The sequence below is a fragment of the Protopterus annectens genome, chromosome 9.part0 (genome assembly GCF_019279795.1).
Source record: "Protopterus annectens isolate FY-2018-M chromosome 9.part0, PAN1.0, whole genome shotgun sequence".
In the NCBI taxonomy this organism is placed as follows: domain Eukaryota; kingdom Metazoa; phylum Chordata; order Ceratodontiformes; family Protopteridae; genus Protopterus; species Protopterus annectens.
In genome coordinates this window covers 735,710,981-735,783,069 of record NC_056743.1, presented here as the reverse complement: position 1 = coordinate 735,783,069, position 72,089 = coordinate 735,710,981, and positions in this window count along the sequence as shown.

Genomic DNA, 72,089 nt, shown 5'->3' with positions numbered 1-72,089 from the left:
ATACGTCAGGCACAGATCACCTCTGAGCAGGCGGTATGCCACTGAGTAGAGCTGGAGTTTCTTTAACCGGGCAGCATAAGGCATCTGTTTGAGCCCCTTGATCCTCTTGGTGAGGTACTTTTGGGGTCTTTCCAGTTGCTGCAGGTGTCTGGTAAGGTACATCCCAAAAGGGGCATTGTACTCAATTATGGGCCTGATGAGGGATGAGTAAAGAGGCACGATGACCTCCCCTGATCTAGATGTGAATCCCTTCATGATTAGGTGGGCTATATAAAATGTTTTCTAACCACTTTGGCCACGTGGTTGTCAAATGAGAGATTGCTATCAACTTGGGTCCCCAGGTCCCTAATTACTTCTTCTGTACTTAATGGATTACCACCTATGTGGTAATTTGTGGGCACTTTGTTTTTGCCAAAGGGGATGACTATACACTTTTTGGTGTTTAGCTTGAGGCCATGGCTCTGGCACCAGTTGCCCGTTTCTCTGAGGCCCTTTTGGAGGATGCTTGTGTTGGCTGGAGAGTCTATTATGGCACCCAGTTTGCAGTCATCTGCGAACTTGGTCAGCCACAGTCCTTCCATGTTGGCCTGTACCTCCGAGAAATATATACCGAACAAGAGAGGTCCCAGGACTGAGCCTTGTGGGACGCCACTTGTAACTGGTTTGGAGTCTGACATGGCTCCAGCTATTCTAACCATGTGGGTTCTGTCCTTGAGCCAGTTTGCAACCCATCTAGTGACATAAGGGTTTATATTTAAGCTGGTGAGCTTATCTATAATTCCCGAGTGGGGTATTGTATCGAAGGCTTTTGCGAGGTCCAGGTAGGCTGTGTGGACCACCTTTCCCTTGTCAATGGCCTCGGTGACTGTTTCAAAGAAATCGACCAGGTTTAAGAGGCAGGATCTGCCCTTAACAAAGCCGAACTGGGTAGGATCCAGTGTCTGTAGGTCCCCAAAATCTTTATTTATAAGATCCATGATGATCCTTTCCATAGCTTTGCAGACCAAGCTAGTGAGACTTATGGGGCGATAGTTTCCAGGATCCGTTGAGGTACCACCTTTTTGGAGAGGGACCACTGTTGCTGTACGCCACTCTTTGGGTACATATCCTGTAGTAAGGCTGAGATTGAACAGTAGTTTTAGGTTTGGGTTTAGCTCTTCTTGGAGTTCATGTAGGACGCAGCCCGGGACACCGTCTGGTCTCATTGATGCTGTGTTTCTTGCTTTGGAGAGGGCAGCTCTTACCTGAGCATCTGAGATGTCAGGGGGGGCAGCACTCTGCTGGGATAGATATTAGCCCTTTTGGTGGGGAGGGGGGGGGAGAAGTTTGTGCTGAACCTGTCGGCTAGGATGTTGGCAATGTCTGTGGGTTCGGTGTATTTTTTGTCATTTTGGACTAATTCTGAGCATATCTGGGAATTCCCACCCAGGTTCCTAACATAACTAAAGAAAGCCTTGTGATTATCCTTAGTGTCCTGTGCAATTTTTCTCTCGAAGCTGGCCTTAGATGGTTTTATGAGTGCCCGTAGTTTTTTGCTAATACGGATCAGAGATGCCTTCCCTTTTTGGGATTTTGCTCTATCATGTAGTAGCTTCCTCCTTCTATTGTATAGTTTGTTTATGGCTGGGGTCCACCAGACAGGACGTCTGCCTTTGGAGGACTGGGTCTTGGTTTTATTTGGGATTGCATGATCCATGCATTCCTGAAGGTGTTCATAGAATATGTTTATAAAGGATTTTGCGGTCTGGGCCGTATTATCCACAGGCCTGGGGGCTTTGAAGGATTCCACCTCGGTTTTGAGGAGTGTGAAATTTGCTTTAGAGAAGTTTTTCACTGTGGTTTTCTGGGCATGGAGTGGGGTCGGGATGTGAATATCCAGCGAGATTAGTTTATGGTCTGATCTTACCAGTGAGGGATACACTTCTGGTCTGGAGCATAGAGTCCCCATGTTGGTGATGATCAGGTCCAGTATGTTTTCCCCTCTTGTGGGAGTGGTAACAAGTTGTTACATAGCATTTGAGTTTATAAATTCTAGGAACCTTTGGGCTAGGGTGTTGGAGCTAGAGTAATGCTCCCAGTCTATGGTTGGGTAGTTGAAGTCACCCAATATAATGGTGTTTGGAGAGACCTTCATATTTTCCAGTGTTCTCAGGAAGGCCGAGTGGGGTTCCTGGGTTTGGGAGGGTGGTCTGTAGCAGGCTATAAACTGGAAGGCAGTTTTACCCACTGTTAGTTGCACATGGATAGTCTCTGATGCTTCATGCTGTGCCACCAACCTGGAGGTGTGGGTATCTTTGACGAATATTGATACTCCCCCTCCTTTTGTGGTTCGGTACAAGTTTTGGGGCCAAAAAGCATGGTATGAGGTATAACCTGGTAGTGCTGGGGTACTCTCGAGAGCCTTGAACCAGGTTTCTGTTACTGCACAGATATTGATGTTCTCCATGCTAAGGAGAGTTTCGAGTGCGTGCATCTTGAGGTTTAGACTTCTGGCGTTGAGTAGCATTACTCTTAGTTTCTTATCCCTTGTGATACCTATGGAGGTGGGTTTGTCTTTTGAGCCTTGCCTAAAAAGGCACTATGGGGGTAGCAAGAGCCTTTGCCAATATCCGAAAGCCCAGGGGTGACAGGTGCAAGCCGTCCCTAGCAAAGCATCGTGGCTTGTCGAGCATGTCATCCCAGGCTGACAGGCATTGGATCCCCTTTGAATGACACCAATACTTAAGCCAATTGTTGAAATTGATAATGTTGTCTTCATACTGTGGCATTATTCTTGGTGAGGGTAAGATGCTACTCAAGGTCAGGGTCATACCGGCCTGGGCTACATGCTCAGAGAGCTCCTCTATGTCTCTTTTCATGTAGTCCAGGGAGGTACGTCTCAGGTTATTCACACCAGCATGGACAATGACTGAGTCATATTTGTACTTGCCTTGGAGTGACCTGGGTGCTTGTATTATGTGGCGGATCCTAGCGCCCGACAGGCAGCTCACCGTGACCTTCTCCTTGTTCAGCCTGGTGAGTGGGACGTCAGTGTGCCTGATGATAGAGTCACCTATTACAAGTGTATCAGGTGTGTTGTTTAGCCTTAAGGGCTGTGACTGTTCGACACACTGGTTTTGTGAGCTATGTGTTGCACGTGTTTTGTTTTGGGGTAGCGGTTGCTTGGGTGTCTGCTTTGGAGGTCTCTGCTGCTTAGGCAGATTTTTATTTAGAGCCTCCAAGTATGTGTTTGTGTGTTTATGTGTTTGGTTTGCTGTCGTGGTAGGTCTATGTGAGACTGGAATTTTAGTGAGTGTGGTTTCCTTCTCCTCCTGACTGATTATGCCGGTACTGAGTTGAGAGAGCTTAGCCTCCAGTTTGGCTATATAGTTACATCTCTCACATGTGTTGGAATTTGTTGGGAGGAGGAGAGGGTTGTCTGTGTACATGAGGCAGTTGTAACATTGCCTCAAGATTCCCAGATTCACCAGCTGGACTGGAGAGGAGATTGACAACTGACCTTTGGACATGCTAGAATAGTATTGGGAATTTCTTTATAATTGAAAAAAATGGCCAATGGGGAGCAAGGAACTCCAGGGGGAGTTTGTGCTCACTGCAAAGAAGATAACACTGGTCACTAAAGTCTCATAGAAAAACTGCAGCATAGTGTTGCTGACTCCAAGGGATTATTATTCATATTTTCATAACTGAGAGACCAACAGGTTATTGAGAGGGTATGGTTCAATATACCGTGGTGGGAGACAGGAAAATTCATTGCCACTGTCTATTTATATCACACTATACCTGACATATTACTATGTTCTGACATTTGTGATACAAGTTGCACAATTACAGCTGTATAGTTCAGATAGAAGTGGTCCATAAATGGTATGTAGAAAATATGAGCTTAGAATGTTAATCTTGGGAAGGGTTAGGTGTATTTGTTCATGTTTAATCAGCATTCTAGTGTGGTTCCAGTTCTTAGTTCTGGGATTTCTTCCTGGCATGTCATCAGTGTCCCACATCTGAAATAGAGGCAAGCAGTCACAGCCCCTGCATTGTCTTCTCTGGCACTTTGGCTTCTATTTGAACCCCAGTTACCTGGGCCTTAGACAGGGCTCATTCTCCCTATCCCATGGTATCAACAAAATCAGAATTTAGTGGTGAGAAAAATGTCTGCTAATGAAAATTAAAAGTCTGTGAGGGAAGGGATTTGTGATTGAATGTGAAGGCAAGGTGGTCTACAATACTTTTCTTCCATGTTGTGAATTCTTAATGTACATGTAGTTAGCAATCAGATTGATCTCTTTCCCTTGATAGTTGATATAAGTTTTATAAAATTAATCTTTATAAATATATTTGTGTGTGTGTGTGTGTGTATGTACTTAGAAAGGTCTAAACAAACAAACCTTGACATTGCTAATAGAAAAAAGTTGACATGCAACTGTGCATGCTTTGAGTCATAACCACAGAGCATGCAACTACAAGACAATTTCCCCCATTGTAATGAGATATCCCAGAGTTGGGGGGGTGGGAGTGCAGCCCCCCACGTGGGTGGATTTGACATACTGCCATGTGTTTCCTCATCCCATGTTGGCCATCTGCATACTTACACTTTTAAAAATTTGGTAGTGTGATCATTCGGTAAAGTAATGGTTCAGTGTTCTCATCTCTTACTCTTATTCTTGCAATTTTTTGCTCCTACTGACTGCCAACCACCAGTTCCTTTCTTTGTCTATCAGCCCATTCATTCTCATCATCAGGTGAAGGCCATCTGATAGGGGCTGTTACTGAAACAACCATCGGGGATGGTTCAAATTTTTCCTTTTTTTCTCATGGCTCTGTGTCCACATTCAGTGAGGTGCCAGGGAGAAGACATGCACTAGGCTGTCTGTGACAGAAACCTCTCACTTCTCCATGGAGTATTTTCTCCAAGCAGCTTGCACCTCCCAACATGCAATGAGCAGTGAATTCTGCAGTCTTCACAAAGTACATCTCACCACACTGTCTGCCTTCAAGTGCATCCAAGTCCAGCTTTTTCTGCTTTATTTCTGCCTCCCTCTGCCTGGATCCTGCACTGCAAGGAGCATTAATCATACTCTGTTAGCATGGATCACCATCAGGATTCCATCCTTCTATTCCACGCAGCAAGCCTAATTATTTAATATTTAAAGGATGTGTGAAGATTATGCATTTGTTAATGCATGCATATGCTCTAGTTTGAAAGTGACATTAATTCTACTGCGCATACACCATCTGTGCATGAAGCTTTTATAGTTCTTGACAATGCTACTGTATTTGGACCTCCCTCCAGAGGTACTTAAGTACAGAAAGAAAACATCTTTCAGAATTCAGAATTGAAACCACATAGGAAAATATGCCTTGAACTCATTTAAACAGAGATAGAGGGGGACAGGGAGGAAAGAGACTGCTACTTATATAGTTAGCTAGTGAAAAATTGGGAACAATATACTTAATTAGGATCTAGACTGGCTGATAGATAGAGGTTATCTGCCATATTTTTGCTCAGATTATTTTAATTTTTTTTATTTTGTTTTTATTTTAAATTTTATTTGTATAATTCATCGTTTGCATATTTACTTTTGAGGTGAAATGCTTTATTTAGTTCAGTGCTGTTGATGCTTGTAGGAGTTAAAGATTTTTTTTATTTATGAACCTAAGGGTTTTACATTGAAATAATAAAAACAAATATAAAACAAAACACAAAAAAACAACAATAATGGAGCAGAAAAAACAGCAGGTAAAGGCTATTAAAGTTTTCTAATGCAATTCATGTACATCACTGGTACCTCAGCCATTCGCTTTCAATGGATAAATGTGCATCAACAACAGCCATTCTTTTATACCCATAAAACCCCTAATTAACCAATTACACATTTAAAGTGAAAAACATCAGTTCTAATTACAATTTGGCATGATAAATATTCAACTTTTAAAAAACTTCTTAACATTGTCTACTTTTTACATACAAGTCTAATATTATGACCTAACTTGTTTTTAAATTTAAACACCGAAAACAGAATGGCCTAGTTCACCAAATTAACCTCAAGATTGAGACCCCTGGGGAATAATGTTCTATAAATTTACTTTCCAATGCCAACAGTTTCTTCACAACACCCCCCCCCCCCCATATAAAACATGCTGGGCAAGAGCACTAAAGAAAAAGGATGACAAATTACCTTTATGTATGTTAACAAAATGTTCTGCTACTTGGCTCCTCATATTACCATTGCAAATGTCCTTTGAATGTTCCATAATTCTCACTTTTATAGCTCTCTTGGTTTGTCCTATATACCACTTGGTATTAGCACACCTGCAACCCACTGCATAGACTACCCCACATGAATTATAATTAAATCTACCTTTACATACAAATTTTTACCACTGATATGTTCACCCGAAATATTCCTAATATATGTACAGACCCTACAGTGACCACAATCAAACACACCCAAAAAATTCATGTGAACTACCATAATAGCCCATATTCAATAATTCTTTCAAATTAGCATATCGCCTGTAAGAAAACTTAAGAAACCTAGTGAATAACTTCCCTCCATTTACATCTTCAGCTACAACATGCCATAAATCCAAGATGATCCTTCTCATGGTCTCAAAAAAATCAGAGAACTTGGAAACAAAGAAAACCTCTCTCTTGCAAAGCCATCAGTTATAACATTATTTCTAAATGTCATTTTTCTAGCATTAGATTTACCAAACAAAACTTCATCCAGGGCATGTTGTAAGCAAATTTCATTATAGTCTCTCTCATGATGCCTATTTTTTAACTTCCAAAAGAAATTCCTTTCTATAACTTTCCTCTGAGGTATTTTGAGCAATGCATTTGAATTCACCCAGGGGCAAAGACTTGAGCAAATGGGGAGGATGCATGCTATCTGCATGTAAAACATTGTTTATTGTAGTAACTTTCCTAAAAGGCTTGGACTGGATATTATTCATCATGTCCACATAGAACTCAACATCTAAAAATTCAATATTAGATTCCCCTTTCAACACAGAAAAGCTCAAATTATGCCCATTAGTGTTTAAATCAGAAAAAAATAAATCAAACTCTTTAGGGTCCCCCTTACATAAAAAAAGTTCATCAATAAATCGCTTGAACAACACATGTTTTTTGTAAAAGTCAGAACTGTAAATAGATTTCCTTTCAAAATAGCCCATGTACAAAATAGCATAGGTAGGGGCATAAGAAGCCCCCATTGCTGTTCCCTTTAGTTGAAGGAAAATATTCTCAAATCTAAAATAGTTATGAGTCAAACAAAATTCAAGGAGCCTCACTACAAATGCAGTTCTAGGACCATCACCCAACATGTCCCAAATAGCTTCCAAACCCCATTTTAACTGTATATTTGTGTACAATGAGTTAACATCAACAACCACTCAGTAATTATCACCATGCCATACCACTTTTTAACTTCTTTACAAAGTTCCTCAGTATTTGCCACATATACAGGAATCCTCCTTAAATATTTTTTCAATATAGAATCCAAGAATATTCCTACATTTTGTAGATAAGAACCCATGCCTGAGACTAACGGTTTCCATGGTGGGTTCATCAGATCTTTATGCAATTTTGGTAGTGCATAAAAGGTGGGGTCACATGCTTTTTGTTTTTTCAATATGCAACTTTTTAACATTTTCCTTGGTTAGAAAACCCAACCTCCCCCCCTCTCTAAAATATCTTTAACCGATAATAGCTTATACACCATTTAATTGTATTTTGATCTAGACATAACCACCCAGGTGCCCCCCGCCTTGCCTGCTTGCTTGAAAACAAAATCTGTTACCTTGCTTCTTAACCTGTTCAGCGTTTCCCATTCTTCCATACAAATATTATATTGTTTAACATTCCTAACAAATTTGAAGTATTCATGCTGAACTTTCTTAAGTAAAATTTTCGTCAAACAAAATAGCATGGGACAACTTATGTGACATAAATTTACTCAACAGAGGTAGATTAGGGACAGGGAGTTTACCATATCCAGTCTCAAATTCTTCTTCGCATATTTCATCACCATTACTCTCTGTTTCAAAAAAAAACAGTCATCATAAATAGAAACATTTAACAGTGGATCATCCTCAGCAATAACATCAGCCTCAGTAGTGATTTTTTTGCCATCATAATAAACAATAAGATGCAATTTTCTACAAAAAACTTTTTACTTCTATTAATAAATCAGCAAGTGTTGGTATTTTCACGGGAACAAACTTTGTCCCCTTAGATAACAAATTAATTGCCACATCATCCAATTCTAAATCAGACAAATTAATTTTTAGATGATAATTAGTAGGGAGATTTACATTACACACAATTACATGCTGTAAAGAATTAAAGTCCAATAAAGAAATAAAAGTCTCTTCCAGTCCCAACCCACAAGACGCCAACTGCTTTTTGGTCCTGGAACATCTTAACGTTCCTTTTCCCCCTTGTAATGATTTAGTTTGCCCTTTCCCTGCTGTACACAAGAGGTAGATTAACTTGTTTCAGTCTCTACTGCATACAAGGAACCAGACAACAATTCCCCTTCAATAGTTTCAAAGGAAATGCTTTTTTTTTAAAGTAATGTCAAGTGAAGACACTAAAGAGTCACATACTGCAGACTAGGTGGAATTAAACTTCATGTTCCCTTTAGACCGGCCCCTACATTGAGAACATTGCCAACCATAAACAGAACTGCTCTGAAAATCCTTTAAATCACAAAGTATTTTTTCTTTTTTCTTTCAACCACAAAATGTTCATGCTCTTCCAGTTTGGTCTTAATTTCATCTGTTTAGAAAAGTTTTCACACAAAAGTGAACCATTCAGCTTCTCTTATAGTTCAATAATCTGGTGCTGCAATTTCCCACCGTTTCATAGGTGTCATTTGACAAGAACACAAATCCACCCCAGCGTACAATCAAGCGACACCTGTCTCCATTACTGTAATAAGTTCTGCTGCTCCTCACCAAACTCCCACGCAGGCAATTTATCCACCCTGAGACCCCTAGGAGTCACATTTAAATTCAAGTATTTTTCAAGTAATTTAGTGTCATAAAATAAGTTCATTTCCTTTACCATGAGACATTCAAGCTGCAAAAACTGCACATTGTGGTCTAAAACACCAGTCAAGGACCACACATCTTGATCAGCATATTTAGCTTCACGCTCCTTCATTAATTCAGTAAACATCAGTCTGTTAACATCTGCTGGGGTTTTAAAGATACCTGGCATAGTCTCTGCTCCTTCCAATGACATAATGAAAACAGATATCAAACAAAATACAAAAAAACAACAAAAATGGAACAGAAAAAACAGCAGGTAAAGGCTGTTAAAGTTATTTAATGCAAGTCATGTATACCACGGGTACCTCGGCCATTCGCCTTCAACGGATAAATGTGCATCAACAGCAGCCATTCTTTTATACACATAAAACCCCTTTTTAACCAATTACACATTTAAAGTGAAAAACATCAATTCTAAGTACAATTTGACATGATAAATAATCAACTTAAAGAAAACTTCTTAACATTACCTACTTTTTACATACAAGTCTAATATTATGACCTGACTTATTTTTAAATTTAAACACCAAAAACAAACTTGCCTAGTTCAACAAATTAACCTCAAGATTGAGACCGCTGTGAAATAATGTTCTATAATTCTTCTTTTGAAGTGAAATGCTTTATTTAGTTCAGTGCTGTTGATGAACAACAACAATAGAGTGAGTACTGAGTAAACTCGAGCAATAACACCAGCATAAATATCAGAAAAAAAGAAGTTGCAGAGTTCCACAACAAGAGTATGACACTTTAATAAATAAAATAACAAAAGTGAGCGCTTTCACAATCTGCCCAGATCACTTCTTCAGACTGCTACAAAATGACACAACTGCAGTACATTATATACAAAAAGAACATTGATTATTAATGCATTAAAAGCAATTAGTATATCTTGTTAATTTAAGGGAATGTAAATATAGTATGAATAAAACACAAGTGTTTAAAAAACTTTCAATGCTTTTGTTATTTTATTTATTGAAGTGTTATACTCTTGTCGTGGAACTCTGCAACTTCTTTTTTTCTGATATCAGTGCTGTTGATGCTTGTAGGAGTTAAAGATTTTTTTTTATTTATGAACCCAAGGGTTTTACATTGAAATGCCTTTTAAAGAATGGATACTCAAAGCCAAGTCCTACAATTTAGATATTTATAGGATAGGTTATTTTACATGTAAACAGTAATTAGTGATCTTGGTTTGCCAGGGAAGTCAAGTTAGTGGCAGTGTTACCATGAATTAGGGAAGAGTGTTGAAAGTGGGGAACTATCATTTAATACTACTCTTCTAAAAAATGTTGTGTTTATGTGTGTGTGTGTGTGTGTGTGTGTGTGTGTGTGTGTACAAAATGATTTTGTAAGCTTCAGTGACTTTTAATAACACTGCAATGGAGGACAGTGGGCTCATTTCTAAAGTGGACTCGGATTATAAATCTTTTCTGCAGCTGTGCAATATAAATATTATTTGGGTATGGCAAGTACTGGGTATTACTTGAGGCAGCATTCTGGACTTACCATACATCATTGAGGTAAACTGGTCTATGACAAAGGGAGATACTTCCAGCACAGCTATCTGGAATTTTGTAAATAATTATATGTCATTTGTGAATTATCAATGAGTCATATATGATGTATGTGTTGCAAATGTAATAGAGCTGTATACAAGGTGGTTTGCACAGACGTGTGCTGAAACGGTGTTTTACAAAGTGCTGCTTGAAATGTATCCACAACGTACCCTACTGGAATAGAACAGAAATGTACATACACTATTGCAACTGTTTACATGTATTTATTTTGACAGGGGAAACTGGAATACAGGAGGTTAACTTGCAAAACTTCAGAAAAATCGCTGAAATTAAATTACTTTATGGCTAAGCCATAAGAAAGATGTTATCTTTCTGTTTCAGTGCAGCAGCAGACGCAATGTCAGTGCTGAGAAGTTTTCTTGGAAGTGTTTTATTGTTTTATGACTTCAATGATCTGCAAAGATCTGAGGAAAAGCCCTTGTCTATGTATTTTCACAGGTGATGTGTAAATAAAATAAGAGAGTGATGCCACATCAGAGTTTTTATTTAATACAACTTGTTACTTAAAAATGTAAAAAAATGAACAAAGATGAGCGCTTTCAACATAAAGCCTTCTTCAGATCTGTTCTTTTTCTGTTGGTTTGTCATTAAATGTGAGGGTGTGTCCAATCAAAATCATCTCTTAAGGTGACGCCATATGACAAGAGTCATATGATAAGAATTTGTGTCATTCTGAAAGTTACCCCAGCAGTAATATTTGGAATATTAATTTAAGAAGTCTCTGAGAGAGAAACTGCATTCCGTATTCTGTCTTGGACCTGACAAGATCTATTCACCACTCATCAGCCTTGCTGGATCTATTCACCACTCATCAGCCTTGCTGCTCTAATTAAGTGTACTAGGGTATAGTAATTGTCTTAAATATAGTCAGCTATATAGCAAAGTTTATTTTAGATAGTTTTCTTTATTTATTTATTTGAGACTGTCCTGCAATGTTGTTTTAAATATTTCCTATGATTTTTAACTCTATCACTGTAAACACATACTGAGTATTTTTTTTGTTCTTTTATTATTTATTATTAAATATATTTAAACCTTTCATTGTGGCTGATCTGTCTATAGATCTTTAAGTTCTGAGAGTGCTTGCATATTTATTTGGTGATACTGTGGGCCACACCTAATAGCCTTGTTCTTGGTCAAACTACCATTTGTATTGATAGTAACATTGCACAGTAAGCTTGGACACCCTTTATTAAGGGCCTTAAAGTAGCTGATAAAGAGTTGGTTGGTGGCAGTCATAACTACGTTATAGTCTAGGAAAAAGGGGGCATAGCTAGTAATCCTGTACTAGCCTTTCCCAGCAGTGTGTGTGTGTGTGTGTGTGTGTGTGTGTGTGTGTGTGTGTGTGTGTGTGTGTGTGTGTGTGCGCGTGCACACATGTGCGTGTAAAACAAACCTCAAAGTGTGTATGTCAGCTACTTAGGCAGGCACATGAAGCACTGGTTGGACAGACAGGATGGTGGACGTCTTGGCTTGACCACTTAGCTGAGATCACAATTCTATAGCTGCACTAGTGGGGAGTCTTACTGAGGATCTGGAAAAAGATGGAGAAACCAGCCCCGGACTGACTGTGGTCCCTGTATACTCTTAAGGGAAATTGCACTTGATGCAGAGAGCTGCATCTGGAAATATTGTGCCTATACCTGTCATCCTTCCAATGTGCATCCCCCACTGGTGCCAGTGATGAGGATTGAGGTGCCTTGATTACTGGACCAGTGGCGGGTTGTCCCATTTATTGGTGAGCAGTGATAGGATATCCACATATTGGGATTCAGTGGTGTGGATATTGAATTCCTGTGGCCTGTAAACAGTGGTCACTGAAGATAATGTACTGTCAGTCAGCCACACAGTGAACATTTCACATCACAATAGTTTTATTTAGTTTTTGTTAGCTTATTTAGTCAGGTAGAGCAGGCAAAGATATCAGCAGAGGAGTATGGCAAGCTGACAAGGAGCCAGTTGGCTGAGATGTGCCAGAACAAAGGATTGGTGCATGCCAACCTGATTAAAGCAGAAATTATTGCAGCCTTAGTCACAGCTGCATCACAAACCAGCAACCAGAAGGACAACCAGACTGGCCTTGGGGATGTACAGCTCTCAGAAAATGGACAGTTCAACCTTTCCACAGAGGACTTAAAATCCATCTGGAGTTAGAGAGACTTGAACTGGAGGCCAAACATTTGAAAATAGAATAGCAGAGAGACAGCAGCACTTGGAGGTTGAAACAGAAGCAGCAGAGAGACTGAGATGTCTAGAAGCTTAGGAAAATGTGAGGCAGTGGCAACATGAAAAGGAGATGCTAACTCTTTACCAGGGTCATGGAAGTAATAGGGAAGGGAATAACTGACCCCCAGAAGCAACAAAGGGCAGTAAATTTCTTCCACAATTTACAGAGGGTGATAATTTTCATTTTTTTTCATATGTTTGAAAGGGTATGTAAACAGTATAATGTGATCTAGGGCTCTGGGTATGGTTCCTGACCCCATTACTCCATGGTAAGCTGTAACTGCTATTTCTAAATTGTCTGATACTGATTGCTTAAATTATAATACTGTTAAAAATTGTTTATTAGAGTGTTTCAAGTTAACACCTGAAGCTTATAGAAGAAGATTTTGTGAGCATAGACACAAGGCAGATGAAAGTGTGCATGAATATATTGCTGAACTAAGCACTTATTTTCATAGGTGGGCGAGTGGTTATGTGTCAGGTCACCACTTTTGAAGGGCTGGCAGACCTTTTGGTGAAAGAACAAAACTTTAGCACTTTTCCTGAGGACATGAGAATCTGGTTATCATATAGGGAATGCAGGACCGCAGAGGAGTTGGGGAAAAAGGGACACTTATACCTAGCAAGCAGGGCATCACTACACAGGAAAAGGATACCCAGTGCTGCACATGGGTCTAAGGGAACCCATGGCGGGCAGCCTAAACCTCCCCAACAGAATCCACCAGTAACAGGGGAAGGCAGTAGTTCAGATACACAGCCAGGATCAAGGGTTAAATGTTTTAAATGCAATCAATGGGGCCATGTAGCACATAAATGTCCACAGAGGCAAGTTGTGGAACAAAAGGTGGGAGAGCCAGTAAGTGGGAATGACAGAATCCCAGCAGTAAGTTGTCTGCAGAGAACAAGGGTACCAAACTACCAAAATATGTTATGTCGTACCTTAGTAGATGGGAAACAGGCCACTGCTAAGAGAGACACAGCCTCTGACCTAACCATTGTGAAGCCTGCAATGGTTAAAGATGAGCACTATTTGCTTGGGTAGTCTGCTCTAGTCAGAGCTGTAGGAGGGACCCCATTCCAAATACCATTGGCTAGGGTTCACTTTGACTGGGAGGGGGGAAAAAGAAGCAAGAAAGTAGGTGCATTTGAGGATATCCCTGCAGATGTCCTAATAGGGAATGATAATGCAGTACCTTGTGTGCATGCAGTTACATGCATTCAGGCTTGGAGACAAGCATGTGGGTCTGGTAGCCTGACGGGCAAACAGACAGACTACATACTTGAAGCCAGGACTGGTGATGTGGTTAGATCAGAGAGGGAGCTACCCTGTAGCAGTGTGACTGAAGATGAACCTCAGCTGCTTGTGAGTATGGATGTTCCATTGGACAGAGTGACTGCAAGGATAGAGGCGAGTAGCAGTACCCAGGCTGATAGTGAGGCACTGCTGTCAGAGGACACCAGACTTCCTGTGGAAGGGGAGCTGGGAAGGATTACAAAGAGAGTTGAGACAGGCTCAGCTCTCAGACCCTACATTACAGGGCTTAAGGGAGGTAGCCAGTGAGGTACTTGATTGTCAATGAAAAGGGGAATCTTTATACTGGGACAAAGGGTTACTGTACAGAGAGTGGACTCCTCAGGAAGGGCTAGAGAATGAGAGAATACAGCAGTTGGTAGTGCCCAGAGCCTACCATCTGGCACTTCTAGCCATAGCGCATGATATTCACTTTGCTGTTCATTAGGGCATAAAGCATACAAAGACATATTATGCAGAACTTTTATTGGCCTGGGATTTCCAGGGATGTAACAGGGTACTGCAGGACATGTAAGCATTGCCAAAAGGTAGACAAAGCAGGAGACAAGGTCAAGGCTCCTTTGATGGCTTTGCCTGTGATTGAGGAGCAATTTCAGAGGGTAGCTATGGGTATTGTGGGGCCTGTGAGTACCTCAAGTTCCATAGAGGAAAAGTATATTCCTACCACTAGGTAGTAGATTATGCTACCAGATACCCTAAGCCAGTGCTCGTTTGAGGCAAATGCTTTGTTAGAGATTTTCAGCAGCGCAGGTTTCCCAAAAGAAATACTAACTGACAGAGGTGCCAATTTCATGTCAGACCTAATGGCTTATCTGTGGAAGCACTGTGGGGTGAAGCACCTAAAGACCACCCCCTACTATTCCCAAACTAATGGTCTTATGGAGAGGTTAAACTCTACACCAAAGACCATGCTATGGACATTTGCAGACCAGTTTAAGAGGGAGTGGGGCAAATATCTGCCCCATCTGTTTGTTTACAGACAGTTGCCCCACGAATCCACAGGTTTTTCACCCTTTGAATTACTGTATGGGCATAGGGTGAGGGGGCCTTTAGATTTGATTCAGGATGACTGGGAGGGTGACTGAGAGCCCCACAAGGAGTCTGTTGTGGCATATGTCCTAAACCTCAGGACAAGGTTTTGGGAGGTCTTGGTCCTGGCCCAGGAGAACCTGGCAGCAGCTCAACAGCAGAAAAAGGTTTGGTGTGAAATGAAGGCTTGAGACAGAGAGCATGCTGTGGGACCAAAGGTTATAGTGCTTATTCCTGTCAGACACAATAAGCTGCAGACAGCTTGGCAGGGATCCTTCAAAGTGTTAAGTAAGGTCAGTATTGTTAATTACATGGTAAACCTGCTAGGCAGGAGGCAAGATCACAAATTGTACTATGTTAACATAATGACGCTTCAGCATGTCAGGGAGGTCCTGGGCAGACTGCAAAGGGCAGGGTTGACCATTAAGCCCAGTAAGTGTCAGGTGGGTATGGCAGAGGTCTCTTACCTGGGAATAGACTGGAGAGTGGTAAGATTAGGCCAGAACTTGCTAAGGCGGAAGCTATTCAGGCATGGCCTGCTCCTTTACCAATGAGGAAAAGATGAGCTGTCCTGTTTCCGAAGGCTGCACATCCCCATCATCAGACTGGCTATCTCCCTGGTTGCTGGACCCTGCTGCATCTGTGATTAAGGCTGACATCATATCCTCTTTTGTCAGGTTGGCATGCACCAGTCCCCTGGATTAGCACACCTTGGCCAACTGGTTCTTTGTCAGCTTGCTATAGTCTTCTGCTGACATCTTTCCCTGCTTTTCCTGACTAAACTAACAAAGGTAAATAAAACTGTTGTGACACTGAAACTCTGATTGTTTACCCCGTAGCTGTTGAGAGTACACACACCTTCAGTGAAAATTGCTTACAGGCTACTGAAGTTCAACCAATCCCACTGCTCTGACACCAATATGTGATGGCCTCTCTTTACCCCAGGCCAGTAATAAAGGAGCCCCAATCCTCACCACTGACATTGGTGAGAGGTGGTCACTAAGAACAGGAATGAATTCACACAATATTTCAAATGCAGCTCTCTGCATTCAACACAATTCCCCCCAGGAGTACACAAGTAACACACTCCACTAGGTCTGAACTCTCTGTCTCTCCAGATCCCAAACAAGGTGCACCATGGAGCACTGTGTCTCAGTTCAAAGTATCTGTTACACACACTTGAATACCTGATTTATCTCACACACACACACGTACACACCTGGGAAAGGTTAACATAGATTCACCAGCTGTGTCCCCTTTCTCCAGGTTGCAGGGTAGCTGCCACCAGCCAAGTACTCTAAGGCTCTTACAAGAGGTAATCAATTATACTGTGTCAAAGCAGTAAAGCTTTTCAGAGTGCCATGACTGAAATAAGCACAGGTACTCTCAAGATATTAAAAAGATTCACCAAAAGACCAGCCACAATGAAAAGGTATAAAAATATTTAATAATGGATAAAAAAAACAGAAAACAGGAAAATACTTAATATTTAGTTACAATAAACATCAGAGTTTTCAGTCATATGCAATATAAAATAACACAGTTGGACAGAATCTCACATGCAGAAAAAGAAATACTACTAAACTAATCTCACGCTACTTTTCCTAACTAAACTAAAGAGAAACTGTCCTTAGTTAACTCACTAAATCTCGCAAGGCATGATGTACTGCTGCGATTTTCACTTCCACAAGGCAGGATGAGATTCTCCACACACTGAATTGTACAACTAACAACTACTGAATAGCTATTACTACTGAACTGTGACAACTAACATAGATCTTTTATATCCAAAGAAAGACAAAAACAAACTGCTGCTGCTAGAGTTCCGCCCTTCAGCTGGTTATGGAATGACATTGCATCTAGTCACTGACTCTGACACACTTCACATTCAGAACTTTAAGATTCTGTTGCAGAATGTTTTTAACATAAGCAACATTTACAAACACATTTTCAGAACAAGCATCTGTACAAATTAATGTGACAGTCAAACAATATAAGATTATTTACAAAACTTCAACCAGCCATGCTGGCATATGCCACACAGGCACTGTCCCTCCTCTCCTGATACAGCTGGCAATTCCCCACAATATCACACAGGCAGAGGAGAACTGCTCAACATATATAAAGGAATTTACTTGCTCAATATTAACTTTTAGACCCTGACCAAATATTTAAATACATTTTACATCTGTTATGTAAGGTAATATGTGCAAGATGGGAGCATCAAAGAATGAGCATTCATAATTTATACATAGTTTTAAATGGATAACAGCTCTGGCACAAAAACATACTATTCCCATTATTGTTTGTAACTTATCACTTGATAGCACTTACAGCTGAACTCAATGGGTCACCAAATATCCATTTAATTATTGTGCAAAAGTGTATTTTTCTTTATTTATTTGTAACTGGATAAGTGAACTGTTTCAGGACTAGTTTCGGTAATGATATAGGCAAGCGGTAGGACATAAATCTGAATAATGACATTTACCCATTAGTATAGCATCACAATAACAAACATCTTAGTCATTATCATCACTGTAATAAGGTAAAAGAAATATAATGTTAAACATGCATTTAGTATACTGCATTTGCACAGAGGCATATGTATTTTTTAATAATTAATACATTTGGTCTACTGAAGACAGGTCAGTAATGCAAGACTGTTGCTAAAGGAAAAAGTATGATAAATCTTGTACTATCTGTGCATTTATACAGATGAGTGTTTGGAATTAAGCAGAAATATGATACAACTACTTTCAGAGTTTATTAATACTTGCTTAGGTTTATGAGGACAAACCAGAGAGAGTTGTGATTCTGTGTTCATAAAATTTTACCATCTGTTTATCTGACATTTAATTGCAGTTTCCTTAGTGGTTTTACATAATAAAATCATGTAACAAATATATGAGCACAATTAAGTGCCATGATAGCCTAATAGTTGTCTAGCAGTAGTATTGTGCGGAGTTGAGTACTTGCTGATTTAAAATGCACTTTTACAACCCTGTTTATATTGTTTGCCAAGAATAGGCTGGTTTAAAATTAAACAATACATATGTTTTCCACACCCACTTCTAATTATAAAAAAGCTGATATACTGAACATTGTTAAAATATTTCTGATTTTTTTGTTACTGAGGATCACTTCTCTGTGATGAATAAATGCTTGTTGCTTTGGAACAATCCCTGGGTTTCATGATTTTTGAAATTATTGCTACTGAGTTCATCAATGAAGTTTTAAGACCACTAGTTTCTCTGTTTTTATTTATTTATTTTTTTTATTAACTGATTTCATTCCTCAGACCAAAAATATAATACAAAAATACCGATAGTTGAAACATATGCCTCTGTACCATATACTAATTGAAAAAAATCTGGCTGCTGAATGGTACTTCAGTGAATGGACTGTAAATGCTTGATTTACAATGGGCAAGCCAGTTTGGCTGACCAGTCAGTGTGCATGTTTTTGAACTATAATGAGCAATCATTATATAATTATTTATTTATGTATTTATTGACACTTGATTGCCAGGAACATTCAACTGAAGAGGAGCTCATTTTCTGTTGAGGCCCAAGGAGAAAAGCTTCAAATATTACAAAACATTTTAAGAATAATAATTTTGCAGATTTTAAAAGTAATACAAAAAACAAATACAGTTTAAATAATTATAACGAATTAAATATAATATAAAACCATTGGTTAGGAATACATACAAGTTATATGACGATGATTCAATAGTTAGAGAAATTTTAGCCAGTTTATAGAGAAATTAAAGGTAAGTTAGTATAATACAAATAAGAATTGCAAGAAGAACTGAGAGAAAGCCAGGGGAGAGAAACTAACAAAAGTAAGGAAGTGAGTGAAGAAGGGAGAGTAAGGATATGTAAGGTATGAATAGGCATTTGCCCATATTTAGGGGTGTAGTTTATCTGATCAAGAACAGAGCCAGCTTTTGTCTAGGAAGTCTTTCAGAATGGTTTGAAGGATGAGAGGGAGGGTATTGACCTGATGGATGAAGATAAGGAGTTCCAGGCCTTAGCAGCATGGTGCAAGTACAGACAATGCCCAGCAGATTTGATAGGTTTGTGGACAGACAGGAGTTTGTAGTTATTATATCATAATGGCCGACTACATAACATAGTTGTGTGAAATGTTATTTCGTGTTGGATAAGCAGATGGGTTCTGAATAATTTTATAGGTGGAAGAAGCTGTGTATATGTTATTTGATGGGGTAATTCTGACCAGTTTAGGCTTTTAGTGGTATACAGTTGTATGTATATATATATATATATATATATATATATATATATATATATGTGTGTGTGTGTGTGTGTTTGTGTGTGTGTGCATTATGTTCTTGTGCTTGAGAGTTCAGGTGGTTTAGCATAAAAACAGTTGTTAAAGCTGATCAAAATTCAACTAATTACACATAACCAACTTTTTTATGTATGGGATTATGGAACAGTAGGAATTGAGCATTTGTTCTTTCTCCACTATAGTGCAATCATGGAATTGATACCCCCCCCCCACACACACACACACACACACACAAAACTAAGAGTTTTTTATAAGAGTTTTGAGCAGTTATGCTCAGTGACTTGTTCAATTTTTTTTTTTTATTATGTGGCGACCCCTAATAACCGGGAAAAGCCGAAAGACACAACAACATCTGCCAAATACCCACCCACGTACACATATACATTATATGTCTGTGTGTTTGAGTGTGTGTGTGTGTGTGTGTGTTTGTGTGTGTATATATATATATATATATATATATATATATATATATATATAAAATATATACACACACACACACATATATATATATATATATATATATATATATATATATATATATATATACACACACACACACACACATATATACATACATATACAATTATTTGTATTAGATCCTGAAAAATACAGAAAGCTGAAAATCTGTATCAAGTAAAACAAAGGGTGTTAGCCTAATAGCAAATTAATGAGTTGTAAATTACACAGGCATTTCAATAATGTGTAAATCACCTCTAAGTGACAGCATAATACAAAATATCCTCTGAAAATAACAATAAATAAATAAACAAATACATTATAAACAAAACCAAGCAATAGTATGGAGTCAGTGGAGTCACCAATGAATGATTTTATTTCTGTGAGGAATCAGTGTGCCTAGTCATCAGTCAATACCAAACCCATGAACAGACTCTATGTACATTTACTCTGATAATATGACCTTATTTCCTCATTCCTTACAATGAAAACAAACATGAGCACTCTAGAATAAAAGACTTCCTCAACAAAGCAGCACTGGTTAAAGATTGAACTATATTATCTAACTTCCAGCACTATCTCAGCTTCCCATGAATCATCCAAATCATAAATGTTCAGTTGTTCTGACATTAATTAATATTTATTTTAAGCCAACAAGGAAAATTATTTCCTCGTTCACCGGTACAAATCTAAACTAAATTCATGCTCATTTCTACAATGCAGATGAAATAAAAAAATACCTGAAATGCTATCCAAAATTGCCATGTTTTAACATCACCATCATCATTTTTTTTTCAAAACAAATGCAGTGAACTGCAGTGAGGGAAAAGACAAACAGCAGCAGCAAAATTCAGATGTGCAAAGAGTATGCACAACACGAACTGTTCACTTTACTCTGCAAATTCCACCTTGGCATCCTACAGTTCAGAAGTAGTCCTATCTTCTCCTGAATATTCCAAACACCCAGCAGGCTCTTCTTTAGTTAAAGTGCTGGTCTCCATTGCTCTGGTTGACATGTAGGCCACTACAAGAAGTGCAGCAAAGCCTCTAGTCTAAATCCACTGTCACAAATACAAGTATGTCAGGAAGCTTAGGTGTCTCCTCATGATTAATGAAAAGAACTATAAACCCCATCATTTCATCAGCTATTTTCGGCATGATTGTCAAATCTTAGGTGTGAGACACATTCAGCACCTCAACACATACAATAGTAAAATCTGCACCAGTCTAGTCATTCTCTGATGGTGCAGAACCTTGCATGAAACTCTCCATACTTATTCAGAAGCAAAAGCCCACTCACTGGCAGTCCCACCCCAAAAAAAGTAAGGAGAGTTTTCTCAATGGCATCACCAACAACCTCTCCATATAAAACCTGAGCATGCAGATTTCAGGCTATATGAGGGGTACAGTATACATATTGGATGCTGCCAAAAATGCAGCTGCTTCCCTCAACACCATGTGTATAACATGATATGCTGTTATGAAAAATAAGATTGTTTTATTTCTCCAAAATGAATAGGTGTTTTACTACTGTGACACTGTGAAAAATCACTTGTTAGCAGCTAGGGAACTCTCTACTCTATACATGTTCTGTAATCTGTACTCATTACAATAAGTGCAATTCCTTTAGATCCTATTTGGTATAAAATGCAACTATGTAAAACCAGCTTCTCATATGGTAATTCAGTATAAAATGTATTAGAAAAAAACAGATTATGTATTTTTCAAAATTTAACTGCTTGATGTGTCTCATTATATCTGAGGAGAGTCAGTGTGCTGTGACAAAGCATACCTTGACAAGTACTATACCTTAAAATATAAAATGGCGGAGCAAATTCAGACAGTTGATTAGCTAATGAGCCTCCAGTACAGTGTTGGCACTGCAGAGTAACAGTGCCATGTTTAGATCTGACACATGAAAATAATGTTTCATCATATAATACAACACTTTAACAAACCAGTCAGACAGTAAAATTCCTTTGTCATGCTGCTTTGTCTTATGACTATTGCTCTGTTATCCTGATAGTTAACATAAAGCAGAACAAAACAGAATTCTATCTGATCTATGTTATTAACTTAATTTTTTGGCTACTGCCTCCTTCATGGACAGTAACTGAAGATGAGTATACTGGTTCATGTGTGATACTGGCTTATGTTTGTCAGATCTGTTTCCGTTACTAAAGTTAGTTGATTTTAATATCTGATGAATACAAATATTTGCATGCTGCACCTGCTGCTCATTATGTAATATTTTGCACCCGCTGATCGTTATGTAATATTCTGCACCCGCTGATCGTTATGTAATATTCTGCACCTGCTGCTCATTATGTAATATTCTGCACCCGCTGATCGTTATGTAATATTCTGCACCTGCTGATCGTTATGTAATATTCTGCACCCGCTGATTGTTATGTAATATTCTGCACCTGCTGATCGTTATGTAGTATTCTGCACCTGCTGATCGTTATGTAATATTCTGCACCCGCTGATTGTTATGTAATATTCTGCACCTGCTGATCGTTATGTAGTATTCTGCACCTGCTGATCGTTATGTAATATTCCATACTGAAATGTCAACTTCCTAATTATACTTACTTTATTTTGCACAGGATCGCTGTGCTGCAGAATTAATGTTGGTCAGTGATATTTCAAGAGCTTTTATATTCATCAATGAGTTCTAAAATAACCTCACCATATCTTCATTTTCTTCATGTGCCCATTATCACTACAGATGTAGAATAGATCCCTGTGAAAAATAATATGGTGTGATGACTGTTATCCACCAGTCAGCATGTGTTTCACCAATTATTTTCTCTGAACTAAAATGAGTAAAGCCAGCCTGTATCTTTACTAATGCTTGCGCCAGCAATTGAAATCATTTGTTTTGCATGGTCAATTACTATTTACAGCCTGTGGAGCATATTTAGAAATTCTCAGCATTATTATCACAGTCTATGAGATAATATTGTTGACTTATGAGAGGTATGCAGAGGATGTCATGGCTAATGTGCATGGCAACATATTTTGAAATAGTTTTGCACAGTTCATAGCACCCCCTCTGTAATAAATTGAGTCCTACTGGTGAAAAAGTCTGCTTTCAAATAATGGTGTGAGAGATTATGGTGGCTCTGTAGTTGACAAAGCTAGTTGCATACCTTTGCATAGGTAGTTACTAAGCAAGCAGTCCAGGAGAGCATTAAGAAGCCTAACCAAAATTCCCAATTACCTCAAAGCACTATCTCGTTAAACAGCTTGCTCAAGGTGAAACAATAGGTAAAAGAAGGCAGAGAGAGTCAAACCCTGCACCACAAGAAGTAGCACATTAACAGGTCATAGCCTTGATCCTCTGTTCCAACTGCCATCTATAGTCACTGATCAGAGCAGATGTGTTCACAGATACAGATTACTGCTAATGACATATTTTGAAATAAAGAGTACCCAAGATACTCCATAGTAAAGTGAACAATGTTTGTTACAAAACAAAATGCATCATCTCAGATGCATTTATCATTACTTAATTTACAGTCACATTTTCTGAAGCCAGCTTAAAGGAGCAGTAAGTGAAACTAGTCACAGATCTCATTAAACAATAAATCTAGGACATTTTATGACATGAATAATTTATATGTTTATAAGAATGAACAGTTCTTTCTTGGGTCAAGAATACTGAAACTCTGCACTGATCACACCATAAAAGGAAAAAAAATATTCATCTGTATCTGCCGACCTGGCCTCTGCTGACCACATAGAAAAATCTTTTGGTATCTCCAGTCTAGAGTAAAGTCAAATCCTAGTTGTTTCATAAGAATTTGCATATCTAGGTCTCACTATGCTTTGCACTGTGGAAATTGTGTATTTAAGTTAAATTATTTTTCAAGGATAAGTCATACTTCACATAAGTAGTAAGTGATGCATGCTGTCAATTTTTTTAATATTATCAGAATGTTGTTAATGTGGGCCAGTTTGTACTTTGAAAGTACTGTTTTTACCACCCATTACTATAATATTATAACAAAGTGCCGCAGTGGTACGGCGGTAGTGTTGTTACCTCACAGCAAGAGGTTCTCCCGTTCGATTCTCGTCTTGGCTTGGGAGTGCCTTCTGTGTGGAGTCTGCATGTCCTCCTCGCAGTTGGGTAGCATTCGAAAGACATGCGTGCGTAAATAGGCGTGCCTTTGTTGAAGGTTGGGCGTCGAGCTGGCACCTCGGTAGTTCGTAAAAATCTACTGCCAATCATTAGTGGACCAGAGTTCCGCTGTGGTGACCCATTACTGGGAAAAAGCCGAAAGACAAACAACAACAACAACTATAATATTATAACAGTATTTGACTCTGTAGAATAGACAAGTTTTGTACTTAGTTTCTTTAGTGCATGTGAAACAGCTTCAACAAAAGTTATTCCCAAAACCTAAAGTAGGTCTAAATACTTGTAGGACAGCATTTTAATAGTACAGCCTTTGTATATCACTATCTTTTCTTGTAAATTATTTATTGACTTGAATCAGAAGTGAGCATTAAAGAAACATGGTAAGAGAAATTAAAAAAAAGGAATAAAAACACAAGTGCAGTGTTATAGTAAAACCAAACCTTCAAATAAAATAACACTAGAAACAGAGTTCGAAGAACTTTCCAACAAGATATAAAGTATAAAAAAAGATGTTTATTTAGTACTTCCATCCTCACTAGTGCAAAAAATGAAAAAACAAAGGCTGAAACCACTGAAGCTGGAAAAACCTTGACAGCACCTAGCCGAGGTAACAGGAAGAATCATTAAAGTTTGAATTTTACCTGCAAGACTTTGTTGTGTTTTTCCAGCTTCAGTGGTTTCAGCCTTTGTTTTTTTGTTTTTTGCACTACTTTCATCCTCACACAAGCAGGACTTCATCAGAATGTCCCATAATACCACACACATCAATTTATATGATTTTGAGTGTAACTTGTAAGATTTAAAGGCATAAAATAACATTTTAATACAATGACTAAATACATTAAAATTCGACCAACACTTAAATCGATATAAGACTTATATAAACTTAAAAATAAACTTTAAAAATCAATACATGCATAAATTCCTGGGTAATACATGGCATGTAGCTTAAACTGCCATCTAAGTTCTTTATTCTCTAATGATGTTTTAACATCCCCACCTTGGGGGATCAAAGTGACTTGATCCAAAATTGCAAATTTAAACTTTGAAAAAAACAGACAAGTAGTTAAATGCTTAAATAAAGTATTATGTTCATTGTGCTTAGAAATATAACAGTGTTCATATATTCCTTTACAAAGGCTGCATTCTGTTTTCACTACATAAAATGCAGGGCATCCTGAACATTTAGCAAGATAAACCACTAGTTTTGAATGACAATTGCCTTTCCAACATTATACTTTAGTGTGAACACTCTTTTCTAAAACCAAACTTTTCTCTTCTAAAATAAATGAGCAGTGATTAAATGTACCACACTTTACAACTTTCTTTTCACATTTAAATCCCGGAGTACTTGACTCCTTCAAACAATTTTTTCATGTTGAATCCAGTCTTGTGAATGAATAGGGGTTAATCACATTAGGACAAGTCTTAAAATGTTCCAGTTTTTTTGAATAATTTTCTTCATTTCGACTGTCTGAGAACTATATTAAACTACTAGAGATTTTTCATAGTTTTTTTCTAGTGGGGCTGGATATTGGGGGATATGGCTTATATCTAGCACCCCATTCACCTTCTACTTCATGTCAAATGCTTTGTACCAGGGAGCTAGGATAACTCCTGGCAAAAAACATATTAACCACCTTGTCGAGCTCTCTCCCTAGATATTCACGGTGGGAGGTCATCCTTGCTATACGTATACACTGTCCTTTCACCAAACTTTTCTTTTGGGTTAGAGGTGGCAGCTAGAAAAATAGAGATATGAGTTGCTAAAACTTGATTTCCTATGTACTTTAGATCTAAATCCTCTGTCAGTGTGACAGAAGAGAGTGTTAAGATAATTAATCTCATCCTTCCCAACATTATAAGTAAATTTTAGATAGTCAGAAGTGTTATTCAAATAGTCAAACGTATATATCTGTGTCTCAGACCGACTCCAAAGAACAAATACATCATCCAAAAACCTTACATACATTCTTATGTTAGTAAAGAACTCAGAATTAAACACAAAATTGTTCTCCCAGTTCAGTATACCATGATTTGCAAAAAATAGGGACATAAGAGGCCCCAATAGCAACACCTCTGTTGTGTTTAAAGATTTCACCTTCAAGGTAAATTAAGTCATTTTTTAAGACCATACTCTTATGTTGTAAAATCAAATTGATCTTATCATTTAAAAATGTGGAAAACTGAACAATACTGTTATAAAAGGCCTCTAATCCTTGTTCCTTAAGGATGACTGTAAATAAGTCCATGACATCTATTGTAAGAGAGAGAAGTTCCTGATCCCAAAATTCAGCATTTTATCTCCCCAAAACATCCCAAGAGTCTATAATGAAATGCTAAACTTCTTTACATATTGGTTTTAGCCACCTATCTACACAAACTGCCAGGGGTACGTTTTTGATCCCTGGGCAGTCAATATGAGTCAGAATGGATGATGGTTCACATTCTTGTGGATTTTTGAGATGCGGAATATAGTTGGAATTGTAGGGTTTTCTACTTTAAGGGTGTTATATAATTCAGGACTTATGCTCTGATCTAAAAAATATTCTTCCAAATAATGAGCTGCAACTTCTTTACCAGCCCAGCATTTAAATGAAATGGGACTGGTGTTTGGGGCACAGGGGTGTGTCCCTTAACAAAAGAACTTTTGTTGCTCAAAGTTCTGGAGATAAAACATGCTACCAGCATTTTTTTGACAAAACATTTGATTTTAATGGTGCTAGTGAACCAAGTAAAGAATGGACTATTCTCAACCAAAATGTAAACATTCCTAATTCTCTTACAGAAATGATTTTATCTATTTATTTATTGTTTATTATTTTATTTGACATTTGCTAACTGGGTTGGTCCAACTGAGCCAGAGGCCCATTTTCAGTGGAGTCCTGAGGAGAAAAGCTCCAGAGATTTACAAACACAAGAAGAAATTTGAACATAGTTAATAATTAATCACAAGACAATTCAGAAAGCAGTAGTAATGCAACATATAATTCAGAAGTACAGAAAACAAAATGTGAACAAAATAAGAATACAAATCAAACAATGATAATAGTTGAAATTTCAGCAATGATAAAAATGTTTTTTCTACCTTGTAGCGGACAGGTAAAATAAGATAAAAAAAATGAAAACATACCTAAAAAAAAAGAAGAGTTAGCATAGAGCTATGTATGAGATGTGTTATGTCATTGTAATCACCTATCTATGTGTAGTTTATTATGGCTTGGGGTGGGATAAGGAGGAGTAATGAGTTGGGGAGGGTCATAACAGGAGCAAGATTTTATGCTAAGTAAATGTAGTCTAAGCTCTTTTTTTGAAATGCTTAAGGTGGGAGATGGTTCTTATATATCAGGGAAGTTTGTTCTATTCTTGGGCTATGCTACATTTGTAAAGTAGTTTTCCAAAATATTTGTTGGGTTTATAAATGTCAAGGAGTTGTTGATTCAATGTCTGGAGATTATGGTTTGGGGTATAATAGGATATCAGGGAGTTGAGAGAGAGGCAGGAATTAGGTTTGTATAGCACAGAGTGTATGATTTGAAATTGAGACATTTGTAGTAGTTGGGGGAATTCTAGCCATTTAAGAGAGTTGAGTGCTAGGCTGTGGTGTGACTTGCAAGGGGGAGTTAGTGGCAAATCTGGCTACTTTATGGTAGGTTTGTTGGAGTTTGGAAAGCTGTATGGATTGAATGGAGGTGAGAATAGGGGCCTCATAAAGAATGGAGGGAGCTACAGACAGTCTAGCTTCTGAGTTAAGCAATTTCTTATTTCGGTAAAGTAGACCTAGTTTTTGGTGGTTTTTTTTAAATATTTTGCTGAATATGGAGATTAAATTTAAGTTCATCATCAATAATTGTACCTAAGAGCTTTGTGTGGGTTTCGGCTAGGATGGTGGTCTTGTCAAGGGATGTAATGACAAAGGAGGATTTGTGGTGATAGAGGGAATGAGGAAAGAATAGTAAGAGTATGTTTTTTTTTGGATTTAAGATAAGCTGATTTTTGGTGAGCCGTATTTCAGTGGATAGAAAGGAGTGTTCGGTGTGTGTGTGGAGGTCAGATAAGTTGTCAGAGATGGAGATAAGCATAGAATCATCGGTGTACTGAAAGAGGGTGGATTGTTTACAGGAGGTATGGAGATCATTTATGAATATATTAAACAAAAAGGGGCCTAGGATGGATCATTGAGGATGCCACATTTTATAGGTAGAAAGGAGGAGCAGGAAGTGAGCCATCTGACAGATTGCTGCCTGTTGGAAAGATAGCTGGTAAACCAGTTAAGAGAACTAGAGGAAAGATTAAGATAATTGAGTTTAGAGAGGAGTAAGGGGTGGGTCGAAAGCTTTGCAGAGGACGAGAAAAAGAGAGGATACAAGTTTGTTTTTGTCTCTGGCCTCAGCTACTGTGTGTATAAAGGCCAACAGTGCAGTAGAAGTACTGTGGTTTGGTCTGAAACCTTGCTGGGTATGAGTCAGCAGGTTTTCCTGAAGGAGGAAATTAAGTAGTTGAGTGCGGATGCACTTTTCAAGTATTTGTGATAGAGGGGAAAGTATAGCTATGGGTCTGTAGTTTGATGGGTCAGTAGAATTTCCACCTTTATGCAGTGGGATGGTGTAAAAGGCTTTCCAAATGTCAGGGACAGTGGCTTCTTGGATGGATCTATTTATGAGCAGGAAAACAGGGTAGGCAATGGATTCTGCAGCAAGTTTGAGAAAGACAGGTGGTAGGTGATCTGCAGAGGGAGAACAAGGTTTGAGCTTAAGCTGGAGCTATTTAGCATAGGCTGTGGGGATGGGTTTCATGGAGAACAGGGTGTTGTTGGAGTTGTTTGGAAAGGAGTTAGAGTTGAGATTTGTTTGTGTTAGTTTTTTGATGGTATCAATAAAGTAATTATTGAGGAGGGTAGCAGTTTCTAGTGGGGTATTGTTAGGAAATGGGGAGGGGGTGGATGGGTTGCCTGGGTGGAGGATCTTGTTTAGAGTGGCCCAGAATTTTTGTGGGTTAGATAGTCGGTCAGGTAGTGATGAGTTGTAGAAGGATTTTTTATCCTTATTGACTAGTTTCTTGGTGAGGTTACATAGCTCTTTATAGTTTTGGAGGAAGGCAGGAGTTTTGGTTTTAGCCCAGGATTTCCAAGCACTATCTCTTTTGTGCATGAGAGCTTGAGTTTCTTTGGAGAGCCGGGGGTGTAGTTGGCTTTAGTTCTGATTTTCCAAGTAGGGGCTAGTGAGTTAAGAATGTCTAGAAAAAAAAATATTGAATGCAAGAACAGCATCACTGAGGCAGAGGTGCTGCAGAAAGGACCAGTTTATGCTAGCTAGAGTAGAGTTAAAAGAGTTGGCATTAAAGTCAGAGAGTTTGCAACATTCATGATAGGAGTAAGATTTGGGTGACTGGGGAGAGTGTCTTTGGATATAGGTGGGAAGATGATCACTTAGACTACCAGGCTGGGTGCAAGGATTGTGGTAGAGGTGTGGGGTATTTATAAGGATCCAATCTAGTATAGGATTAGTAGATGAAGTGTTGTGCATGCATGTGGGGGACATAAGTTGGATGAACCCATGTAAGTTAATGCAGAGTTGTGGGGAGTCTGATGAGAGTTTTAACCAGTCAATATTGAGGATGACTGTTTCATAGTTTATGGTCTGGGATATCCAGGACAGAATAAGTTCAAGGGTGGGGTTATTATTTCCTGAAGGAATATATATGGAGGTGATGGCAATTTTTTTATGGGAATTTAGGTGGCAGTTGAGAATAAGTTGTTCAGCTGGGTGGAAGTTTGGGAATAGTGATGGTTATAGGTGAGAGGTTAAGATTATGCATAGAGAATACCAACACTGATGCCTTTCTTTGGGAGTCTATCATTACAGTAGATATTATAACCAGGTGGTAATATTTCTTTGTTACTGATATGGATTTTAGCCAGGTCTCTGATAGGGTTAAGATATCGGGGGATGTATGGGCAATCCAAGCATGAAGATCATAAGTCTTGTTTACAAGGCTTTGAATATTTAGCTAGGTATTTGCAATGAGAGTTGGCAGAGCTAATAGGGTGTGGTAAGTGAGAGGGTGAGGAATTGGGTGGGTGACAGGATGGAGAAGTAGGAGGAAGAGTTTCTGAGAATGTTATTAGGAGATGGTGTAAGTTGGCCAAGGTTGGGGTGAATGTCTCCTGATAGCAGCAGGGTGTTATTAGATGTGTTGTGAGAAGTATGTAAGTAATAGAGAGTGTAGAGCTTATGTTTTTGTTTGTTGGTTATAGAAGTATATTGAGGAATAATATGTTTATGGAAGCAGAGGTAGGAGATATTGTAGAGAGATGGGGAGATTACAAATTAATGGAGGCTAGGGATTGAACTATAGTTGCTAATGTTAGTAGGATGCATATGTGAGTGAAAGAGATTACTGTGGTATGAGGCTGAGAATGTGAGAAGGTTTAGAAGTGGGATAGTAATGCAGATGTGATGCATTGTAAGGACTGGAATGTCAGGAGTCAAGAAGGGTTAGAAGTGGGATAGTAATGCAGATGTGGTGCATTGTAAGGATTGGAAGGTCAGGAGTCAAGAAGGGGTAGTAAAGAAAATGTTGGGGAGTTGCGTTAAGTATGTATGGAGTGGATGTGTGTTTGTGGCAATGTCAGAGAGGAGGTAGTGAAGTTGTTCTTGGGTTTGTAGAAAGGGAGTGGTTTAATGTATGTGGGAGTGGCTGTGCAGTGGAAGTGAAGTTTGACTGGTTTGAAGGAGGGGAAAGGGAGTGTCTATGAGTTATAAATCTAAGGAGGTTAGGGGTGTGTGGGAAAGGGGTAAGGGAGTGAAGTGAGCCCAAGTGTAGGGAGGGGAAACGGAGCGGGCTACACCGGGAAAAGGCGAACACCAACAGAAACCATCTAGCAGCAGGTGAGAGACAGTGGGAAAAGGTAGGAGAGTAAAAGACAAACAAGTTTAGCTAGTTCAGGGGAGTAAGGTTAAGGAAGAGAGTGGGTTTGGCTAGGAGAAAGAGCACAGAGACTGGACCAGGAGTAAAGCATCAGGCAGGGAACTATTGGCAGAACATGAGGGTGGTGAGCAAGAAAAACGCAGGATGGGGGTGACAGAGATAGTTAAAAATAGAAAGAGCAGTACAGTGATGTGAAACTATAATACAAGCTATGGTAGTAATTACAGGCTGGGTTGAATGGTGGAAGGTTGAAGGTATCAGGACATACTTAACACAAGGGTACAAGCACGGCAGGTAGGAGAGTAGTCCAGGAGAGTTCCAACCAAGCAGTGGGTAGGTGAGGCAGTTGACTTGTCAGTGTGCACTATTTACCTAGAAAAAAAGGTGAGATATTAGAATATGGGGTAACTATACTTTAATGCAGGTGCTATACGGCAAAAGAGTGAGGAGTTGAGTAGAGTAAAAGAGTGAAGATTAAACAGAGGCAGTTGGATGACTGTGTGTGTGGGTGGGGGTAGAGGTACTGTGTGGGTGAAGAAGGAGAATACAAGAGAGGCCAGGTTATGTGTGAGCAATTGCTGAGCTTAGTGAGCTAGGTATGTCTGCAGATAGTATGGGGCTGGGTGTAAGAGGTGGAAGTCAGTTAGAGGTTGTTAAGTGAAAAGCAAAGATGGGGAGTTATGTGCAGGGTGGGTTCACAGTGGGAACCAATGTCATAAATACATACAAGGTTTTGAGAACAACAACACTTTTGTGGCTATGGATAGCTTTATGATTGTTGACACCTAGGCTAGTGACTAGGCACAAATAGCTAAGGAACAGCACATGATATACATATCAAATGCAGTTTTACAATGGTAAGAAGTTAGACTCTAACATTCATCACAGATGTAAATACCTAGGCAGTCAATAAAAAGGTTAACAACTATTGTGTACTCACTAGAAGAAATATATAGGGCATGAAATAGCCTTCACAGTGAGTATTTATGCAGTTTCAGTACATATATCACATGTAGCAAATATAGGCAAATAATAAAACAATGTGTAGGAGCAGTCACTACAATAGAGTACACTAAAACAGCATCTGTAAAGCAGTGAATACACACCAGTGAGTAATGGAGCTAAACACATATATCACATTTAGCAAATATAGGCAAATAATAAATCAATTTGTCAGCTATTATGTGTAGTCGCTAAAGAGGTCTGAATAAATGAGCTATTAAGCAATAATATATGGCAAGTAATGAAACACTAGGATGGCTACCATGTGTACACGCTTATCTAGGCATATAACAAAGCTGCTTCATAGCTACCAAATGCAGTCAGAAACTTAGGCAAGAATACAAAACTTATTATTCAGCTACTAGGAACAGTTGTTACAATAGAGTACGCTAAATCAGTGAATGTAAACAGTCAACACACACCAGTAAGCAATGGAGCTAGGCACAAGCATAAAAAGTGTAACAGGAGGCAAGATTATGCATGCTGAACACAGGGAGTCCTAGAATGTATTACCTAAAAAGTTTTATTTGCACATAAGTATACAAGCCATCTTTCTAATCAGATTATGATCCAAAAGAAAAAGGATATGAAGGTAAGACCACTATTTTAGCAAAACGAGGGCACTAATCTATGGAAAAATACTATTTAAAATTAAATTTTTACAAGTTGACAACAAATATTTAAAATGCAGCTTACATTTAGTAACATTTCAGCAGGATCTTTGTTGTCCCATGTCTCTGTATTAATGTTAATTTTTGATTTCAACAATTTTTACATGCCATAGGTTTCTAATGTAGAATGGGTAGAGGACAGAGGCATTTATTAAAATAAAACAAAATGTGAGTGGCAGAGGCAATAGGATAAACCATGCGTGAAGTTAATAAAGTTCAGAAAAACTTGATTAACTAAGAGCACTGAATGATGGGATCGATCAGTTATGAAGGGCAGAACAAGTTGCTTGTCTTTTCAAAACATGGAGAGAATGATGACAGGGAAGCTTTTTCAAAGTCAAAAGATCAGAAACGCAGAAGTAATTTTGAGTCTTAGACTAGCAAGGTAGTAAGTTCTTGGGCATGACCAAATGTACTCTCAGTGTACTGAGATATAGATGGAGGAGGAGGTGATGGTGGTATTGAACAGGGCATAGCAGAAAATTCTGAAGACAGAGCCAGACTGAGATGGAGCATAGCTGGGACTCAGGCTGATGGGGTAAATGTATGGTAAGAGAGAATGGGGAAATTGTATTAGGGCAGACAGCAAAAAGAGACAGTTGGAAAGTGGCAACTAGAGTAGGGTGATAAAAAAGAAACTAAAAATTGGGAAAACAAAGGATAAAAAATATATGATGATGATGTACTTATGAGGAAATGAGGATGGAAAAGAGTGGAAGACAATAATGGGGAGGGGCTAGTTACAGACAATGATAATGAATCAGGATTCCACCTATGGTGGGAAGTCAGGAGTTGATTCCTGATTGCTCCTTTTGTCCATCAGGTCAGTCAGTGGAAACAGACTGAAAATAGACTTTAGTCAATAGGCCAATAATATATCTCTTGATGGTAGCCTCAGGAAAATGTGGGGGTAAAAAGAGGGAAGTGCAATAGGAGGAAGAGGACGGGATGGGGTGGGGTTAGAACAGTGATTTGCTATAGTGAGGGACATTCTGAAATAGTCAAGAGAAAAGTGATTTTTCAAAAAGTGATGAGAGACGGGGATATATAATTTTGTTTCAAGAAGTTAAATAAATAAATAAGAAACAAAGGCAAATATTAAGGATATAACAAACCTTATATAAATGCATTTCTCAGAAGCTGAAGCAGATCTCATGTAGAGAGTACAGGAAAATGGTGTAACTAAATTGTTTCCTGGAGGTTACAAAAATTAAGAGACAGCAAGCGAGAGTTGAATTAGGGGATAGATAATCTGGGTAGTAAGAATAAAGAGAATTAGGTGGAAAATTTTGAATATATATGACTTGAAGAAGGCTGATGGAGATTGTGGGATGAGGGCTAAAACAGCTATCAGGGGAAGACTGATAGGGATACTATGACATAAGTGAAGAGAAAAGAACAGGTGAAAAACCTGGAAAAGTGGCTGCTATCATGCAGATAATAAGGAATTATGGTTGGAGGAGAAAACAATTCAATGTAAGTTAAAAATAAGTCATCTGACTAAGTAGCAGAGACAGTGAGAAGGGAGGACTTTTTTGATCAAATAAATGTACTGATTTTTTTTTCTTTATGAAGGGAGACTTTTTCATGGCTGCTGAGAGTGAATATAATGAAGTGACCATATCTTTGCAAAATACCAGATGTTCTGACAGTAGAATAGGTGATTTAGAAGTTTATTGCGCTTGAATGATGTTAGCATCTATACCATTACTGAAACCTCATTTAAAGATCCAAAATGCATATCACAAATTCTGCAGTGTACCTTTTTTTTTGTTGATGAATATCCAGTGATGGGTCTCAATATTTGTAAGGGAACAACTAAAAATCAGACGCCAATAAAATCAACTCAGGACTCAAAATTGTTCATACTACTATTAATATCAGTGGAATGAAGTACAAAATAATAGGGCATACGGATAAACTCCAGGATGCAAAAATCAGCAAAAAATAAACTTGATAACATGTTTTAACTAGCTAGGCATTGTGTTAGTAAACTATTCATCATTAAATAAATGTGACCAAATATTAATTGATTATGTTACACAAAATATTTTGGAATAAATAGTATGAAATACAGATAGCAATGGCAGTATCTTAGATATCATACAGTTCAAAGCTATAGTCTTTCAGCTATTCTTCCATGCTTGTATCTCCTGTAATTAACAAAGATCATGCTCCCATTTTAACTTAAAAGTAAAATCAGACTTGGTGATTAATAAATCTTTGTTTTTAAACATTTTGGAAATGGTTATATTGTAAGTAGCATAAATATAAAAACAAACTTGGATATGGTTCCTCAGTGACCAAAATAAATCTGCTCAAAATACAATAAATGAGTTCCTTGATAGAGTTAACTTCTGTATACATAATTAGGTGTAGGCGAGGCACAAAAATATATCTAAATTCAACAAAATACCCCATTTGGTAAAATTAAAAAAATGATAAGATATAAATAGAATAGAAAAAAGGGTACTGCTTAACATTTAAAAATCCCTCTAGTCATAAAAGAAGTGTACATTAAATAAAATAAAAACAACTACTCACATTGATATTCAGATTTATCTCAATATTCTTTTTAATTAAATCAGGGCTTACTCCAGCCAGTTACAGTATGAGGAGGCCTAGCGAGATATTAAAGCAATGTGGATATCTGTTTGACTAAGAGCTTGCTCTGCAGTTTGCACTGCTCTGTATGCTGCAGCATTTGCTTGTGGATAATGAGGATTAGAGGTAGCATGGATAATCCCAAACTTCTTTCTGAACTTAAAAACTCAAAAAGCATAGCTAAAACAAAAAACACTGAAACTCGAAAAGCTAGTGAACGGCATTTTGGATATTTATTCTCCCTTTGGTGGTGACTCCAAAAGACACTAGCTTTTTGAGTTTCTTACTGAACTTCTTTAAGTTTGTCTCCCTTTGGTGGTGACTCCAAAAGACACTAGCTTTTTGAGTTTCTTACTGAACTTCTTTAAGTTCACGTCCACAAGATGAGTGTCGTTGTCAACAGTGAGCACAATAGGGATTCCCCATCTTATAAATATACTCTTGAATTAAGAAGTAATCTCTGACCCTGCAATTAAAGATATAATGTATATGGAGTAATATTCTGCTACAATGAGATATTTCTTTCCATTGAACTCAAGCAATCTGCTGAAATTTTTACCATGGACCTTTTGGCAAAGGAGTAGTCATCAATAGTTCTATAGTTATCTCCTTTGAGAAGGCTTATTTTTGGCCACCATACTGACCTTTTAGTTATGCTTCTGTACTTAGATAACCTTCATGAATCTGCTACAAGATTTCTGCTTAACATGAAGCTGAGATTACTAGCTCATCTTGGTACAGCAAAAGGCTATCCAGCTCTGACAAGTGTGATCTGTAAAAAATGGGTTAACTGTACCCATTATTTAAGCCATACATTTTGAACAAAGCCAAAAAAATCTTGCAGGTCTGCATTCAGTCTGGTCACATCTTAAAGTTGTTCAACCTACTTGCAGATATATGTCTACATAACATGAGAGACTGAATATCTGCACTAACATCCACTTTAGTGTCTTGTGCTTTTTCGTTTGCCACATGATTCCTAGATAATGTGTCAGCCAATACAAGTAGCTCTCCAGGGTCATGTATTGCTTTGAAACTGAATAGCAAAGTCTTATTAGCAAGCTCTGGCATCTTGTTGGAACTTTGCCCAAGGCCTGTTTTAAAGTTGTAGGGCAGGGCAGAAATATGAGAATGGTGTGTATGTATACTCCCCACTAGACTGTTGGTTAAGGCTGGTTTAGGAGTTTCTGTAAGACAGGCTTCACTGGCCAGCAAAAACTGGTTTGATTTTTTTACATATACCCAGGTAGGATAAATCTCTCCCTTTTCAGACCATCATTTAGTAATTTTTAAATCCACACAAATTCTCACTTCACCATGTTTCAAAATCATAGGTACTATGAGGGTCACATTAATCCATAGGATCTTTAGATTTCTGTAGGATACCCATACACCGCATTCATTGCAATTCCACCTCCCTGGAAATGGAGGAATAGGGGTAAATAAAAAACAATAAAAAAAGTTTGGAAGTCATGGAAGGACATAGTAAATGTGGGAGGCAAAACAAGGAGGAACTCAAGTAAAGGGGAGGTTTGGATTTTTGAAGGATGGGGAAATGCTGTAGTGGTAGGGTTGTAAAGACTGAACAGCTTCAGAAATGTTCAGGCTGAGGGGATTTTAGCATTTGGTATGAGAGGACAGACTTCCAAAGGAGAAGTGATAATACATAAAGAGTGGAAGAAAAGTGGGAGGCTACAAGAAAGGGAGGGGGCCTGGAACAGCTATAAATGAAAATTTGTGCTGTGATGTAATTTATATAGACTTATCTTCAGCATTTGATAGGGTCATACACAAAACACTGATCTTGCAAGTATCATACAGAAAATGAACAGGTGAAATTCTAGGTTTCAGCCAGGATGTCCCACAGGGCTGTGTCCAAGGATCAGACTTGTTTAGGTTGTATGTTTCAGATTTATCTTTTTTCATTTCAGGTATTCTGTGCTGATGAGTTGAAAATGGGTAAACCAATTACATCTGTTACAGAGACAGCTCATTAGAAAGAGCTTGATGTATTTTGGCACAAGAGAATGATATGATGATAAATACATCAAAAGCTAAGCATATGAGATTTTAGAGACGTAGATTGAAGGGTGAAAATGCAATACAGTACACAGGGATTGAAACTGTAAATTTAAGGACCTGTTTATATGGGCAGATCCAGCTTTGAGTTTTTCTGATCATATCAACCATTTGGTTAGTAATAGTTATACGACTATAGGCTGTATAAAAAGATTTATAAAGTCTAGGAATTCAGAAGTTATGAAATTCTTGTTTTAAGTAATATCAGATCCAAACTAGAGTATGGAATAATAATAATATGGAGACCTTATAAAAAAAACTAGCATGAGTAAACTGGAAAGAGTACAGCGGAAATATACCAAGAGCAACCACAAATGCAAATATTTAAGTTATTATGAAAGATAAAATTTCTGAACTTGTATAGTGTTCTACATAGATATTTAAGAGAAAAATGTATTCAGGTATATAGGGCATTTAGGGACAACTACCTCGGGAATGTTTGAAGTTATCCAAAAGTAGCAGGAAATCATCAGGAGACGTGTTGAAGATTATATTGGAATGAGAGCTGCACTATTTGGTTCTCTGAAAAAGAAGCTGATGAATATAATTATGTTAAAACAAGAAATATTTATTTATTTATTTTTATTTATTTTACATTTGTTGACCGGGCTAGTCTAGCTGGACATATATCCGTTTTCAGTAGAGGCCCGTGGAGAAAAGCTCCAATTACATGAAGTAAGCAAACATTAACAACAAAAACATGATAAGCAAAATACAAAAAGTACAATGGTAGGCCTGTGTAAGAATTTAACAAAAACTAGCAAACACAAGGCAAGTTAACAAAAAACAGCCGGTTAACAATACAAATTTCAGGTATGCAGCATACTAAAGTTAGAATAATAAAAACTGATAAGAAAATCACGAAATGGCATAACATGGAGAAGGAAAATAAAACAAATTTTTTGTAGAGTCAATATAAAAGAAGTAGCTGACATCAATTAAATATGTTATTTAGAGGCACAGTTAGGGGAGAGTGGGGGAAGTTAGGAGTAAGGGAGAAGTAATTTCAGTCGGGTTTAGCACAAGGACACAGCCACTGAGTTTTAAGATGTTCTTTGATGTGTTTTTTGAAAAGGGGTGTGGAGTCTAGGTTAGTTATTTCTTGAGGGAGTTGATTCCAGATTTTCCCGACAGAATTTGAAAATAATGAGTCACCAGCTTTATTGTAAGATTTAGTCGAGGCTACTAGGAGTTTATTAGCAGAGCGTAGTGTAGCTAGGTTTTTATAAGGTGAAATAAGTTTTGTAAGGCTAGGGGTAGCATCAGGGTAGTAAAGGGACTTATGAATGATAAGTAGTTGTTGATAGAGTAAATGGCTATTTAGTTCTAACCAATCGAGTTGCCTGAGGTTGAGACAGTGGTGCGTTCTGAAGGGAGTAGCAGTAATGAATCTAGTTATACTATTATAACAGGTAGAGAGTTTGGTCATGTTATTTTTTGATAAGTTAGTATATATAGCAGAGGCATAGAAAAGGGTAGAGATCAGGTGGGTCTGGGCAATGGTTTTTCTAGCTGCTGGGGTAAGAAAGGGTTTAATTCTGTAGAGAATACCTATTTTTTTGTTAACTGATTTAATGGTGTTAATATGGTCATCAAAATTAAGACGGTAATCAATAGTTACACCTAATAGGCGAGTGGTCTTATCTGGGTTAATACAGGTAGCATTATTAGAGGAGATAGTGAAGAAAGGTGTGGAAGATTTGTGAGTAGGAGTGAAGAGAAGAAGTTTTGTTTTTTTGGGGATTTAGAAGGAGAGAGTGTTCCATAAACCACTTTTCTACATTATAGAAGACTGTTTGGGTGAGGGACTGGAGGGAGGAAACATTATTAGCAGCACAGATTAAAGTTGAGTCATCAGCATATTGAATGCAGATGGCTTGGGGTATATTCACATGTAGGTCATTGATAAATAAAGAAAAAAGAAGGGGACCTAAGATAGAGCCTTGTGGAACCCCAATGTTTACTGGGAGTAAGGAAGATAGGTTGTTGTCCCATAGCACTGCTTGTTGCCTGTTTTGGAGATAACTCCTAAACCATTGAAGTGCTTGTGAGCCAAGTGAATAGAGATTTAGTTTGTCAAGAAGTATGTTATGGTTAACCATGTCAAAGGCTTTTGACAGGTCTAGGAATAGAGCAGAGGAGAAGAGATTATTGTTCTTGTTGTTATTTATAGCATCAGTGAAGGAAAGGAGGGCAGTTGTAGTGCTGTGGGAAGGTCTAAAACCATGTTGACAATTGGCTAGAAGTCTGTTTTGTAGAAGGTAGTTGAGAATTTGTTTGTGTATGCATCTTTCCACAATCTTCGCTAATGGGGAGAGTAAGGCAATAGGGCGAAAGTTTGAGAACTCAGTAGAGGAGCCCCCTTTATGTAGAGGAATTATATGAGATATTTTCCATAAGGTGGGGATTTTTCCTTCAGAGATAGTCCTATTAATAAGTATGGATATGGGGTAGTCTAGAGCTTCTGCAGCAATTTGTAGGTATTCTGATGGGAGTTGGTCAGCGGATGGAGTACAAGGCTTAAGTTTCTTGAAAGCTTATAAATAAGAGATGTAGTCACAGGTTGAATGTGAAAGGCATTAGAGGAGGTGCTAGAGGTATTAGGTAAGATAGCAGTGGATGAGGGTAATGAATTAGCTAGGGTTTGAATGACTTCTGTAAAATACTTGTTAAAGGCATCAGGGATCAGGGTGGAATTGTTAAGGTTAGAGCCTGATGGGGTAGGAGTAGTTGTATGTCCTGGTTTAAGAAGTGTGTTAATACCTGACCAGAATTTTTGAGGGGTGTGTTGACTGGTTTGTTGAAGGTGTAGATAAAATTCCTTTTTGTCTGTAAGAGTATCTTTCTTAGTGGCATTTCTTAATTGTTTAAAGAGGAGGTGATCTGATGGACATTTGGTAGCTCTCCATTTAGCCCAAATTTTATTTCTCAGGATCATTTTTTCTTAGTTTGTTTAGTTAGCCATGGTGCTGTTTTGGATCTTATCCTAGTAGAGCGAATGGGAGCATGAAAGTCAAGGATCTGTAGAAAGTTGGTGTAGGTCACTGCTTCATTAAGTTCAAGGTGAGTCAGCGGAGACCAGTCACATGCTTTTAATTCAGTCAGGAACTTTTCAGGATTGAAGAATTTGCTTGAGCAGGATGTCTTGAGTTTATGGGTAGTTGGGATATGCAATTTTTGTCTAACAACATATGTGAGCATATGGTCACTAATATTATCAGGAAGAGTTCCTGGAGTGTAGATGTTAGGATGGTTATTAATAAAGATCCAATCCAGAGTTGTTTCTTTTTTATTAGGTTTATGGATTCTAGTTGGAGTGGTTATTAATTGAGAGAACCCGTAGAGGTTTATGTGGCTAGTAGGGTGCTGGGATGAACAGGTTAACCAGTCAATGTTGAAGTCACCAAGTATTATGGTTTCTTGGGGTAGTTGGTTAGAAAGTGAGCTAAGTAAGTTTTCAAGAATATGTGTATTATTTCCAGGGGGAAGGTACAAACAAATTAGAAAGATCGATTTATTATTGTTAATTTGAAGTTTGATAGATAATATTTCGGCTTTGGAGTCTAGTGATGGAAGTTCATTATAGAGGGTCACTTGATTAGATTTATAGATAATGGCTATACCTCCACCTTTCTTCTTTATGCGGTCACATCTAAGTATATTATAGCCAGGAGGGGTGATTTCCTGGTCTTGAGTAGAGGGTTTTAGCCAAGTTTCTGTGAGACATAGAATATCAAATGAATGTAAGTCTAGGAGTGCATGGAGGTGGTGAGTTTTGTTATTTATACTTCTAATATTAAGGTGAGCTATTAGAAGGGAGTTGGCTGATTTAGTACATGATGGTGGTATTGGTAAAGTAGTATTATTTAGATTTAAATTTAAATTAGTGTTAGTATTAGGACCAGGGTTAGGATGAATATCTCCGTGTAGGAGGGGGTTGCACTGGGAGTAAAATTGGGATTTAAGGATCTTTGGTGTGCTATAAAGATACTTTTTGTTTAAGTAGTATGACATATGAGATGTTCTGTGGTATTTTGGTAGTAAAAAGTTAGAGGAACAGGTTATGTTACTATGATTGAGGGTGTTGAAAAAAGATGTTGGTAAAGTCTGTTGGAGGTGAAGGTTCTGTTCATGTAAAGTAATGTTTTCAAAGAAGGTGATGTAATAAGGTATGGATAGGAAGGCTATAGTAGCAGTAAAGAAAAGGATATGTGTGAAAACAGCTTTGAGTGTAGGTGACATGGTAGTAAGCAAGTATCAGGTGAATATAGTTAGTGATAGAAATGAAGTTGAAGAACAAGTAGTAATGTGCCAACTTACAGAGAAAGGTTTAGATAGAAAAGGAGAAAAGAAGAACAGAAAAAGCAAATAGAAGATAGGCAGTGGTTATAATAAACAGGTAGGTACTATTGAATAGGAGTACAAAGTAAGGTAAGGCTGGGAAAGGGCGAAAGTAGAAATGGAGAAGGAAAGTGATGCTGTTAAATGGGTGATAACAGATAATGTGAGTTTGAACTAAAGATAGAATTTGTCGATGGGTGGAGCCAGATGAGGTTAGAGAAACTAAAGAGGTAAAAAAATACAAGGGGAGAGGTTTAGTTATGTAGAGGAAGAAGATTGGTTGAAAGAGATAGAGGGAGTGTCTAATGTGTAATAAGTTAAGGACCCCTGGGGGTGGGTGGGATTTGGGGGTAGGGAGGGGAGCATAGCGGGGCAGACACAAGTAAGGTGAGAGCAGTGGGAGAGAGACAATCAGTAAGGTAGAAGTCCAGGGCAGGAGGCAGGAGAAGGGAAACCAGAGTAAGGTTATACAGAGGCTAAAGGAATAGTATAAGTAGGAGAGAAAAATGAAAAAAAAGCCAATTCAGGGAGAGAAATTAGGGGAAACTAGTAGGGATGGAGGTAGTGAAGGGGAGCTAGGTAGAGGATAGATAGGACTCTGGGATAGATAATATAGCCAGGGCTCAGAAGGATACTAGAAGAAGATTAGTAGTGGTGGAAAGAACAGCAAGTAAAAACATTAGAGAATGAGGCAGGGAGAGAAACTGGGTTGTCTACAGAGGATAGTAAACGACAGACCCCTAATTGTCAAGGGTCTAGGGTAACCTTGACAAGAGAGTACAGGAGTTGGGAGAAGGGGAAAGGCAAGTAATGGAATAGGGAGCAGTTACAGGACTAGTTTAATAAAGGAAAGGGTCACAGAAACGCGGAGATGGACTATAGTAAAGGGTAGAAGAATAGACGGAGGGAGGGGGTTTTGGCTGCTGGCAGAGTCAGGCGGTAGTCTAACACATCTAACCAAGTATAGGACTAATAATAACAAAAAATATGCTTTTGAAAAGATCAAAAACACTGTGACATACAAAACAGATTACTGTGGCTTTTGTCCAGGGAGTTTACTTATCCCAGGTGGATAATACCCCAGGCAGGTTTTGGTGGGTGGATAAAGTAGGTCTTAGGATTCCAATAGGGCACTTCAGTCTTTCAGAAAGTGAGAATAATACCTTAAGCCAGCTGGTAAGAAAAATAAAATGAAAATGTGTGAGCAGAATGTTATAAAATGAATGTAGATTAAGAGGTGAAAATATTCTTAAACACTACAAACATTAGCAATCTAACACAATGAAGTTAAGACATAAAAAGCATAAGCTCCATCAAGCCAGAAATAGTGTAAACATACAAGGATAAGCACCAGTATGAAACAGCTTAATGTTATGAATAAAAGTGCAAACTGTCGTTCAGTTAGTAATCAGCATCCGCAGGCTTTTTAAAACAAATAACAGCAGTTGCGGAGGACAAGTACACATTGCAAAATAGTGGCTTTACCCAATACAAACTCTGAGACCAGCCTTAACCAACAGTCTAGTGGGGAGTATACGTACACACCATTCTCATATTTCTGCCCTGCCCTACAACTTTAAAAAAAATAGTTTAGATATTTTTAAGAACACATTGGACACTAATTATGAGAATGACTGTTTTGGTATATTGGCATTATTACCCATATCTGAAATAGTTCAATGTTTATATTAATGCAGTAGCTTTATGGGGGAAGTGGATCAAGGCCCAGAAAAGGAAGGGGCAAACTGAGATGTCCAAATAGAATGGCAGAATAGGGTCCCTACAAATGTATCACAGAGCAGATAAGGAAAAAACAAAGAAAGAAAAGAACTTGAACAACGAGGAGAGGGATGGTGTCTGAAAAGTTGCAGTAGACAAAGTGCTACAGATTGTCAGCAAATGTGAATCCTTCACAAGTGGCTCATCACTCAAAAATGTTATAAACAGAAGGGAAGGAGGTGATGGGAATGACTGGAGAAAAATGCATGTATGATACATATGCTTTGGTGGTATGTATGGACAAAAAAGCAATAGAGAGAAACAAAAAGAATATGGTCAGATTTTTTGGGAAGCAGCTGGAGACTTCATAGATATCTTATATCTGTGGTACTAGAGGGAAGGATAAATGATAACCTAAGAGAGATATGGTGAACAGAAGAACAGCAGGTAATTGGAAACAAGAAATAATGCAGCTGCAGATATTTATAAGAGAAGAGAATCTTCAGCTTGTCAGGAGGACTATAAAGTGACTGAAGAAAATCTCATCTTAGGAAGAATATAAGAATTCAGGAAGGCTCTTATTTTTTACAGGGTGAGGATCTGTTGAAGCCCAGATATAGATGACAGCAACCAGAAATTTAAGAGGAACAGTAATTGAGGTAGAGTTCATTGGGTATTTGAGATGGTAAAGGAAGTTGCATCAGCATTGTTGGATGATAAGAACAGAAGAAAAGCAAGAACTGGCTTAAACAGGGAAAGGGCACAGAAGCTATTACATTGTAAAGGTTGGAGTGTGTGTGAATCATGAGTCATGGCATCCCCAGTATCTGCCCCCTCCCCTTATTTCTAAGGAGCAAGTCATCACTGCCCTCTCAAAGGCAAAAAAATACAGCCTCCATGGGACCCGATAACATCCCAGGCTGCATCCTACATGAACTCAGGCAGGAACTTGTAGCACTATTAGGCACCTTATTCAACCAAAGCCCGAGTACTTACTTCATTCCAGCTGAGTGGAGGATAGGCACGGTCATCCCTTTATACAAAGATGGAGCATCCACTGATCCTGGAAATTATAGACCCTGGAAATTATAGACCCATAAACCTAACTAGCCTGATCTGCAAGGCCATGGGGTGGAGTATCATGGACCTCATTAACAAGGACTTTAGCAACCTTGAGCACTCGATCCCATATGGTTTGGTTTCATCAAGGGGAGGTCATGCCTGTTAAATTTGGCTGACTTCTTTGAGACAGTCACCAAGGTCATGGACGAGGGGAAGACAGTGCACACCACCCACCTTGACCTGGCCAAAGCCTTCAATACTATTCTCCACTCAGGTATAATAGATAAACTCTCTCAACTAGGCATCAATCCATATGTTACCAGATGGGTAGCAAGCTGGCTCACTGATAGAACCCTGTAGTGATGTGGACATCCTCCAAGAGGATCTCGCCCAAACAAATGACTGGTGCCAGAAACATGGCCTCAAACTGAATACCAAAAAATGCATTACCATCCTCTTTGGGGAGAGTGATATCCCCACAAATGATGACATTGATAATAAGGTCCTAAGCATGCAATCAGTCATGAGGGACTTGGGCACTCAGGTTGATAGCAAACTGACTTTTGACCACCATATTGCCTTTGTTGTACAGAATTTTTTCTACATGACCCACCTCATTAGTAAGGGTATCTCATCCAGGGACAAGGTGGTCATACCATCTCTGTATTCTTCCCTTATAAGACCCATTATTGAGTGCAGTGCCCCTTTTGGCATGTACCTCACAAAACCCATGCAGCAGCTGGAAAGACAGTAGAGGTTCCTCACCAACAGAATCCATGGCCTCAAAACAGCTACCCTACACAGATAGGCTAAAGACCCTGCCCCTCTATTCAGTCTCCTACAGACTCCTCAGAGGTGACATCTGTCTGGCATACAAAGCAATCTCAGACCCTGCCTTGATGGGACTGCTGCATATCTACAAGTCAGGCTGCACTCGAGTAACCCAATAGGACTTGTTGGCAGAACAGATTTGTGTCCCAGAGACTCCCCCTTTTGTGGAATAGACTCCGTCTCCACATCAAGCAGAGTACCTCATTAACCCTTTTTAAGTGCAACCTGGATAACTGGATGGGGAACAGAAAATACACCCCTGGGATTCTACCTGCGTCCCTGCTGGACAGTGGCATAGGGTGCTGACTTGTTGGAACATGGGCTAAATTCTTGGCTAGGCTTGTAATGGCCTCAGGGCCAATAGCCTAGTAACTTCATATGATCTATGATCCTATGATATATTACAGTATACGTTTTTTCATTTCTGATATACTGTAGTGAAACTGAGGCAGTTTTGATTACAAATATACATTATCTTAAAATTTGGGAGACACAGTTCTTTGCTGTTTATGATCAGGAGCAGTTTGTTAGGATTCATTATTATGTGAATACTTAGATTCTTGCAGTATAGCAGTTCATTAACTGATAGAAGATTCTATTTCTTAAGAGGTTGCATTATAATGTATTGCATTTTTTAAGTATTCAAAGATTTGAGTGTTACAAGAAAGCCCGAATTTTCCTTGAAAGAGCCTAAGGTTTAACACTCTTAGCTCTAGAAAATAACATTCTCTTCTCCTGTTTACAATTACAACTGAATAAATATTTTTAATAGGTTAATAGGTAAATTTTGTGCAATTGGTCTACTGACCATTACAGGGCTAGTCAATAAATTGTATATTCAAAAGTTACCACCAAACTCAAAGAGGATAACCCAAGAAGGGGATGGGGAATTTGAGGCTACCCATCTAATGATTTAGGCATACCTTGAAGGTATCAAGGGTGCTGCTCTGCTTGACATGTAGTAGATGTTTGTTCCAGAAGTGAGGGATCTTTTGAATATGAATCCATCATACAAATGTATCTTCTTTATCTGTTGATGAAGTTTTAGTTCCTTTAACTGAGTACTTGAGGAACTATTTGTTTTGTAAAGGAACAGGAGGCTGTTGAATACCATATTTTTGTCTATCAAATGGATAGATACAGAACACCATTTGTTAAACTGGGTACAGAGAGAGAGAGTTGCCAGTCTGTTCTGATAACTGAGAATCTTGACCCAACTGAGCTTTTCAGTGAGGAATCTCTGAGGTCTCATCAAGAAGGTGTATTATTGTGCCTCATTTTCAATGAATTCATACAGAGGTTTATGACCATGTTGAGCATAGTAATAAGTGCTTGTTTTAATAGAAAGAAAATTCAACAAGTGATCAATGGTTTTTTATATTGAAGTTGCTGGTGAATGAAGGAACAGATATTCCTTTCCTTGCTATTTGGCAGTCTTGCATGAAGGAAGGAATCTTTCGAATCCCTGTAAGAAATCTATGTCTATACAATGTTTCACCTCATTAAGTTCATACATTTGTATATTGTGGCACTGTGATCTATTTTTTCTGTCACAGATTTTTTCTCTCAGCAGTAGTGATTTTGTTTGATTAAGAAATTGCATTGAATACCAGATTCTTGCACTCTGCTATCAATACCTGTCTGGCAGTTGGCACAGAGGATTATGGAGCTGTTAACTACCCTTTTCCAGTGATACAGTGGTCTAGGTTTTGATTCTGTCAGACGTTATTGCCTATGTGACTGAGCAAGTCATTTAACCGGACAGCACACTCAGTCTGAGTCTGAAAAAGGTCCAAGGAGATCAGTTCTCTACTCTGGGAAACAAATACAAATATTCCAGCAAACAAATAAAGTAAATCATCCTCAATAACATTTCAGTATCAGACACTATGCTCTGCTGCCACAGAACCAAAGGTTTAATATTTATGTTGTCTAACGCTAGTATTTTTAAATTCCTTAATTTGTCCATTTAAGCGTTGCTTGACTTGTGCCCACATATTAAACATTTTCCTGTAAATTGTACTGATGGTAGCATGAGAAGTTGGGAATTGTGATCATGTCAGATGAGGTAGTTGTTTTCTGTGATCACTTCAGTATTTCAAATCTGCATCTATTAAAAAAACAAATCTTTAAATGTTGATATAGTTTCCTGAATTTTTACTGCAAGTCTGGAGAGATGATACTTCTAGCCAACTTTTGTAGTTTCATGTAGATATGTCTTTATCTTTACTGCTAGATTATTAAAACACTTTTATAGGAGACATTTTGTTTTTGCTACATTTTTATTAATTTGTACTTCACAGTTGGCTACAATGGGTAGTTTCTTTATTAGATTTTTGCTTATGTAATTGCAAATGACATCCATGAATATAAGATGAATTAGGTTGGACTTCATTAATGAAATCATGTTCAAAGTTCAGAGAGGGATGCATTTGAAATCATGGTTGAGATTTTGTGCTTAGGGATGTTTGTGTGTTGGTTTGGTTAAAATAGATATTGGCTTTAGAGCTTCAAATTGCCTAAACTCCCACTGTAGATATTCACTGTCACTAATGATGTAAGTTTTACTTAGTGTTTTTATTTTTTTAATGGCATTGCATTTATTTATCCAGCTGGTCACTCACCTGTTCATTCTCATGTTTATCATAATGCATTGGTGCTGTAGACTAACTCATATGTAAAGATTGTTTATTGTTGTGTGTATCTTATTGTAATTATTGGGTAGTATTCAAAAACGTGGTTCACAACTACTTGTGGTCAGTGCAAGGTCCTAGCCATATAACAAAGCCCTATACATGGTATAAGGGGACTGTGCACTGAGGAATAACCATATATACAACTGTAAAAATGCAGGGGATCCAGTTCTGCAGCTGCTACACAGATGCTGATCCACTGCATATTATGCAATTCACTACACTGTGGCTTACAGACAGGGACTTATAGGGCCCAAATTTTCATACACACCTGCTACCCATGAAATGGTTACACAACATTCTATGTAACCAAAACAATATAAAGGAATGCAAAGCCATGTTCTATTGTTGACTGTGGTGCAAACATGCATGCTGTTATCACCACATCCACCCTGCCTTCAACACAGTGACATAAGCAAACACCCACAAATGCAAAGGAAGGCCACACTAAATCTATTCATTATGAAAACAAGTAGAATGGTCTGCTTCACAGGCAATTAAATTATTATGACTCACCCCTGGCCATAACAGTGGAGCATAGTAGCACTAGCAAAGTTCATAACACTAAGCTTGCTATCAACACTTTGTGCCTCTGCAAATACTGATCACTAATGACAGCCATGTCATGCAAAATTAATGGGAAATTTCATAATACAGGAGATGCGCATGTGCACACACACACACACACACATGTACACTACATGCCATACTGCCTGTTGCGCTCCCTAACGTTCCCTAGGTCCACTTCCACCCTTCTCACCAGCTCTGCAGAGGGCACTCCTTAGTAAGTGTATGTCCATGACTTCATACATGTTCTTACCTCTGTCTTTAACCGTACAGAACTGTACAGGGGAAATGCAAAGTCATCCCTAGTTATGTATATCTTATGTATATCATTGGCTTTAATAAATGAATACATCTTTTTTTTTTTCAATAATCTGTTTTTTATTGTTTTCAGATATACTAATATAAAACTACTACATATATACAATATATACATGAATGCTTCCAAAAGATACACAAAACATTGTATATTCACATAAGTTATTAAAAAGGTAATACACCATGATGACATCAATCTGTATTATTAATATAACATATATCTAATCTAAGCTTGAATCTATATTATGAATATGTATCCTGAGAAGTGGATAGGAACCTCTAGGCCAACACAATATTAAAGATTTGCTCCCATATTTTTGTGTTATTTATACTTTTCTTATGGTCATTAATCAACAATTTGTGTGCTAGAATATGTCTTATTGCGAGCGTTTTTAAATTTTCCCAAGAGGTCTGGGCTGGGTTCAACCAATTTAATGTTATGTAAAGTTTCATTAATAAGCAAATATTTGATCCTTTTTGATTTGTCTAAATTGTCTGGGGGAATATGAAGGATCATAAATTCCCAAGAGAGTGTTGAGTGCTGGTAGCCCATTTTTTGTAATTGAAGTTTCAAGGAATTCCAAAGTTTAAAAATACATTTACAACTGCAGAACATGTGCAAAACATCAGCCGTCTGATCTATACAGTGCGGACATTTAGGAGAATTCTTTGAGTCAAATTTATGAAGAGTAAGACGGGTATAGTAAGCATTATTAAATATCATTAGTTGTGTGAATAATAATTTTTGGAGAGATACTGACTTTAATGTTAAGTTAATTGCTTTCAAAATCTTACTGTCATCCACCAATATTAATTTTTCCTTCCAGTACTTAGATAGGAGAATATGTTTGTTATATTTCCTCTCTTTTATCAATTTGTATGAGGTAGTTATATATTTATTGTCCTGCATCAGAGTTTTCCACAAACTGCGGCATATGTTTAGGTCTTCTTTCATTTTAAAGTTGTTGAAATAACTTATAGCAAGATCTTTTAGTTGTCTCATGATAATTAGATATGAAATAGGAAGATTCTTTTCTTTTAAAATATCTTGTACTGACACACCAAGAAAGGGGTATAAATCAAGTATGATTAAATCACTTATTAGAGGGAATTTCTTTAAATCTATCAGTTGATTACCAATTATTAAGTTTGGGTTCTTGTGGAATGGTTGAAACGTCATCATATGCTGTAATAGGTTTAGAGAAGTAAAGAGATTTTGAATTGAAGTTACATATACTTTAATATGTTCCATCAAATCATACTTACTAAGAATTCCTCTATTTAAAAAGGGCAATGCTTTACAATTAATTCCCACTCCAGTTACGTGTCTGAGTCAGGACCAACCACTTGGGTGACCATTTCAGACTGGATCTGTCAAACTGAATCACTCTTAAGAGTCTGTTCGCATTTATTATTAAATAATAGGTTTCAAAATCCGGTAGGTCTAGACCTCCCCTACTTTTTGGAGTCATCAGTTTCTCATATGTTATTCTCATTTTCCTAGGTTCCCATAGAAATCTCCCTAGTCCTACATGAAGTTGTTTAAAGAATTTCCTCGTAATTCTAAGTTGTGTAGCTCTAAAAATGTATAATATTCTGGGAAGAACATTCATTTTGATAATTGCGGTTCTTGCCATTATTGGTAATTTCAACTTACTCCATCTTTTTAAGTCAGATGTTATCTGATCCCAAGTTGTTTTAACATTGTTCACAAAAAAGTCTCTATTGTCAGTTGAAAATACAATGCCCAGATATTTTGTTCTTTCCTCAGACTTTACCTGCCCTATCAGTGGTAACAATGAGAAAGGTGTAGGCGTCTTTAATGGAAATATTTTATTTTTTTTAAAGTTAAGTTTATAATTAGAAATTTTCGCAAAGTCTTCTACTGCTTTTAATATTTTCTCAGTATCTGAAACAGGTGTGGTACAATATATATTTAAATCATCTGCGAAAGCCGCCATATTTATCTTCGTACCATATATTATCGGGGGATTATAATAAATATTTTGTTTGATGTGTAAAAATAATGGTTCCAAATATAGATTAAATAAACTAGGAGACAATGGGCATCCTTGACGGGTACCATTCTTAATTTGTATTTTTTTAGAGCAGTCTTTATTAATAAATAAATTTGTATAAGCGTTGTTGTATATTTTCTTTAATGTTAAAATGAAATCCTGAGGTATATTAAAGTGTACTAATATATCAAATAGATATTCCAAATTAACTCTATCAAATGCCTTTTGCGCATCAATTATAAGGGCATACATGTTGAGATTTTTATACTTGGCGTAGGAGATTAATGTGTGCTGTGTTAACGTGTTGTCAGTGGTCTGTCTCCCATTTATAAACCCAGCCTGTTCATCTGATATTATTAAATTTATGACTCTCTTCAGTCTATTTGCCAGGATGGCTGTCATAATTTTCATGTCCATATTCAAGAGTGAAATGGGTCTGTAGTTGTCTGGGTTTTTAGAATCACCATTCTCTTTCGGTATCAAAATTGTCTTTGAAGCGTTAAAGTGGGGATCATTAATCTTATTCTGAATTATATAATTGAATATCTGTGGAAATATTCTACTCAAGATCTCCCTTAAGGTTTTATAAAATTCAGAGGTCAAACCGTCCGGGCCTGGAGCTTTATGGGGTTTCAGGTTCTTAATTATCTCTGTTATCTCCTCAGCTGAAATTGGTTTGGTTAAATCCATATGGAACTCATTATCAATCTTCGGGAATGCAATTTTCTGTAAGAAATCCTTCCTAACTTTATTTGGTACAAGTACCTGCTGTTCACCATATATCTGATTATATATTGTTTCAAAGATATTCATAATGTCTTCCTTATTAGTATATGTTCTATTATTATAATGTATTTCAGGGATTACTAATGTTGTTTTTGTTTGATTAATAATGCGTGCTAATGCTTTTGAGGGGGTCTGTATATGATTTGCATATTTTACTAAATTCCTCTGTTCATAAAATGACAATTTACTATTATGTAATAAAAACAGATCTTTCTGACATTTTAATAACTCTGTTTCCGTTTGTTTATTATAGTTCCCCATTAACTCCTGATCTAGTACTCTAATTTTGGTTTCCAATTCTTGTAATTTCCTATTCTGCATTTTTTTATGGTAAGTAGCTTTTTGAAGAAAAATTCCTCTTATTTGCGCTTTAGTTGTAGCCCATTCAATATCAGCGGGGTGTCTGTTTTTGAGGAGATTATGAAGTAATTGTTGAAGCATCTCTTTAACTTCTTTTAGTATGTCTTCTTTGCTCAGTAAATATGGGTTTAAAGACCAATTGTACCCTCGGAGTCTCCTATTATTCTTGTTACTATTGTTTAACATTAATGTAATCTTAGAGTGATCCGACAACTGTCGAGCCTGAATGGAAACACATGGGTCAGCAGATATCAATACATCTGAGATTAGAAAAAAGTCAATTCTAGACCACATTTTATGACAACTTGAGTAAAAAGTAAAATTCTCTGCCTTCATTTGGGTATTTGTATGTTTAAATGGGTCATATAATTTAAAATCGGTTTTAAGTTCCTGTAATGCTATCACTGCCTGTTTATTAAGACTCTTATATGAACTTGACTTATCCAACTTAGGATCTTGATACGAATTCCAGTCCCCTCCCATTATTATATAGCAGCTATTATATTGGTGTAAGATGGAGTAAAGTGAAGTTATAAAATGATGTTGATTAGTACATGGAGCGTATATATTAATAAGTAACACCGGTTTGTCATAAAAATTGGATATAAGAATCACTAGACACCACCGTCCCTCTTTGTCTATTTTGGAATCTAAAATTTTCTCTTGGTATTGATTTTTAACAATAATTGCCACCCCTGCGCTGTTCGTCGTCCCTTCTGCCGTCACTACCTCCCTAATCCATTTCTTATCTTTCAATATATCCCACTGATCATTAGTCAAATGAGTTTCCCGGAATAAAATGAAATCTGCTTTTGATTGGAAAAACAAATGTAAAAACAGTTTCCTCTTTTTCATGTTCTGGAGTCCTTTGACATTCCAAGATTCTATTATCCACATATTGAGGTTCTCAAAGGTATACTTATAGTTCTGATATTAAACGACAACCTTAGATTGAGGTATATTAAAACAATATAAACTGTTTGGAAGCAAATCTGACATCCCATCCCTACCCAGTGCCTATCCACTATTCCTCTGGACCAGGATGTACATAGGTTTTTCACATTCTTTGAACTTTACTGGATATCTAAACTTCTTCTAACTCTACCAATTAACACAAAAACCTCATGCAAAAAACCTACAACCACTATATCTAATTCTACAAAGCTTAATCCAACCATTCCCTAATAAACACTGCTAACTAACTACAGCTCTAGACATATTTTCCTATAATCAAACAAATATATTAATTGTTCTATTAGAATCCAGCCTAACTGATACCTGACAAAGTTGTTATTCAGCAGTGACATTAATACCTTTTAACATACTTGTCATATAAAATAGTAATTAACATAGAAAGCAAACACCTATTTCACATTGCACAACACTCTTAAGCCTGTTTTTAATTAACTGGACTAACTGATTTATTTACTTGTCTTTATCTAAAGGCAAATGAAAATAACACTCTGCTACTGCTTAAAAAATAATATAGCTAACATTATAAACTGTAAATACATTCAACATTTGGCTTAAGAAATATGTCCATGCAAAAATACATAGAAAGATAATCTTCAGTTTTCAATAAGAAAAGGAAAAAAAAACGAAAAAAAAGAGAAGAAAGAAAAGGAAAAAAGATAAATGACACACCTTAAGCTTTTCAGGACCACATTCTATTATGTATCCCCACCTTAAAACCCCTTATTGTCTAACTTTTATTATGTTATTAATACCATGTTACTATATTAAACAGAGCATAGTCATACATTGTTTTAACTGAGAATGAGAAAAACATCAATACCCTATTATGCTATTATACAGTGTAATACTCTTCTATTTTATCCAGAATATTTCACATCAGTATTTTTCCTACCTGAATAGCTGTATATTTCCCTTTACAAAACTGTAGCCATTTACCATTAAAGTAAGTCCAGGAAGCTTTGTTTTGAAGTCCAGCTAGTTTCTTCTAATTCCCTAGTGTCCTTGCTGTTTGGTAAGCCTGGTTTCTTCTTTTCGGATTCGCGACAGGGGAACCAATTTGCGAACGGACCTCTGGATGTGCTACCTTGAAATCGGTCCCCCTTCATCCCCTGAAGGACTTCCTGCTACTTTGTGACTTGCTTGAGATCGCTGGAGCCATAAAACCTCGGAAAAACCTCGTGGACGAGCTGGAACTTCGAAAAAAAAAGGGTAAACAAGCATTTTCCAAGGGCCTGGTGCAGAAAAAGACCAAACAAAGGATTCTAAAGCCTCGGATCATCGTAAATGTGCAGTCCCAGTCTGCCTGTTGCTGAAAAAAGCCTGGATGATCTGCTCAAGCTTCCAAAGGTGGCAGGGACTTGAAAAGTTTCAGAAAGGTAGGTCTTGCTTCTTTTTTTGTATTTACTGAGTATTTAGTGCCATCGACTGTAAAGATTAAAGTATTGGGAAATTTAATTTGGTATTTGATGCTTTTTTCAATCAAAAACTTACAGTATGGAGCTAGCATTTGCCTGGCTTGTCTTATTTGTATTGGTAAATCCTGTGCCATGGATATTCTGTTATTTTGCCACATAATAAATCCACCATTCTTTTTCATAGTTAAAAGTATTTTGCTTACATCTTGGTAATTCAATATTTTGGCATAGATTGGTCTAGGTGCATTTGAAGTTTGTGATTCTCTGAGTGCTCTATGGGCTCTTTCTATAACAATTTGTTTTATACTGTCAGAGTCCTTAAACAGTATTTCAAGTATTTGAAAAATGGTAGTATTTAGATCATTGTATTGAATCGTTTCCGGAATTCCTCTAATAATTATATTGTTCCGTCTGGACCTTGCTTCCAAGTCTAGAATTTTGTTTTGCATAGCTTGGATGTCTGCACCATGAGAGTCTGTTTTTTTAGTGAGCATTATTATTTTATCCTCATTTTCGGATATTCTGGTTTCTGACTTGTCCATCCTTTCCAGAATTTGACTGCATGTGGCACCAAATGTAAGTATTTGAGTTGATAAATCTTTTAAGGCTTCTTGAATAGGTAACAGCGCCGATTTAATTTCCTCCATGCTGGCCAGTTGATCTAGTTTGTTTGTTATTCCTGCTTTTGCAGGTTCCTGCTGTTTAAAAGTTTTCTGTCTTTTAATTAATGTTTCTTTTTCCGGAGACTGCAATACTGATAATTTAGTTTTGGTAGTTGTGATTTCCATAGTTTTGTCTTAATAAATGAATACATCTTAACTGGACTATATTTATTTCCTTGTTTTGCTGCAACATTGGTGTGAGTCTTTCTGTTTTTTTTTTTTTTTTTTTTTTTAGTTTTTTTTGTTTTTGTTTTTACAGCAGGTGTTACATAGCCACGGTCACCAATGGGCAGTTGTCATAGGGCCTTATACAAGCCTGCAGACATAAAATCTATCTACAAGCAAATTAGAATTGTCTTGCATGTATGACTTGGAGAGATGGTACTTGCCATACTTTGAAGTTTAACCTCATTCCCCAACTCAAAGTGGTTCTGCACATGGTTATTAAGCAGCCTGTGTACGAACATTGGAAAAACAGAAAGTGTTCTCAGATCCACCTTGGGCCATGCTGCTGCTCAGAAACTGGTGGCCACGGTGCATAGGTGTACAGAAACTGTTTATACTGGCACATTATTTGCACAATCCTTATTTATGAGTTATGCTAAAGACATCATGTATTAAGCATACTGCACACAGCTAAATTATGTTAGCATACACTTTGTTTATAAATATAGGGACTAAAGTTTGTATACACCGTAATGCTTCCTTACTATTCTTTTATTTATCTTGTAATTAATGTAACTATTGTGTAACTTAATTATGTTGCAGAGATTTTCTACCTGGGCCTAAACTGAACAAAGATTCTGAACCCACATGAACAACTATTGTCAATGAAATATGAATAAATACATATTTTTGTTATTCTTAACCTTCTTTATAAAATATTTTAATTGTTAATGCTTTTTTGTTTAATTTTACTGATGGTCTGGTAGTTTGTATGGGATGGGTACATTTTAACTGTTTAGTTGAAAAGGTGTTGTCTTCTCAATTCTTATTAATATAACAAGTTAAGGATAGCAGATTATGGAGTCAGAGAGTAGACAAACTGTTGGAGACTTGTGTATATAGTACCCAGAACAGCTAATACTTGGCAAAGTACTAAGCAAACGTTGTGAACATTGCTGAGTGATGGTGACTCCAAAAGACTTATCTCCAGGTTGTTGTTGTTTGTCTTTCGGCTTTTCCCGGTTAGGGGTCGCCATAGCTGAACTCCGGTCCACTAATGATTGGCAGTTGGTTTTTATGGCGTCAAGTTGCCAGCCCGATGCCCAACCTTCAACGAAGGCATGCCCATTCAACGCATGTCTTTTGAACGCCCACTTGACCGCATGTCTCCAGGTAATGTATGCAAATACATCTCTTTTTTTGATGTGGAATGGGTGTGTATGCATAAATAAAACATTTGGTAACGTAAGAGGTATCTCTGTTTTATGACATTCTTTTATCTAATTCCATAGTTAGGGCATTAAATAAATACTGATATGGGAGTGGCAAATTGATGCTGATATAGAAAACAATAAAAGGCCAATTATAATCAGTACTGTCAACATACGTTTCAACCTGTGGACATTAAAAATAGGAACAAAGGCCCTTGAAAACAGAAACATCCAGCTAAAAACCTGGACATCTTATTAGCATAAAATATGAATACTAAATAGCACATAACTCTTCCTGCTTCCAATAGTATGGTGAGATACTACTCAGAAACATATGTTTAAAATCAGTTTAAAATGTGTGCCTTCTTTCTCTAATTTATTGTTCTCACTAGTATTTTGCTCTGAGAGTGTTGTTGGAGAAATACAGAGAAGGTCAGAAGGAGTTGCATTGTGTCTTTGTAGACTTGGAGAAAGCATATGACAGGGTGCCTAGAGAAGAGTTGTGGTATTGTATGAGGAAGTCGGGAGTGGCAGAGAAGTACGTAAGAGTGGTACAGGATATGTACGAGGGTAGTGTGACAGTGGTGAGGACTGCAGTGGGAGTGACAGATCCGTTTAAGGTGGAGGTGGGATTACATCAAGGATCAGCTCTGAGTCCTTTCTTATTTGCAGTGGTGATGGACAGGTTGACAGATGAGATCAGACAGGAGGCCCGTGGACTATGATGTTTGCAGATGACATTGTGATCTGTAGTGAGAGTAGGAATCAGGTTGAGGAGACTCTGGAGAGGTGGAGATATGCTCTAGAGAGCAGAGGAATGAAGGTCAGCAGGGCTAAGACAGAATATATGTGTGCAAATGAGAGGGAGGGTAGAGGAATGGTGAGGATGCAGGGAGTAGAGTTGGTAAAGGTGGACGAGCTTAAGTACTTGGGATCAACAGTTCAGAGTAATGGTGAATGTGGAAGAGAGGTGAAGAAGAGAGTACAGGCAGGGTGGAATGGGTGGAGAAGAGTGTCAGGAGTGATTTGTGACAGACGGGTACCAGTAAGAGTGAAAGGGAAGGTCTACAAGAGGGTAGTGAGACCAGCTATGTTATATGGGTTGGAGACAGTGGCATTGACAAAAAGGCAGGAGTCAGAGCTGGATGTGGCAGAGATAAAGATGTTAAGATTTGCAATCGGTGTGACTAGGATGGATAGGATTAGGAATCAGTATATTAGAGGGTCAGCTCATGTTGGACAGTTTGGAGACAAAGCAAGAGAGACGAGATTGCATTGGTTTGGACATGTGCTGAGGAGGGATGATGGGTATATTGGGAAAAAAATGCTAAGGATGGAGCTGCCAGGTAAGAGGAATAGAGGAAGGCCTAAGATAAGGTTTATGGACATGGTGAGAGAGGACATGCAGGCGGTTGGTGTGACAGTGCACGATGCAGAGGATAGGAAGAAATGGAAAGAGATGATCCGGTGTGGTGACCCCTAATGGGAAGAGCCGAAAGAGATTGATGACCAGTATGCTGGTCATGTAGTGTGGTTTTCTGTGTATAGACAGCTTCAAAAATCGAGTGATGAGGGGGATTCAGAAAATTATGTGAAGGGGTAAAATATATCCTGTGCAGGGGTAAATCAGACCTAGAAACAGGAACATTCCTTCAAAACAGGGATAGTTGGGAGTTCTAATTGTCAATATAATGCTTCAATACATTCAAGTAACATTGTTAAGTAATATATAGCATAACTCGTCATATGGAATTTAACACACTATATGACAACAGACCAAATATGAAGTCTGCTAAATAAGTTAGTACATTGAGAATAAAAGCACTGTGGTATAGACAAGTACATCATAGTACCATGTAGAAACTAGGACAATATAGCACAGTGCTGGCATACAGCTGGGTCATATAAAGAGAGCTAACATGCCCTGGCACAACTGAAAGCAAATATATGTTTCTAGTAGACACAGACAATGTGTAATAGAATACAAATCTCAGAACAAGTAATAACTGAATAAATCCAAATACTAGCCTATGTGATATGAGCAGATGGCACATAAATTCTGCATGGATGCCCTGTAGTACCATCCCAGTGTTGCTACTGATGCAGTACCCTTGATGGCACAACAGAATACATGTAGATGCCATGACACAAGCCTCTGGTAACTGACGCACACCAATCTGACAATCTGCTAGCTGTCACTTTTTTTCTCCTACCCTATTTCCATATTCATTAGTCATTCTATATCTGAAGTCACTGTTCCCATGCTACAGAAACAATTCTTTATTTAACCTTTACATAAAGGTGGCACTTCCACAGAAATGTCAAATTTCTGTCCCATTGCTATTGTCTCAGTTTTGTCAAAAATACTTGAAAAGTGTGTCAGTAATTAGGTACTTTAATACCTCCAGTCAACAAATTCTTCTCACACATCCAGCATGGCTTTGCCCCATTCATAGCATCACCACAGCCCTATTGTCCTTCCCTAATATTATTTACCTAGAGATAAATGAAAACACATTCTATCCATAATCTTCCCTGATTTGCCCAAAGCTTTTGATACTGTCTCCCACACACACATTTACTAAATATACTTCACTCACTAGGTGTCTCCACTACTTCACTGAGATGGTTCATCAGCTACCTCAGCAGTTGCTCACAAACAATCAAATGACACTTGGCCTTTTCTACATACTTACCACTTCCAACTGGTGTACCACAACATTCCACTCTTGGACATTTATTATTTAAAATTTTCATTAATAATCTTGCTTCTGCATGCAGCATTATTTTAATATGCAGGTGATGCCACTGTAATCTGGTCATCATCTTCCCTACCCTTACTTCAAACCATCACTCAATCATTCACCTCTATAGAAACCTTGCTAACCCCCTCAGTCCTTGACCACAACCAACTAGTTAACTATGCAATCAACGGATTTTGTATTACTATCAATTTCAAGGGTTTGTTTTTGTTAACTCACTTGTGACTAAATTTTATATAGCTTGCCAATGGAAAGATGCCAGAAAGCTCTCAAAAGCAGGATTATATAAATTAATACACAGGTATGCAAAAAAATATTTTGGAAATGTATAACTTTGATATGTTTAAGGATGTCACTATTATTTTATGAATGTGCATGACTCTATACACTGCTCACACAGGTAAACATTTTTGTTCAAATGTCTTTTCCTTTGCTATTAATTTCTGATTCCTATAGTAATCTATTTGTACACGTTAAGTGCTGTACTGTTTTGTATAAAGTGTTGTGATGTTTTCTAATTTTTCTATTAGCACTCCTCTTTTATTGCTGCTGCTGTTGAAAGTTCTGCAATAAAAAATCCTAAACCCCAATAAAACTAAAATAATGTTCTTTATTCCTATATCATACACAGATAAAACCTTCAAACTTTACTACCCACTCCTCTCAAAATGTACAACTAGAAATAGTCTTACAAACCAAACAACTAGGGGTCATCCTAGATGATCAACTTAAATTCATCAAACATATTCCATATTTAGTGAGAAACACCCATTATGAATTAGACCTCCATTATCAAGCTTCTGGCTTTCCTGTTGCACAATCAAACAGAACAAATGTTACTTCCTATATTTGTCAAGTTTGCTCTGTGTCTCACTTATTCTTATAAATATTAACTTGACATCAATCCATAAACTAGAATAATAAACAAAATTGCCAAATTGCTCAACTCAAGTCATCACTTTCTAGCACTCAGTAAACTAAACTTGCTTGAATTCTCAAAGAACATCAGCTATACACAATTAAAAATGACATAGTGAATACTCTTCTTTCCTGACAAATACCCTTGTCTCACTCCACTCCTACAAAGGTACACTCTCACAAGTCTCCTTCACTCATCTGACAAATTTTCTTCAGGTCAAAAAAATCCCATGACTCCCTATGTTCCACCCATGTATCTAAATTGTGAAATTCCCTCTCTATACAGCTATTATGCCAATATATCCCCATCTGCTTCAAAATCAAACTAAAAGATCACCTATTTATTTTATTTTATTTATTTATTTTATTTTATTTATCATTTGTTGACAAGGAAAGTCCGACTAGGTTCCACAGAGCCTGTTTTCAGCGGAGGCCCAGGGAGAAATGCTCCACATTTAAGTCCTGGCACTGCTCTTGTTCCACCTCACCATCAAGTCTCTTGCTTTTATTCTACAACTATTCATATATTACATTCAACTTTTATTTATTGTAACTCCACTCTCCCTGTAATCATGTTGTCTGCTTTTTATCATTCTAGAAACCTTCAGTCTTACTCTGTTTTCCATCTCTAAACTGTTACATTTCCATTTACTCTCTCTGCAAACTGCTATAACACTCTTGTTCTCCTGTCTCTTGCTAATTACAATCCTTTCCACTCTCATTAATATTTATTTTAAGGATTCCTCAGCATCTAATCCCAACCCTGCCCAATAGCCACGTATCACCATGTCCACTTTTTCCTTCAAACCTGTGGCTGCATCCTATATAAAACCACTTTTAAACAAACTTAAACCATGCTCTTCTTCAGCTGATAACCTTCCAAGCGAATAACTAAAAATAGCAGTCAATAGCATTACCTGTCCCATCTCAATCCTTATAAATAGGCAAGCCCAGGAATCCCACATTCCCCCTCTCTGGAAAAAGTCACACATTATCCCTCTGCACAAAGGAGGAAATGCAACTGTCATTAATAAGTTTAGACCTATAGCAATCTTATCTCCCCCTGCTAAAATGCTTAAAAAATGTATTCAAAAACAATTGATAGAATATCTCCTGCAGGAAAAACTCATCTCCCCTACACAACATGGCTTCCACCTTCCCATAGTACTGCCCTTCTAACCTATACAGATACTGTCAATAAAGCTAGAGAAAATGGGAACGTAGTCTCTTCCTTATTTCTAGGCTTGTCTAAAGCCTTTGACACAGTTTGCCACAGCAAACTTCTACTTCAAATGTCCTCACTAGATCTGTCTCAAGCCCACACTTCTGTGGTTCAAAAGCTACCTGTCCAATAGGTAAAATGTCACTCCATGATCTCTCATTACCTCCTAGTCACCATTGGTGTACCACAAGGTCCCCTCACCTTTAAAATTTTCATCAACACCTTCCATACAGCCACAACAAGCCACGCACACAGATGATTGCACTCTCATTTGGACATCTGACACGGAACACCTTCAAAAAATTACTGAAGAAGCTTTTAACAGCCATTGAAAAATGGCTTCATAACTCATGCTCAATCCAAAATAGACAAAACTACTACATTTTTCCCTCAAATCCCTCTGTCATGAAAAAAAAACAAAATTTAAAGTCCTTTCAATCAATAATACCATTGAAATCACTTCTCATAGCAAATTATTAATGGTGATAGTGGATGATAAGCTTACATTCAACCTGCATATACAAAACTGCATAATAAGAAACTAAGGATGCTTTATTGAGCCAAAAACTTTCAAACAGAGACAACTAAAACTACACTTGCCACTACTTATCTCCTCCTCATTCTTTTTTATGGAGCTCCCATCCTTACTAACCTCCAGGTTTCACAAAAAATACAAAATTTCAGCAAACACCCACTTCGGAACAAACCATTGTTTAGCACTAAAAAGGAACTGTGTCATCACCTAACCCATAAGCAGCCTCTTACCACCTATAACATTTTCCAGCATCCATCTGCCTGTCCAGAACTAAAAACATTCTATACAACTATGTTCCCAGTCGGTCATTGCAATCCACTGGCCAAAAACTCCAGTCTGTCTACAAACCTAGCAAATCTGCTTGGTGTTGTCTGTACTTGTACAAGGTTGCAAAGGCCTGGAACTCCTTACTTGTATTCATCAGGTCAGTACCCTCCTTCCCATCTTTGAAAACTACTCCGAAAGACTTCCTATCTAGAATCCGTCTCTGTTCTCGCTCAAAACCAGGATAAACTATATCTCTAAATGTGCCCAAGTACCTTTTCATTTCTTATATCTCCTTGTTCTCCCTTCTTCACTTATTTCCTTACTTCTTCCCTGACTTTCTCTCTAAATATACCATAAGCCTGTCTCCCTTCACTCTATATTTCAAATGTTGTTTGTGTTAGACTAACCTACCTTTTATTGTTTTGCAAACTGTCAAAAATTTCTGTAAAAATTAAATGATTGTCATATATCTTGTATTGATTCTTAACCAATGTTTTTATATTATGTCTAATTTATTATAATTATTTAAACGGCAAATGTTTTTGTTTTATTTCTGAGGATTGTAAAATTACTCTTCTTGAAATTTTTTTTAATAATTTGGAGCTTTTCTCTCTCACCCACTGAAAATGGGCTTCTACCCAATTGGACTTTCCCAGTAACTAAATGTCCTTCAATAAATAAATAAATAAAGTATTCCCCTCCGTATCCCACCTTCTCATTACACACTATCTTACAGTGCTTTGTAACTAGCCTTTCTACCTTCTGCTTAAAACAATAATTGTGCTAAGGCATTAATTTTGTCATGTTATATTATATTTTTCTGTAGTCTCTATATTTTTTCTTATGATTGTTTATAATGTATAATTTTGTGAAGCTTTGCTCCCTTGGTCTCCATAGAAATGAGGACTTGCACAGCCTTGCTGGACGATCCCAGTTATTAAGCACAAATAAAAAAGTAAATGCGGTCATTCTGGAAATCACCACAGACAGCTCAGAGACAATGAAGACTCAAAGATCCACCTGGAAAGGAAGCACAAGCATAAACCCACACATGGCAAAGGTAGGAATAGCTGCACATCGATACACCTGGGATACCTACAATGTACATTACTGATCAGGTGGGCATTCTTCTGCAAGAAAACCAAAGGGGTGATCAGACTTTCAGCTTCTGCTGCTATATGTATGGGATCCCATGACCTCACAATAGTTATTCTGAAAAATCTTCAGCAGAGAAGTCCACTGACCATCATGACACACCTTGTTTGTCATGTTACCTGGGTGGCAGTCTCATTGCATACTTATGGTGAAGAGTTGCTGGGACAGCCTACATGATGTCATGAAAGGCTGCCCCATACTGATTACATCACCCCAGCTCAGAGGATATTCCCACAGAAAGTCATATCATGTGAGGATTCTATGCATTTATGAAGTGTTCACATTGAACTAGTCACAGGTCAAGAAATTTTTATGGCTCTATAGAGGACTATGCATCATCCCCTGGCATGACGGCATGCATAATACATTTGAAGTATACATGCATATAAGCAACATCACATAAAAGTACAAAGGACTCAAAGGAATCAATAAAAACCTTGTTTGCACCAGTGGCATCATCATTTCATTGTATTTAGTTTAGTTGTATTTCTTAAAAAAGGATAGAGTCTGACATGAACAGTCTTTTTTTCAGACTCAGCCTGACACCACTGTCTGGTTAAGTGACTTGCTTAGTCGCACAGTAGGCAAATAGAGGCTGAATGGATCAAACCCTGGACTACAAGATGAAGATTGTAAACAGCACAATTGCCTTAGTCCTCTAGACTAAAATCTCTATATAATCTTGTTTGCATTGTTCCCCCATATGACTGCCATCCAGAAAATAGATACAGAAATACCAATTTAATTACAGATGTACATGCAAGTCCTCAAATAATCAACAAAATATACCTATCAGCATTATACTTAAGTTTAACACCACCATAACTGAAAACTAAAAAGAGTTGTTGCTGAGTGACCACATTGCCATAACACATAGCCAGAAGGATGCATACCTTAGTTCTTGTTAGTACTAGGATACAGCCAAGTTAAACATCAGGCTGCATATCATAAGACAATAGCACAGAATATAGTCTAGTCCCATATATACTACCACTGTTTACGTTGAACAATATAATGGCAATATGTATAATCATTTCTGTTAGATTTGTGTAAAGCCATGCCATATGCAAAAGAGTTGTGCAGCCCATGAAGTGTAGCTCACAGTAAAGGATACAGTACACCATGGTGCCTGGCCTTTATACTCTGTTCATGTAGCTAAGCTGATGAATTAAATACACTTAAGAAAGGATACTTGACTAATAAAAACAAGAAAAAGGATGCCACAAGCTTAAAACACCACCAATTTATTGTAAGTGCTTTCGTGCAGCCCAATTCACTGCACTTCCTCAGACAAAAAATCCCTCCAAAATACTTCTTAAATAGTATATCACATCAATTACATCACAATATTCAATTAACTATTTAAAAATATAAAGAACCAGATTTTATAAAAAACTTTTAAACTAATAAATTAGTAAATATCTATAAATGCCAACAAGGATATACATAATAAATACCTAAAATAAATTCATGTTAACTAGTTAGACAAATTTAAACATATTTCTTATTCAATATTATACACTAAAAATATTAAGAATACTTATTTCATCTTTCCAAGGCTTTTAATTTTAATAAACATTTAATAGAGCAATATTCATTAAGTCCTGGAAAGGTATTGGCACTAGTGCGAAGTTGCCATAACAACTCCCTTTCTTCTAATTTCAAATGCCATGGTCCACCCCAAACATTCTTCTTCACTTGTTCTATGACAACAAATTTAAAAATATGTGCTGGATTGTCTTTAACATGTTTTGCTAATGCATTATTTACATTACCTTTACCAATACTATAAAAATGTTCATAAATTCTATTTTTTAACTTTCTCTCCGTTTTCCCCATATAAAACCCTGAACAAGATTGACATAAAGCAAGATATATTACCCCTTTAGATTCACAATTGTATTTGCCTATGATTTTATACAGGGTGTCCTTGATGTAAAAAGAGTTACCCTTTAAAATATGTTTACAGTAATGGCAATGACCACATCTAAACATTCCGTTAACTCTTAAAAACTCTTAAAACTAGTAACAAATGGAATCTGAGCTACTTCCACATCTTGTACTTGGGTACTTTTGTTCAAAGAAATTCTGTCATTACATTCTGTATTATGACCTTTAAATAAAATAGGTTTAAAATGACCCGCACTTCTTTTAGATCTAACTTCAATTCGAAACTTGTCTATATAATATTGTGGGAAGTAGCTCAGATTCCATTTACTAGTTTTTGTACGGTATATTCTAATGAAACTCATATGATTTGTAGTATTGTAAAAAATAATTGGACTTTCATAACACAAGATTACTCAATTAGTAATAAATTGGGCAATAAGCCTTTAATAACATTTAGAAGAGGGCCTAATTTCAAATGCCTATTAGAAATGTCTTTAAAGTTAAATAACAGAGTTAACAGAATGCATTAGCAAAACATGTTAAAGAAAATCCTACACATTTTTAAATTTGTTGTCATAGAACAAGTGAAGAAGAATGTTTGGGGTGGACCATGGCTTTTGAAATTAGAAGAAAGGGAGTTGTTATGGCAACTTCGCACTAGTGCCAATACCTTTCCAGGACTTAATGAATATTGCTCTATTAAATGTTTATTAAAATTAAAAGCCTTGGAAAGATGAAATAAGTATTCTTAATATTTTTAATGTATAATATTGAATAAGAAATATGTTTACATTTTTCTAACTAGTTAACATGAATTTATTTTAGGTATTTATTATGTATATCTTTGTTGGTATTTATAGATGTTTAGTAATTTATTAGTTTAAAAGTTTTTTATAAAATCTGGTTCTTTAAATTTTTAAATAGTTAATTGAATATTGTGATGTAATTGATGTGATATACTATTTAAGAAGTATTTTGGAAGGATTTTTTGCTGTGGAAGTGCAGTGAACTGGGCTGCACGAAAGCGCTTACAATAAATTTAAGCTGATGAATTTTATTCCACTAGATCTCAGACGTGGAAGTAAATATAAGACATTTCTGTATAATCTAAAAACGTACCTAACTTCCAATTGGAACTGTTATTGTATTTCATCTCCATCCAATCTCCACCCTCTATCCATCCCATTGTCTTCCTTTCCCTCCTTTAACCATATACCGGTGATGTATTAAACTGTAATGTTTTCTATTTATGCACCTGTGTGTCTTGTAATTGTTTTGTGCATGCACTCATGAATGTCCATGGACATCTGATTGTTTTGTTAACTCTGTTGTATAACTGTGGAGCTTTTCTCCCCATTCTTCCACTGAAAATTGACTTTATCTTAGTTGGATTATTCATGGTCAAAAAGGGAAATAAATAAATAAATAAATAAATACCCAGACTCCTAGGCAACCTGCCCTGTGGCAGCCACCTGCAGTGAAATAAGCTATCCATAAATATGGCAATACTGTAAATGTCACAAACTCAAACCCAATACAGTAGCATGACAAACCATTAAAAATCTTAACACTATGTAACCATGCTTGATAAAGAAATGTATTCTAATGCTCAACAATGTAAGTTTTCTCCAAGGAAGCCTGACTATGGTTGAAAGGGGTGTTGTGACCAGCCCACTTCATTAGTTATCAGATAGATAGATAGATAAACAAATAAATGTAATGAACTATTATGGTGCTATACTATGCAGACCATGACACAAATAATGCAGGTACCCACCAGAAGGACCTGAGGTCCTCACTGTCACAATGGCTGTCATCTCTCAGCAGTACTAGAACTGTACTGCACTTCAGTCCACGTGTTAACCATCAGACCACTGTACTACCACTACCACAGGTTACTGCACCTAATATCATGCTGTTCCCTCATTGGCCTAAATCTCATAATTAAGTTGCACCAGTTGGATGAAGTAGAAGGATTTCCTTTCAAGCAATGTAGCTGTGCTGGCAGCTAGGTGAACATCACCCAACACTGCAATAAACCAGCTTCATAATAAAAGTAGAAGGTAGAAACACTAGATGAGCAGTTACATGTTGCTCTACTAAACCACAGGTAGTTTCAAATTGGTGCTGAATGACATATGCTTATATAGCAGTCTGCAGCAATGGTAACACTCACAGTACATGGGCCATGGGAGGAGTAACATAAAGCCAATATACAACATGGTACACTCTTGTGTGCTATACACTTACTAGTTATAAGAATGCATAATATGGAGCTGTACTGCATTACCACCAATATGCCATCAGTCTGAATTATGGTGAATACTCCCCATCTGAAGTTTAGAATGATTCACAGATTTTCAGGAGGTAAACATACTCAGTTATATAGATAATACACTATGTCATGAGGGCACCACATCAGTGATCATCTTACTACACTGCCTGCATTTGATTGACTGTACCGTCTGTACCTTTGTGCTGCTGGCACTTGGCACCTGATTAGATTGCATATTTTACAACAGTATCACATTATAAATACTGTTTGCTGCAGAAACATGCATTGTTACTATAAACATTTTTCAGTGTTCAGCATCTCCATTACTCACAGTCTCTCAACAGTTGTAATGCCATTGCCATTTGTTTCAAGATAAAAAAAGAATGAAGTATACAACACAGAGATATATTCATCATTTTTGTTGTAGACACACTACCACATCACAGACTCTCAGAAGTCCCTAGGAAGCAAAAAGAGTATGTGATAAAAAGATGAAAACCTTGATGAGGAGGAATCAACTGTTCTCTCGCAAGCTGCCTGAATGCTTGGCATCCACTGCATTGTCAGTGGAGATGGAAATTTACATGTCCAGAGGGAATAACTGAGGTGTCAAGTGACTGCTGAAGTAGTTTCTTTTGGTGGGTATCCACAGACAGTGCATGCTTGCTGTAGATAATGGACCAACATATATGACAGAGCTGGGAATTCCCAATGGTACTGGCAGAAAATGTGTATTTTGGCATGCATCTAGCTGCTTGTGGCTAAATAAGTAACTGTTGTATGCCAGTTATTGGCACACCTGTGTACACATCAGCTAGACAGATGGTCATAAATGGATGCCGTGTCATCTTTATTGGCTTGCACACACACACACACACACACACACACACACACACACACACACACACACACACACACCCATACCCATATGAAGCAAGACAGGTCACAGCATATGATGAATGTGGTTGTTCAGCACAGGCAACACTATATCCATAGCAACCTCAACTAGTATTGGACACATCCATGCTGCAATGTGGATCGCTCCTGTGACCGAGTGTCCAGTATCAGTATTGGTATTGTGACAGGACAGAACCGCTTGGGTACAAGAGAGTCGGCATGCTGCTTTCCATCTGAGGTAAGTTGCAAACATGTAAGGAATGGTATTCAGGACAGGCCCTTCTACTTTGCTCTGTTTAAGTGCTCTCTATTGACCAGGGGTAACAAGGCTCTGCTTATGATAAAACTGCTGACGCCAGTGCTAATGGACCCTTCTGAAGCATCCCCAACCACAGTGTTCCTCCTATCTACCAGTGCGAGTTTAAATATAATGGGCACTTTTTCATCTACACATCTGTTTCTGTCCACTTTTCCATACCAGTGTAATTTACTGTAATGTTTTCCAGCTTTTGTCACCCAATGTATTTGTTTACATTCTTAGATCAATGAAATTGCATCTCTTTTGAGCTATTCCTCATAAACACTGGTCCATGGCTGGCTTATTTATATAGCACAGCTACAGAGTCGCTTGGATTATTTCCATTTTCTCAGTTTTATAGATTATGGTTGTATTATTTAATAATGTTACACAGATATATTGTGGTCCACTGATTTACACCAACTCTGTGACCTTATTTACAGTTTTATTAATTTCATGGGTAGTCATTATAATCCTAAATTATATCAAAATACAAGCAGATTCCATCTACAGTAAGAACTTTTCCCAATATACCCCATTACAAACACGGCTTCTAACATTCATAACAAAAAATCTTTATCTAGTTGTAAAACTGAAATTTGTTAAAATATTGACTAGAATAAAATAATTAAAAATAACCTGCATGATTATCACACTTGCTTTGGGCATGAAAGAATGTTAGAAAACATATCTATACTTTTAGTTTTTTAAACAGCAGTTTTATTTAAGAAGTAGAAAAACATCAGTGTTTCTTCTACAGCTATATCTTCACATCTGAAGGACTCTTCCGATTTTCATGATTGTTTTATAACTGAACCCTTGACTGACATTAAGGATTTTGTTGCAATGTGCATGAAGCATGTTGGACAACAGTATTCTGACATCAAACATGAATTGTGGAGGTGCACATTAAATAGCTAATATTCTTAGAACTCCACTGTAAGGAAAGTATTAAGGGAAAATCTAATAAAATGAGGTTGCTAGGCACTTAAGCTTAAACAACATATGAGAAAATAACACGTCAGTAGACTTCCAGTGGAAAAGATGAACCTGAACACAGCAAGCACTGAGAAGCAGAGTATGCTCTTCTTTAGAGCTATTTGAAGTCCAGTGGAAACAGAAATAGTTACTGCTGAGATTCGAACAGCTGGTGTTCTTTAGTGAGCTCAAGATGTCAGTATAGATGGACTATACTGTAATCACCAAAGGTAAAATCTGTCCTGCAGTGGTGCATAATGCATTGGTGCTCATTGCTATTGAAAGGCATTATTGATCAGTCAATATCTATAAGCTTTGGCATTTGTCCCATATTATTAAAAATCTTATAAAAATAATGTGTAGTAATTTGAATAACCTGGTCATTCAAGTGCTCTTTAATCTTAACATGAACATAGTAGCAGTAAATATGCTCAAGTAATTCTTACCGTCTAGCACATTTTTAACTGAAAGTGATATAATCAACAAGTTTAACAAAAAACATAACGGGTACATTTTAACAGGCAATAGTCATTTGTTCAATATTTATGTCAATATAATTAATATAATTGCATTTTGATGGTAGAATCTTCAACTAAAACAAAAGCAATTCAGTTATCCTCATAAAATTAACATAATTTATAAGATTTAGAGAAAGATCACAATACATAACCAGAGTGTTATTGATAAAGCATACTTCCAAGTCTGTTTTAACAAAATAATTTCATAATTATGTTAAAATCATTAGACAAGTTATTAGAATAAGTGAGACAAATACTTTCAAGCATATTCAGTCTTGTGAGATTGTGAACAGTTGAAACCTATCAGCACTAACTAGAAATCTGAGCTGCTAAGTTTGACATTTTAAAGCATTTTTATTGTATGAATATGACTTACACTGTAACTATTGTTTAATCTTAAAAGTTCTATTAACACTGTACAGCAAAGATAATAGTTTGAAATGGATTACTGTCAAAAGACTGAAGTTCAGTAACACAACAGGCAATTCATCTACATTGGTATGCACGACAATGATAAAGCAGACATGGTAAAGATCGACAGTTGAAAATGTCGGAAATAAGGCTTACACTGCTCGTTTCACAGTCTAGAAGCACAAACCATCTAGTAAAGCGTTAACTGTTGACATTAACATCGAAAACACTTTGTCGATGTTGCTGTGTCGATCAGATGACCTCATTAAATATTCATGAGATTGATGAAATGCATCGGTGATATTACTGTTCGTGCTTTCTAACATCGAGATTTTTTTTGTAATCCATTTGAAACAACTGTATATATGTCAAATGCAATTAGATTGCAAAAAAGAAGTTATGTACCTACCATAACGTTCCATGTGAGTTGTCCCATCTTGCCCTTCATTCTTGACTAATGGGTTCGGAACCGATCCTCTGGTCCGACTCGGCCATTTTCTAAAGCTCTAGATTTACAGCTAGCTTGTGGCTCTATCCCTGTCCTATGATGCCATAGGGCATTCCCCAGATCTTGTTTGGTGATGTAACAATCATTTGTATACATGTGTGTGTGTGTATATATATGTATATATATATATATATATATATATATATATATATATATATATGGGTTTAGGACACATGCTCGACTAGCATATGTCCGAATCACAAAACATTGAACACACATACACAAAAGCACTTAACATCGAAAAGTGCTTCCGTGTTAAGTGTAGTTCAAAAAAAAAATCTACATTTCTGCAGGGGGGCTTCGCCCTCCTGCACCCCTCATACACCCCCTACTTTATTATTCTCACTCCTAGATCGTACTACAGTGACGAAAAGGGAATTTTCCCTTACCCACACTGTAGTCCGATCTATGAAACAGGCACAAATATACAGAAGTGCTTGTCGATGTTAAGCGCTTTCGTGTATGTGTGTTCGATGTTTTGTGATTCGGACATATGCTAGTCGAGCATGTGTCCTAGACCCATACATATATATCTATATATATATATATATATATATACATATATATATATATATATATATATATGAGAAAAAACTATCTACACCAATACCAATAATACTCTTTATAGGACTTAGAAGAAGGTCAAAGACCAGTTACCATGGATAGAACCACCTCTCATTCTCCCAGAAATCAAGGCAGGGGGGTCAGGTGGGTGGGATGTATGAAAGAAGGACGGGATGGACAACTTACATGGAATATTATGGTAGATACATAACTTCTTTATGTGCAGTTGTCCTATCTTACCCTCATTCTTGACTGATGGGACAGCATCTCTAGCACTTTTCTTCTTGAGTGACTCAAGGGAGTACATTCTCTAGAATAGTGGAACCAAAAAGGGCCCTGTCCCTGGAGGCCATGTCTA